This window comes from Dreissena polymorpha, chromosome 15 (genome assembly GCF_020536995.1).
Source record: "Dreissena polymorpha isolate Duluth1 chromosome 15, UMN_Dpol_1.0, whole genome shotgun sequence".
Classification (NCBI taxonomy): domain Eukaryota; kingdom Metazoa; phylum Mollusca; class Bivalvia; order Myida; family Dreissenidae; genus Dreissena; species Dreissena polymorpha.
The window spans coordinates 26,999,661-27,071,749 of record NC_068369.1 but is presented as its reverse complement, the minus strand read 5'-3'; the positions used below and the strand labels follow the sequence as shown (position 1 = coordinate 27,071,749).

At 34.6% G+C, this 72,089-nt stretch overlaps 2 protein-coding genes and 1 long non-coding RNA gene across 3 annotated transcripts; 2 read left to right on the top strand and 1 right to left on the bottom strand.

Annotated features, from left to right (window-relative positions):
• Positions 1 to 5,408: 5,408 nt before the first annotated feature.
• On the top strand, positions 5,409 to 15,647 carry LOC127860758 (coadhesin-like). Its single transcript, XM_052399039.1, has 12 exons — positions 5,409 to 5,514; positions 6,325 to 6,354; positions 8,080 to 8,159; positions 8,885 to 8,953; positions 9,700 to 9,817; positions 10,992 to 11,117; positions 11,911 to 12,081; positions 12,285 to 12,455; positions 13,253 to 13,441; positions 14,005 to 14,151; positions 14,598 to 14,715; positions 15,365 to 15,647. The coding sequence occupies exons 1-12, from the start codon at positions 5,484 to 5,486 to the stop codon at positions 15,528 to 15,530; spliced, it is 1,416 nt and encodes a 471-aa protein (XP_052254999.1). The 5' UTR covers positions 5,409 to 5,483; the 3' UTR covers positions 15,531 to 15,647.
• Positions 15,648 to 23,056: 7,409 nt separating this feature from the next.
• Positions 23,057 to 56,634, bottom strand: LOC127859633 (coadhesin-like). Its single transcript, XM_052397138.1, has 19 exons — positions 56,586 to 56,634; positions 54,962 to 55,094; positions 41,979 to 42,053; positions 37,629 to 37,716; positions 32,957 to 33,101; positions 32,308 to 32,319; positions 31,613 to 31,792; positions 30,910 to 31,089; positions 30,427 to 30,606; positions 29,423 to 29,661; positions 29,091 to 29,094; positions 28,551 to 28,730; positions 27,617 to 27,796; positions 27,242 to 27,421; positions 25,536 to 25,715; positions 25,088 to 25,267; positions 24,734 to 24,936; positions 24,021 to 24,174; positions 23,057 to 23,520 (listed from the first exon to the last, which is right to left on the bottom strand). The coding sequence occupies exons 1-19, from the start codon at positions 56,632 to 56,634 to the stop codon at positions 23,456 to 23,458; spliced, it is 2,607 nt and encodes an 868-aa protein (XP_052253098.1). The 3' UTR covers positions 23,057 to 23,455.
• A 12,164-nt stretch (positions 56,635 to 68,798) lies between these two features.
• On the top strand, positions 68,799 to 71,922 carry LOC127860745 (uncharacterized). The gene is made up of 3 exons (XR_008039913.1): positions 68,799 to 68,930; positions 69,412 to 69,597; positions 70,567 to 71,922. It is a non-coding gene; the product is annotated as an uncharacterized LOC127860745 (long non-coding RNA).
• The last annotated feature ends 167 nt before the right edge of the window (positions 71,923 to 72,089 follow it).

Genomic DNA, 72,089 nt, shown 5'->3' with positions numbered 1-72,089 from the left:
TATTTATTAAACATTATTATTATTATAATTTATACCAAATTATGCGACTATCGACCGCTAACTTTTAGATATTGTGCGTATTTATTGACCTGGCGTGGCGGAATTAACCTCTGACTTATGCAAGTTATGGTTATCACAAAATACGACCAACGGAGAGGTTATAATACATTATTTATCCTGTTAATGCTTGGTACTGTTTGGTTACAGTTGGGAATTTCCTACGCAGTAATGCACTGGACGGTCGTGATACTCCGCCCCGCATGATCAATACATACTCACAATATGCTGAATAATTTTAATTTTAAAAAGGTAACAATTGAATCTTCTTCAAATTTGTATATAATCTATTTCAATGCATTAAATACTTGAAACTTCTATGTGTTGTTTTTTTGCCATTCTGATATTTTTATTCATTTTGTCCTCAATTAAAAAAGAGATTTTAAACATTTATTATGAATAAATCTGATGGAAAAGCGGCTCAAGAGACTAGTGTTTTGATTGGCTGTTCAAAAAATGTGTACGTCGAAGTACAAACATGTATGTCGAAGTACAAATTGTACTTTGACGTACAAATATATACTTCGAAGTGTATTTTATATTTATGTCGACGTACAATTATTGTACTTTGACGTACATTTCTCTTTTTAACTTGTAGGTCTTCTTGACTTTCAACCCAAATGGTACGCCATAGTATGTCTTTAGGGTTATCTAAAGAATGCTCCCACTTAAGAGATCAATACAGAGACCTCCCAGTGACTAAGCCAGTTAGCAGACACCCCATCCACTATACCACAGACACCGAACCAGCTGTAAATTCCTGTGGCTAGAAAACAAAAAAATATAAGATGCTAGATCTTTAAGCTTGGAACATGTAACTTGTTTTAAGATTGATTTTTTTTGGATGCTTTACTTAATTATTGCAACAATTATAATATTTTAAACACAATCATGTCAATATATTTATTAGAAATACATAGTTATCAAAAAAACTTAAAAAGCTTTTGCCCGTAAATTAGGTAGCACCTATAATCATATTAGGAAAAACTAACTTAAGTACACAATTAGTGTATACTTCGGTAGTTAACCGGCGTTACATTTGATGATATACAAATTAGGAACACATATAAATTATTTAACAAGCTGCTTGTGATGGTATCTAGCAAACGTTGGGTCAAATCGAATATAGGTAAAGTCAATACTTAACAAAGGTAACCGATCATTAACCGTTCATAAAATGCAAATATACTTCATATATTCCAATGAAGTCGTCTCGTCTTGATAGTCTAAATATTTAAAATATCACAGTTTTATCACACATGTAAATAAAAGTATTCTTTTTCTTCCAAGACGCCTCTCACTTTATCTTCAATATCTTGTAAATGTCATTTTTTTACGTGTACCTTACAACTGAAACTCTTGTATCGGATTTTCCATTATTTTCAATACTGTTATTATATGTTTATAATTTAAAGTCCAATTATGTTCGCCTGACACCATGCAACGGTAACGTCACCGAGGGAAAAGAACTATATGTCGCGTTCAGAGGAAAATGGTTATAATTCATGTGCGTAAAGTGTCGTCCCAGATTAGCCTGTGCAGTCCCCACAGGCTAATCAGGGACGTAACTTTCCACTTTTATGACATTTTTCGTTTAAATGAATTTTCTTCTTACAAAAAAAACCTATTTAGGCGGAAAATGTCGTCTCTGATTAGTCTGTGCGGACTGCACAGGCTAATCTGGGACGACACTTTACGCACATTCATTATGCCCAGTTTTGTCAGAACGCGACTCATATTTTTACTTCGGGTCAAAATATTCTTAAACATGTACCTGTTATAAATGCTGTATGAAAATCAATGTATAACAACCACTTATATGTAAAATAAATATGTTTAAACTAACTTAAAGAACCAATTACACCTCATGTTAAATATTGACGTTTACTGCTTATAGGTCAGACAAAACTCGTGTCAGAGTCATAAAAATATGAGAACGTCGTGCTGTCGTTTTTCACACCATTGTTTTTTTGAAAATCTTTCTAATTTAATTTCAATTTTGTTTAAGCGGAACTTAAGTCTTTCACGGAAAATAAACTTTATTTGTTGTCGCGTTTTCATTTATTTCTTCCTATATATGTCAAGATTCGACATTGCATGACAAAGCAATCAATGCAAGATCTCTTTTTTATAGGGATGTTGTGGAGTTCTTATATTAGTAGGATACACTCGAATATTTATTTTAAAATGTAAACCCAGGAGTCATTGACAAGAAATGTGTAAACTGCATGTTTTTAATTATTGTCTTTTTCAACCATCGACATTTCCGATTTCTTGCTAATATCAAATCAAATTAAGATGATTGCCAAGCGGGTTCTTCCACGTGAACTTTCTCTGCTAGCGGATAGTCTGAACGAAGCACACTTGTTTAATGAAACACGCATGATAAAAACGTAGTGAGTGTTCAAGCAATAACAGCCTGTTGTTCGCTAAGAAAGAGTTTATAAAAATAATGAGATTACATATTTGCTACATATACCATTGATACGTTACAAAAAAGTGAATTTACTCTCGCTTAACTTGTTTTAAATACGTTTGAACCACGCCATTTGTTGAGTTATCGTTTGCAACATCTAGAGCTGCCACTGAAACAATTCTCATTAATTATGTATAGTTGCATGTGACAGTAATCCGAATGAACACGATAGTGTATTGAATTATTTTGTATTTTGACTTGTTTGTAACTAAGTTGCACCCTTCAAACAAATAAATTAAGTTAAATGTTTAGTCCCACAGTAATATAGCATCACCTTAATTAAAGTTTGAACTTTACGAAAGTGGTTTCTATATGCTCGTTTTTATTACGATTTTAACCTAACTTAAGCGACTGTTGTTTGCTGCAACGTACACCAACACAGTATCGTTGAAGCAAACTACAGTTGCGTAGCCCTTCCATACGGTATAGCATTTACTAACAAATTAATTCATATATATCAATATATATACTTGCAAACAACGAAGAAACTACCCAATTCTTTAATACCACAGCGAACTTTTTTTAACACAGAAATGCCGTCTTTTTTGGAAAGGAAATTATTACATATTTATGTTTGATCTTGAGTTTGTGATCTTTATGTTGACTACTATATCACCATTTTGTTTTTATATTTTAGGTCATATGTATGTATTTAAGATTGTGTTTGGCAATTCTAAAATATTTGCAAAACAATTAAACTATTGCAACACATTTTTATAATTGTCAATTAAAACATAATATTTGTATTAACACATCTGAACAGAGTTTTATTTAATAATTTATATCAAACCAATTTTCTACGTAGGAACCCTACGTAGAAAATTGGTTTGATATAAATTATTAAATAAAACTTTTTTTCCTATCGAAATTTAGACTGAACAGATTGAAAGCAAAGATATTAACAAATCAGGGTCGCTAGTATGTCTTCTTAAAAAGCCTTGTTATAAGGGAATATCTGATATTTGACCCCCCCCACCCCTGATAATAATACGGCCTTTATCTTACTTGTGATAAAATTGTTTTCATTCACTATAAAAAGCCAATTTAAATATGAAATTTCCTAACAAAACAAAGGTGACTCGAATGCCACGAAAGAATGATATTAAATGATGTCACCAGTGTACGTCATCAATGAATTGCACAATCCCGGAACAATGTGAGTAATACAATAGCATGTACATCGGCAGTTTTATTATCGAATTATATATGACACTATATAACACTATATCATATAATTGCAAATAAATTGTGAGCGTGGTGGACTATTCGTTTTCTGCGTATCGACATGAGGTTTTATAGAGATATTACTTACACAATGTCGAAGTACACGAGGTCATTTTATTGTATGTCGCTATATTATGTGCACAGTTACATGTCCTTGAACTTACTTCATATTTAGTGACTTAAATCATGGTAAATATACATTTTGTCAAAAACAGTTATGTGTTTAATAACAAAAAATCTGTGGAATGTTTATTTTAAATGAAGAAATGCAAGACGTTACTTTCGTGTATGACAAATCTATTTGTTGCAGATTTATGTGCCCGTGAACTTATAAAATCGGTTGAATAAATCATCGTGAAGCTTCTATCTTTTAGTTTGTTAACTATGAATTAGAGAACAACATCATTTTGAGAGTAATTGTATTATCATTCAAGTTGTGCAACTTCTCGAAATGAGCGATTGCAGAGGTAGTGGTCATCTTCAGTGACTGTTCTCGTTGTAAATAGAAACTGTTGTTGTTGTTTTGGTTGTGCTTTTCTTTTTTTAAATGCTCAATCTCAAATGTAAGATCATAGTGGGAATTTATTACTATCAACAAAAAGGGTTATCACTAATTTTCTCGCGTATGTCTGTTTTTTTTGTAATATAGTCTGACCTATAGCATTTTTATACCATCACTTAAAGTAACTAAGACGAAATGATCATAATCTTTCTCCTTGAGTGCTGGATAATAATTCAAATCTAGCCGCTATGCAATTAAATTCGTTCTTTCACTTCATTGCGTGGATTCATTGAGTTTATCATTTTCAGACAATGCAGTTATTTCTAATTAATCAAGATATATGATGTTTATATTGTGTCTTGTGTCGCACTTGCAATACTGCTTTGTTGTCATGTATTACTAGTTTGAGATAAGTTTTGTTAAACGCGAATATCTGCTTTTCTGGCTGCAGAGTTTAATATATCTAGATCTAACTATAGTTATAATGTTGTTACTTACCTCGCTGTTTATACACGTTCATCACATGCATACCGAGTAAAGTAATTGCGAAATACAAACTCCTTAAACTTTCACGCCTGTTGAACAATTTATAACAATTTTCGCCTGCTATGCTTTATTGTTCAAAGCATGTTCTTTTTCTGGAATTAGATTTTCCCTATATAAACACAGGTAAACATTTCATAGAAATAAAAATCAAAAATACTATATCGATATATTTAACGTTTATGATGCCTACCATGAAAACGCAGCATGACAAAACACCATTTAGTATATTATTTTCAGTTTCAAAAAGGTCCAGAGTTGCTACAATTACGTATGTATATTAAATTTTTACGTGGGATTCATACTCTTACCGACAAAATAGCATAGTTCAATGAAAATTTTACTAAATCAAAGATTCGTTATATAGATAATGCATGCATGTATGCGTGAAGCGCTACTTTATGTACATTAGGTTCAAAACGATTTAGCTTCTACTAATAAGTTTCCCGCGACCTCGTAACTTTTCATAATTATGAAAATGAACTAGTTGATTTAGCGTTTTTAACAACGAGAAATGCGTGTCAATCAACAGTTTGATAATTCCCTTTAAACGATAGTATTATTTTGGAAAATATTATTCCGCATTAATCGTCCATATGTCCCTTTATTGGGGTTCTTTGGAATGACCTTGTCAGCTCATATCATCTACTGATAAGACATGTGTACAACCAGCTCGACAAGATGAGGACACACTTACAAGTCATATATATAGGTAAAGTTTATATTATACATATCGGCCTTCGTAATTAGTTTGATTGTATATTTTTACGATTATGTTTTATAAAATAGAAAACTGTACATGCATAGTGGAAGTTTTCATGCACATTCTAAATTAATTTACTCGGCAATTATTTGAATGCGCTCAGAAGCAAAAGCAGGTGCATTAAACTGTTGTGTAGAAGTGTTAAATGACAATACAATCACACTAAAGCATGTACAATTTGTTTGAACAGAAACGATCATATACACTCATATTTGTTAATGCAGTATCAACATACGAAAGCAATATCCCGGAAAGAGAAAAAAAATGCATTTGAATATCAACCGTACTGTCGTTTGACAACTGATCATGCATGTACGACGTGAACCTAAATTTAGTTTTAGTGCAGATTCTTTCATACGACACAAAGACACAATTTTGTTTTACGGATCATTTCGGCTTACAGGACTGGGTGGGTCACGTAAGAATATCGAATATAAAATATATTTTTTTTAACAACTGGTAGCAAGATGAGTTGCGTTTAATTGGTCAGTAACCACATTTTAACTAACTCTTTTGACCTGTATATTCTTTTCAGCTCGATTCAAATAAAAAATGCCCATAATATCACTTTAAGGATAAACGTGCGAAACAAATAAGTTCCTGTTAGTCAACACTGGCACCTTTGTTTTTAAGTACCACAAAACAAAGACAACTGAAACAATTTGTGTAAGTAAATAAACTTAAGAAGGCGAATGTTTGCCATACGCCGTACGTGTATGTCTTGTTGAATGACCATGCATTTTGATATCTGTTTAATAGGATTGGCTGCGCTAACGTTATCTGCAACGTGTAAGTATCTCAATGAACGCTATACACTTAATTGATAAAACTTTTATTAATGACATTTCTTAAATTTAGCAGCATATATGAGCCTCGCTCTGTGAAAAGGGGGTTAAATGCATGTACGTAAAGTGTCGTCCCAAATTAACCTGTGCAGTCCGCACAGGCCAATCAGGGATCACACGTTCTACCTGAAGTGGATTTTCGGTAAAAGGAGACTTTCTTTAAACAAAAGATATCATAAAAGCGAAAAGTTTCGTCACTGATTAGCCTGTGCACATGCATTAAACCCCATTTCCATAGAGAACTGCTCATGTGTAATGATTTTTGCTTTACCTTAAAAACAATGAATAAACAACTATGTATTAATTTATATAAATTACCACATAATCTCTAAACCTATAAGAGATGATACAAAAATATCATATCATATTTTTTAGATATTCAGCACTATCAAAAAGAACCTATTTTACACTCTAAAATATCTTTTGATAATAGACTTTTAAATGAAATCGTTATTAATAAATGACAAATTTTGTTTTTACCGTATTGTTATGTACACTGAAAAGCCAGTGCAAGGGTAGACTCTCCGTATTGGGATTTCTACGAGTGAAAGAGAGTAATCTCCCGTTACAACTGAATGTAAATACTTTGAAGAAATATAGTAACGCTGTAGTACTGGTATTGTTTATGATGTTTATACAGATAATGCCCAGAAAAAAAACAGGATTATAAATCGTTACTACGTCTAGTTTTGCATACTTCACGATTTGCAATTTGTTGCAAGAATTCTAAAAGGCGATTGTTGAATGTCAATGCATACTTTAGAAAGAAATACGAATACTAAAACGCACCTATGAAATAGACACCAACACACAGGTAAAAATGGCACCAAGGTGTACTGTTAGTTTAAACTAAAATATGTTGATTAGATCGTAGTAGCTTTAATCAACTATAATTCCACTACTTGTTGTTAAATAGTAGAATCGAATCAAACACAATTAATGTGCACATGTATATACCTGCTGTGGTATGTCATCGCTTATTCACACGTAGGCCACGTGAAGGCTAAAAACAGTGACATAATTCTAATTATTTGTATTTACTTACCGTATCAACGTTAAAAAGACAATTTTCATTTTAAGAATGTTCAACTTTGCAAAGTATTTATTTTGCATAGGCATTCAGAAATACACAATAATTTGAATATATTGAATATAAAACTGTTCACTTGTTATTGAATAGTGTATACATACGGAGTATTACGCTAGTTAATTGTTCCATGTGTTTGTATCAGTCTAGTGGCTTGTGTGATGACGTATCTCACGAGAGGCAGAGCCTCGAGTTTGATACGAAATAGCGCAAGCCACGAGACTGATACAAACACTTGTAACAATTGAATTGCGTAATATTCCTTTTATTATATACAACATTTACTCATTTAAGTTAAAAAAATGAGTTTAAGCGTTCATAATAAACACAGAATGGTCTTGTAATTTTCTGCATTCAACGTAACGTCATTTAAAGTAGTCCGACTAGTATGGTAATACGGAGTTGGAAAACTGGCGAGTAGCATATTATGGGAATTATTTCTGTGCAGTTGTATTTGGGAACATAAAGCAGGTATATAATAAAACATAGTAAGTCGATGTAAAGTCTGGAAGGCGCATACTAGTGACAAATTGTATTGCTCTTGATTTCAAAAATCCATGTGTAATGTTTTTTGTTTTAAAGACGCCCTGCAGTGCTTTAGTTGCCATGGAGTCAACGACACCAGCGCGTGCATAGCCAAGGTAGAATGTGCTGCAAGTCAGGTAAGATTCATGATATACCATCTCTAGTTTCGTTCAGGAAATATGTTCCGCGTATTTTTTTATTACATGAAACGACATTAAGCATTTGTAGGAAGATTAGCTCTCCAAAAGACAAGTGATCAATTGTCTTAACATATAAGCCGTGCTATGTGAAAAGGAGGCTTAATGGATGTACTATAAGTCCGCACAGGCTATTTAGGGACGACACTTTCCGACAAATTCATTTTTGCTAAGAAGATACTTTTTTTTAAACAAAAAAATCATAAAAGCGGAAAGTGTCGTCCCTGATTAGCCTGTGCGAACTGCACATGCTAATATGGGACGACATTTTACGAACACACATTAAACGCATTTTTCAAAGAGCACGTCCCATATATGTTAGTCTTATTAGCATAAACCAGGCTTAATAACTTGTTTGAAGCACAGCCTTTAAACTTTGGTTTGCTTTTAATAATCGTTTTTCATCATTCACTAAGTGTTTTTTCTGCCTACAAATTCAAAATAGATAAATTTTTCTTAGACAGAAAATATTGACTGCACATTTACTGAACAAATATCGAGGAAGAGAAGAAAACGTTTGATAACAATAACAAACGTCGAGAATAACGAAAAAAGGCATACATTTTAAGCAAACATAAATATGTTTTCATTAACAAAACAAAGCATACTGGTTGCATGTTCTAGAATGGTGCATATTTCGATGTATACACTTATTTGTTCCAAAGGCGTGTTATCACCGGAAGCAGAACGTGCCGTCTGGGGAAAATGTCGACATGGGTTGCCTCGACTCAGCGGTAGGTTTTATATGCTTCGATGCGAAAGTTTGTAATAAAAGAGCGGTATTCACGTGGGTATAACACGATGCTTTCTTTTATCGCGAACATTAGAATTACCTGTGTTTGTTGAAAACGAACAGATCTCAAAATCAACCATTGTTATCTCAAAGCAATATTTAAGTAAAATAAAGATATTAAGGGATACAATTCCATTGAGGGCCTTCTGAATTCTAAATGCCCGACAAGCCAGCCCTGAAACATGTGGTTGACAACAAAAAAACTACGTCCGGAAGCTCAGGAAGGTCGATAATTAAAATATAATTACTTTTTCTTGGAAGTTAGTTTGTCTGTCGTTTCGGCTAACAGCTTACCCATGTGTGCATATATTACGTAATAACAATTCTTAATCTTTAAATTAATAAGTAGATGTGTCGTGCATGTCAGGTGTGTACACTGAGTATCGCTAGGTTAAAGGACACCCTGGGTTTTAGGCCAAAGGTACATTGTTCTGTATACTGTTTGTATAGTATTACGTATTTCCTTACATTTCTTATTTGTTATTAGCCTTAATGTAAGTTTTTACGGACCAGAAAGGTTGTGGATCAAAATGTATTTTTTTTTTGTTATTGACGTTGTAATCTCCAAGTCTGCCGGAGCCAAAATACAGACCACCTCTTTGGTTACGGTCCGATTGGTCGGCAACTAAATGCAGGTTATATTTCAGTGTTGTGTTATATTGCATCATGTTTAATTTCGTGTATCAGTTTTGCACAAACATCGGTGGTATAATCGGCCGATCCGTGCCTCAGTCCCGTGGGTCAGTCTGTACGGAATGTTGCTCGACGGACTACTGTAACGACCAACTCTGCTACCACAGTCAGCGTACGTAACTTTCTGGAGTCTACCTGCAATAAAGTTTAACGCCAATTCATTGAAACGTTGCCGCAAAACATGGACATCAACTGAAGTATTAAGGGTTCTTCCGAGTGTTTTCTTGTAGTAACCTTTTGTTCTGCTTCATGTCAGAGTCAGTACACTCTTTCTGTTGATAAATTCGCTGAACCAATTATATTTGTCAACGAGCCAGTTGACCAATGACCATGGAGCCAATGCCACTGAATGTTGATGAGAGGGAGTGTCGAAAAAGAACAAAACATGAAACATATGTGAATGTGTGCAGGTATAACTCGGACCCTGTTGTGTTACACATGGGGGATGATTTTTCGGAAAACCGTTTCCGTTTCACACCTATACTTCTGATATTAAAAGGTTGAACACTGTTATTAATCAATACCAGTGTGCACTTCACTTCAAATCCCGTTTGATTGTCTTATTATACGTTTGTTGATTCAATTCAACATACTACACATTCTGTTCGAAAAGTATCCATTTCCAGGTACAAAGCTGATATATGTCGAATTTGTTAATGTTAAAATTTTGCAAATGAAGTTGTAGTTAAGTAATTTGTTTGTCAAATTATATGCGCTGAACAGTTTTTTGTTGTTTTGTTTGCGAATTATTTCTAATGCTAAAATATGCAAAGATATTCTCAATATCACAATAGTTCCGCAAACACATTATTTAAAAAACAAACATACGTAACATGCATATTAAGCATTAACATCGACTGGCATGAATCTTAACACAATATCTTGACAGTGTTGATATAAACGTTATTTTAGTCCATAGTGTTTTAAACTGGGGTTTAATATAAGTACGTAAAATTACGTCCCAGATGAGCCTGTGTATTCCGCAAAGTGTCGTGCCTGATTAGCCTGTGTATTCCGCAAAGTGTCGTGCCTGATTAGCCTGTGTATTCCGCAAAGTGTCGTGCCTGATTAGCCTGTGTATTCCGCAAAGTGCCGTGCCTGATTAGCCTGTGTATTCCGCAAAGTGTCGTGCCTGATTAACCTGTGTATTCCGCAAAGTGTCGTGCCTGATTAGCCTGTGCGGACTGCATATGCTTATCCTGGACCACACTTAATGAACATGCATTAAACCCCATTTTCACAGAGCGCGGCTCAAATGTGTCATTTTGTGCGATTCTTAATTGCAGCCTCTGACTGTGTGGATGATGAGACAGTGGACTGTGCCAGGCTGAGCTCGCTATTCAACATATGTACAGGCGACTATGAACATGCCGCACTGGTCTGCCCAAGGTTCTGCAGCCTATGTAACTATAGTAAGTCTTCTCATCGCATTATTTGTTCATTTTGCGCTGACGTCGTTTTACAATGAATAGTATTTCAGTAATTTCACAGTATTCAGTAAGCTTACGCATACATTTCCTAGTTCAACTTTTTGAGAGTACTTGGAGAACATAAGTATGCCCGAAACTGATACAACTTGAATCAGCAGAAGGGGGATAATTCCGTATAAGATATATCATCACCGCTCATCACACACGGCGGGAGAGCGAACCTGTGATGCTCGATTAGTATTCCTGCTCTACTAGCAGCTAGCTGACTCGCTTTATTTTTATCAAGTCGATTCTGTTAAAGCGGTCGAACATTGAGATCTAATTTATGTTTATTATACGAGTAACACCTTAACCCATTTATGCCTAGCGTCTAGAAAAAAGGCATTGGTAAACAACGTAGACATAGATGAGACACCGCATGATGCCGCGTCTCATCTGGGTCTAAGCTGTTTGCTTAAAGTAATTTCTGTAAGAAATATTCTAAATATAGAAATACGTATACTAGACATCCCTAATTTTGGAAATAAATTGATCCAATTTAGAAGGATGGGAGAGTCCAATAGGCTTAAATGGATTAATACTATTTACAGATGAGAATAAGCTATCTTTCTATGTTCGATGCTTTGTTGTGTGGTATATACTATGTAGTCACTTGTTGTAGAGAGTTCCATATATTTTTGCCAAACTGCTATTTATTTTTTGTCACGTTGGAGGTATAATTCAAATTAAGGATTTTTCTTGCACACATTTTTGGTACGTGTTACAAAATACACAGAGAACGGCCATTGGGCGGAATGGTCCCCCTGGTCATCCTGTTCGATCACTTGCGGTAACGCAACGTTGACGCGGACAAGGACGTGCACAAACCCTCCACCCTCATCCCACGGGAAGCCATGTCCGGGGGCCTCGCTGGACTTCATGTCCTGTGTCCGCAGTCCTTGCCCAGGTAAGTTATATAGGCGGATGAAAGGATTCCAGGTTATTCCATTATTTAATTGAGACGCTCCGTTTTCATGCGTTTCTTTGTGTTTCTCTTCGCTGGTACCTATAATTTTAATATTATTTTTAAACTCAGTTGGATGTAATTCTTGAAACTTAAACAATCAGTATTTGTTCAAATATTAAACCATTACATCTTTCTTACCAAAGTGGATGGAGGTTGGGGAAGCTGGACCCAATGGTCCTCGTGCACAACCACGTGCGGTATCGGGCTGCAGAACCGAGATCGAGCTTGCGACAACCCGCCACCTAAGCTGTTCGGGGACCACTGCTTCGGAAGCTCCGTTGACTTTCGAACATGCTTGACGAGGGCATGCTCAGGTAAAGTTGTGGTCACTCAATTAGCAACCTATAAATAATGACTAAAAGGGAATGGAATTTGAAATCAACGACGAAACACACTGATAGAAAGCATAATTATACATAATTTGCTTGACACAGTTCACATACAAATCAATTTACTGAGTGGTTATTTAATTCGTTAATTGCACTATTATATACGTTTTCGTCCGTGTATTTTACTCAATACATGAAGCTTAAATTGTGGCATTTCGTCATAATATACATGGTACGTTATGACAGTAATGAATTGCTTGTCATATATTGTATTATCATTTCAGCTTCATCTAGACTTTCTTCACCAATATTACATCTAAAACTTATCATCAAAACATTACATTCGGTATAAGGAGCAAAAGAATATCATTGGCGTACGATCTTTAAAAAAAAACACGTTCCTTTGCTAAAGTCATTTAAATCTATGTGAGTAGACATTTTTATGATTGTGAGTTACAATTTAAGTGTCTGTTATGCATGCTTAATTGAAGAAATTGACTTTGTGTACCACGGGATAAAGTTACGCACAAACTAAGCTGGTGTCGTTCGTCGGGAAACAAACAACAACCAACAATTTTAAAGGGAAGATATTATTCATTGTGGGGCTTGTTAATTCATCGTTCGACCTCCGAAGGTTATTAATTGCGTTTACTTATTAAGTATGAAATCGTTTTACTTTATCGCGAGACATTGTTTGATATTATCGGAAAGTTCAACAAAAGCACCCTGCATTTCATGTCACATGAACTTGATTATATGATATATTTTATTGGTTCTTACAGACGGCGGTTGGAGCACATGGTCACTATGGAGTTCCTGTTCAGCCACATGCGGTGGTGGTCTGCACATCCGGTCTCGCGAGTGCTCGAACCCCGCACCATCACCGTACGGCCAGCCGTGCCACGGACCTAACGTGGACTCCGGACTGTGCAGCACACAGCAGTGTCCACAGGACGGCAATGTCAACATTGGTACTTACGGGTTGTCGTGTATGGTGTTAACAAATGCAAATATCATGAAAATACGAATTGTGTTCATTGTAATTCAAGTCAAATGCTTATACATATGTGATGATATTAATAGAGTTTTGCCTCAACGTAAATTATGTAACAAAATTAGTGTTAGTTTAAACCTATTTATTTTAGCTCGATTGCGTCGAAAGCCTTAGGCTTATATAAACGCTCTCGAGTCCGTTTCCTGGGCCTAGAACCAGTACTTTGGGGGAGATCTAAAGAACGCTCCCACGGTGGGGATCGAACCCGTGACCTCCCGGTCGCAAGGCGGACACCATATCCATTACACCACGGCGACCTTAAAATTAGTGTTAAGATAACGCTTTAACAATAACAGAAAAATCAAAATTATCTGACACCAATATTGAATCGCAAAGTCAATAATCTTACTTTTCTAAAAGTATACAATTTTACATGTCATTGTTTACAATAAAAATGTCATGTATTTTACCAATAGCATATATCAATTGTAGTAAAACACGGAGGAAAAAATGCATTCAAAATATTAGACGTTCTTACAGGCTATTGGTCCACGTGGACAGCATGGAGCACTTGCTCAAGCACGTGCCCTGGCGGGGAGCGAACACGTCAGCGTTATTGTAGCAATGGTGTAGGGTGCGTTGGCAACGATCAACAATCGATGAGCTGCAATAACGGAAACGCTTGTGGTATGCATTCGTATGCACTTTTGTACGTATCTGCAATCTCACAATAATTGGGGATCCCCACGTACGAGATCGGTACCGTTGATTGTAGTGACCTATTAATTGTTAATGTATCCGTCTAAAATAATAGCAAAGTGTTATATGCATATATATCATTAATTTAAAACCTTACAACCCACAAAACACACATATATTTGGATCAAAATATGTTTTGGCGTTTCCAAAGTTTACAATTTCATAAAATCAGTGTTTGATTAGGTTTGGTTGTATGATATAGCAATCTTACAAACTCCTGAAACCTGCGATTCGTTTGATCCAATGTCCTTTCTCTGATCTCTTCATTTCAAGTTAATATGTATCTGTAACTTTTATAAATAAACCCAACATATCATTTTATCCATGTCGAGGCTAGTATGCCTGGTTAATTTCAATATTCTATACTTTTCCAGTCCGCCTTACATCCGGGCGCCTGGAGATAAACATTTACGGAGAATGGGGCACGGTATGCGATGACAACTTTGATACCAACGCCGCACAGGTCGCATGCAGGATGCTGGGACAGTCCACGTAAGAACATTTTTGTTATTTGATATTCACAAGAATGTTTATTGGTGACAACGGTTCATTAATGTATATCTAAATATTATGTGATTGGTGGTCTGTCTGTAAACGACTGACAGCTGTTTTTTAAGGCTCAGTCAGAAGTTTAGAATTTATTAATTTTATTAAAGTTGCATATATAAGCCGCATTATGCAAACACACTAGGCTTAAAGCATATGCGTAAAGTGTCATTCCAGAAACGCCTTTGCAGGGCTTCTATGGGACAACACTATTCGCTTAGAGAAAAATACCTTCTTTAAACGACAAAATCCATAATGGCGGAAGGTTATGTTTCTGATTAGCCTGTAAAGACTTTTTCAAGAACACGTCTCATGTGCCTACATATGAAAAACAAACGGTGTAAAGTCATCAATCGATCTAAGATTGTACAGTCATTCCGGACGAGCATAGCGGTTAAATATGCAAGGCAGTGTGCTAAACGGCAAACAATACATAACTGTATTATATTTATGTTAATGCAGACTAGAATAATTGTTAATTTGTTAATTACTAAAACGGTATCAGCTAACTGGAAACTTATCTTAGTAAGTTGTGAATATGGTAGACAGTTTCAGTACAGTCTAACCGCGTTGAGTTAGTGCTATTCAATTTCAGGTCCAATGCTCTGGTTATCCAACCTCCAGCCGGTCTCTCAGTTATGCCCATTCTTCTGGACGACGTCATATGCAACGGGAGGGAAAGCTCGCTGCTCCAGTGTACCCATCTCCCCATAGGACATAACAACTGTGGACACGGGGAGGATGTGGGCGTGTCGTGTTAAGTGGGCGTTACCGCTAGATGGTTTATTTAGAGCGCGTGTCTTTCACACTGCAAAGTTCAACCACCTTTTCTATCGCTATGTTATTTCATGTGTATGTGTAATGGATTTCGATACCGTTCTAATGTATATTATAAACGTGTGTAAACAAAAAAAATCTTATTCTAACAAGTTTAATTAAGATATCCAGGGACCTATATAAACAGGGATCCGCGGCTGTCATGATCCGAAGAACAAACTTACGTACCATCTCGTGTGACAACGACACTGCACACGAGAGCATTTAACACAATGTTTTACACGAATTGTAACTATTAACGAAGATTTGTTGAACTTGCGACTTATAATATACTTTGTGTGTGTCATTTGTTGTAATTTCTTATAGAAACAAAAGAAAGTAGGATATGTGTTTCTCGATATAATAAAGCCACACTACAGAATAACATGATCTTTGTTTGAAGAAGAGTGCATACATAGGATAGTGCCATACAGATTTGAACGTATTTATTTTAGACACAAAATGAAAATTAAACATGTGAAAGATCATTTTTGACTAACCTTTTACAAAGGAACATAGCCAGTGGTCTTAGCACGCATTATTTATATTTATAATGAGCCTCTCAATGAATGTATCGCAACTAGCTCTACCTTCATTCTATTTTACATGTTTCAAATTGTTGACTGACGTGCTGAGTGTTTGTGTCATATTGTATTTGCATTGTTTTTGAGAACATTTCTTTTTTTCTATAATATTAAACAATGCCATCCCTTGTATGTAACTATATTGAATCTGATTAACGTATGTAACGGCTTTTGTCAAAAAACTTTGTCATTACTAGTTTCAAATTAAAGATGTCAGTATTATTACAAATTCAGCATTTGGATGCACTGTGTGTGAATTTGTTTGCCGAACGCAGCCAGATACTTTAAATTTGATTTAAAAATATCACGTGCCTTTTCCAAAAAAAAAATGTCATTAAATAATCTACTATACGTGGGTCTGTATACAAAGCTACATTTTGATGAATTATGAGGTGAATGCATGCCTTATTTGAAAACATAATTGTATAGACTCAAAGAAGAGATAAGCATTCGTTATATTTTAGCCACATTAAGTTCGTTTAACATATACGATGACTTTTTTTCAAAAGGTGTTGTCATTAAAAACTCTATGAAAAACATGCATTCGCAATAATGGGACAATTTTATTTTTGGTTTACTTTAGACACCGTCACTCCGACTTAAATATGCCACTGTTATTTGCAGCTATTTGCATGGGCTCTGTCATCACAAGCAATATGTTACAAGTGATGCATTGTGTGTTGCACGGTTTATATACATTATTTCAAAACATTTGAACACACATACGTTTATACAAAGTTAAAACATAAAAAACTAACCTAAATCATAATTTTATTTTTTACAAAAGACATTCTGGCCAAGTAATATGAAGATCGGGAAATAAATTTGGACTTTATAGAGTTTCCGAAATGTGTTTTGTTAAATTTGATCTTTTGATTCCACGTGACCCAGGCATGCATGGCCAACGACTAAAGTTAATAAAAAATCTTACTATATATGAGCAGGCTGTGAGTTAAAATGCTCTTTTAACATGAAATGAATGGATACAAATCAACGGTTTACAATTAAAAACAAAAAATACTATTGTAATGTCATTATATAAACTAGAAACACATACTTCAAACAATAATTGGTGCTATTTTTAACTGAACCATCAAGAATATTTGCCGAGATTAAATGGTCTTACAAAAACGATGCTGTTGTTTTATCAAAATAAACGTCATTAATTGTAGCTTTTATAAAATTTAAAGCGGGTATATACGATTTAGTCAAATATTTATGATTTATATAAACTGTGTAAAAAACTTATTATATATATATCTCAATATAAATTAAAATAAAAGTTAAGAAGAACATGTGTCGAAAAATGCGAAATAAGCCAGATATTTAATTCTGAAATTGAAAACGGCTGTACAGCCGAATTCGCCAGCATGTATACCATACATGTACGATGTGCATCTAAACTTAGTTTAACGGTTTATTTGAAATTCTGCAACGATATCTATTCATACGACACACGAACACTATCTCCGATCCTAATACAAAGACGAATGCTTCGGTTATTGTAGGAAAATATGTACGTCACTATCGGCTCGGGGCGCTTATTCGTCTTTGCTGCATTTTATGAAATTCGGCTTTAATGTATAATTTTTCTTGCCTATTTTGTGTTATTGTAACATATTTTAGCAATATATTACAATTAAACACACATAAAAAATCGTATATACCCGCTTTAAGCCAGTGTATTTTACAATAATATTTAAATCACAGTTAATCATTTAATATAAGCATTGTAAGCATTGTAATACAACTGTCCTCTTTCATTTCATAAAGAGATCAATAACTTTTCCTTTTGAAAAATGTTTTGAATGCGAAACTAAACATCTGCAATATATGGCACCTGCTAAGGTTTAATTGTTCTCAATGTGGCCTGTTCTTGAATCAGACAATGTTCGAATTTCCGTACATTACACGGTGATGAAGCAAGCTTTAACTACGTTTTAATTGGTTTCATCGATCCCGGATTAACCCATATCCAAGGATTATGTACCGTTAAGTATAAATCGGTGTATAATCTTCTTAGCGTTCTTTATATAATCGCTGAATGACCCCGTCTTGTATTGCCCTGGTCCAAATAAATCTACGTAAGAGGTGGATTATTTAACTGATCGGTTGCATTTTGATTAGTATCCAGTGTGGCGATTCCGTTCAAGGAAGCAGGTGGGTTTGGTGTGTGGTCGTAAGGTACGATTCTGGGACATACTCCTAGTCAACTTCATTTGTAGCATGATGTGAAAAGTCAGTACTTAATAAATCCATGCATCAATATATAGGTGTAAAGCAACGATGATGTATACGTGTCATTGCTTGTGAGTTCGCGTTTCACACATATTTAACAAAAACCAATACACGTAAACCTTATTAATGTATGTTAAAGTGGGTTATATTGTTAACAAAATGCTTTTATAAAACTCCTTGTTTTCCTAAGAAGTTCAAATTATATGCTCAAATTCGTTTTTCGCCTGCACATTTCCAGTATAATGAATGACGTATAATGACGTATTTAAAATCATAACAGACTATTTTCTATTTTAAATTTTACATAGTATTACATATCGGCATGGCAAGTATCTTAATCATTCATTATATCTTAAGTTAACATCGGAAACTATTATATAAACGTGGTTTGGAAATACGTTGAATATAACATAAAAATACATGTAAGTTTAGTTTTTATTAAAAAATTAGTAATATCTATTCATTTTATCTCATGATAACGTGGATTTCGCAATTAATGGGAATGGTAAGCAAGAATAATCAGTCACCAACTATTCAGAAATGATAGTGTACATTACTAATTACTATTTTAATATTCCACGACAATCAAACGCTGAACAGTCTGAAAACTCATCTTTCAGTCGTTTTGTCATATTGGTACTAGTGGCAATTGTTTTAAAATTCATACATTTTACGTTACGGTGTGCATTATTTGAATACGTTCGTTCGTCCGAGGTTAAGATGTATGTGTTGAATGCCCCAAATGTCAAATGTAAAAAATAATTCTTGATAATGAATAATGTCTATTGAGGGTCATAATTCCATATTAATCTGAAATTAAAAACACATATTCGCCGTTTTGCCTCATCGGATATATGATGAGAATTCAACATATAGCATCTTACGAGGACTTAACTACTTATATATCGTAATTGTATAGGTGGATTTGGATATTGAAATATAATTTGGTGATTTGTTATTAATGAAATATAAATGTGGGCTAAACCACAATTGCAAGACCTTCACTCAGTATGTTTTATACTTGTGTAAGCGGATTATGAACATATTTAACATGGATTAATTTACTGGTTACCTCGGCTTACTTTTTTTGAACAGCATACCACGTATACAGTATGTTTGGCATATTTCAATAATTTATATCATATTTGTTAAACAGTCATTGATCAAATGTTGATTAGTGCAAATCCAGCCACGCTCGATCATTCGGCACCGTACAGGACAGATGTGGTTCCTCAGGGCACTATGTCCTCCACCCACAGCGCAATGTCATTTCACAGTCAAATACTACACCAAACCGGTAATAACTGCAACTGGTAGGTCATATTTAAACTTAATGCATCCATTTACGTGTCTTTGAATATTATGTAGGCGAATGTGCTGATGCACAACAATGGTCCTCGCATATGCGCAATGACATCAAACACACGCACACACACTTAAATGTTTTAGCTCAATCTTAAATCAGTTAACGTTAGTTTTTATACATTTCATTGGTGGCAATCAGCACTAACACAGGTGTTTTATTGGTTTCTGCCAATGTAAATTTGTTTAGTATATAATGGCATTATGTAATAATAGCTGCGGATCGTTTGAAAAAAAAACACAGCTTTCTAATGTTTTATATGACGATATGTTAGTATTGTACAAAAACAAAAACAATAATTCAGCTCAGCGGATAACCGACACACCTGTTACCCACACCCCTCATTGATTTTATGTGCACACCTTTTAAACGCTTTCCATAATTTTAATTGAGTGGCGAAACTGCATTTGCATTTAATTTCGTAGCGGTATAAAGCTCTTTTATATACAACTTGTACATGTTTGTATCTATATGTGATGATAAAGAGAAAAGCATACCTTTATTATATGCTTATAATTTATACTTTTCTATCATCATAACCCGTACTCATCCCCCCCCCCCAACAGAAAAATATGACGTTGGAGGTATTATAAAAAGTCCGTACGTTGTCTTTACCACCGTCGCAACCCGTCCATAACCCTATAAGCTTTCACGGATTTGATTTTAAACTTTTTTAAAGTGGCATTACTACTCAAAATCAACGAAAATTTCGTACAATTGTTCGTAAAATAAACTTAACCAATTAAAAATCAGTGTTCCTTATGGCAATTGCCGAAATTTCAACGCCTGATGTGGTCTGGTAAAATATATGTTTGTAGATACAAAATGCTCCTTTTTATTATTGTTTTGCATATCTATTCATACGACACATGAACACTAAAATGGTGTTCGTGTGTCGTATGAATAGATATATTCGCGGGAATTAATTGTGGCCACAAATAAATAAAAACGAGCAGTTTGTATCTACCAAAATCTGTGTAATCATACCACATCTAGCGTTGAAATCTTGGCTATTGCTATAAAGAACACTGATTGTTAAGGTGTTAACTTTATTTTACGAAATACTTAACGAAATATTCGTTGATATTGAGCGTTACAGAGACTTTAAATGTTGATAGTAGTTGAGAGGATATAATTTTAACATGATTTAGCCAAGCCGTCCCATTACTAAGGGTATATTAAAGGGGCCTTTTCACAGATTTTGGCATTTTTTAACTTATTCATTAAATGCTTTATATTGATAAATGTAAACATTGGATCGTAAAAGCTCCAGTAAAAAATCAAGAAAAAAAATTAAAAAAGGAAAAGAACATTGCCCGGAGCAGGTTTCGAACCAGTGACCCCTGGAGTACTGCCAGAGTCATGAAGTAAAAACGCTCTAGCCTACTGAGCTATTCCGCCGAGTATACATTCTTGACGTATTTTATACCTTATATAAGCAATCTTTGTAGTTTCACAAAATTTAACGACAAAAACAGAACTCTCCAAATTATTCAATCGTTTCGCGTTGCAACGCTTTATAATTTTTAGGTTTTAAAATCATCAAAAGATGCATATAATGGCTATATTAGAGCATGGTTAATGTTCAGTATTACTGTTTCCTCACAAATATCATAACTAAAACGAAAACTTACGAATCTGAAACAACTTTTTTCAATTTTGTCAATTTACCAAAGCGTGAAAAGATCCCTTTAAGCCTATAATTTATTGTCCGTACATATAGGATCTGGCACGAGTTGTCATATCATACCATATTTTATTAAACGAGTTCAGGAATTTTGTTAGTAAGAGAGCCTTTGGCGAGCTTACTAACGAATTTCATGGACGAGTTTAATAAATATGGTATGATACGACAACGAGTGTTAGATCTTTTTAATCACATGTTTTTAAATGAGCAAATTGAAATATTTACGCAAACATAATTATATATCCCAATGTTGTTTACATTTCGTGACGTCATTTGACGTTGCAACGTCATTTTAGCAAAATAACAATATTTATTTTATGCTTTCCGGTGGTTTATAAAGAAATATCAGTGAAATAAAATTGGTATTCCATTGTTTTAAACAGTGAAAAATAACAATTATTTTTCACTGTTTTACTGTGAAATGACGTCATTTTTTCGACGAAATGACGTCATTAATCCAGCGAAATCATCCAGTGAAACTCATTTACAATGTAAATAAACGGTAAAAAAGCATAAAATAAAAAGAAAATTTGTTGGATTCGATGGAATATCGATTTTATTTCACCCGTGATCATAGAAAATATATATTTTCACTCGTGGCTTCGCCACTCGTGAAAATATTGTTTTCTATGATCACTCGTGAAATAAAATCGATATTCCACCGAATCCAACAAATATCCTCTATGTGATTGGTTAATAAACGAAAACTAAGCCAATGCAAACGCTTAAAAATGTTGTATTACACATGTGTAATAAAAAAAATATGTAATGGTTGTATTAAATGGGAAACAGGTTATAGTATGTGATAAAATGGTATACATGCATATACTTTTTGAAGGATTTTAATGAAACGCGACAACCATGAAAAGGCATTAGTAACAACACGGTTTAACCCATAGGTAAAGATGTAGAGCCTACAATGTCAGTCTGTTGGCTCATTTATATCATTTTTATACTCCTTGATGGATTTGCAGTAAATGTTATAGGCCATACAATTTTTTGAAAAATATTAATCAGAAAAAGTGGTTCCATGTAAAGGTCAAAACTAGAAGGACAAAAGTTTTAGCCTCTAATATTGTCTTTCCACCCGGTCATCAAGGTAGACACACTACAATTAAAGACTGTACTAAATCATGCTTACATTTTATTGAGCTATTGCCTTTTCTTAATGTTAGTGCTTAGTTTTTTACAGATAATGTTTTCAAAAAAGGTAATATTTTAAAATGTCGTAGATCTTAAATTGCATTAGGGAGGAACCATAACTCTTTTTTTGCACTTTCAGATTTTGTCCGAGCTTATGATGGGTATCGAAAGAAAACTGAAATATGCGTATTTGTATTTTTAAAGACTTTATTTTAGAACTTCAAACATAAAAAGAAGAAAGACAAAGCATTTAAAATAAACGATACTTCTACACAAAGAACAACATCAGCTATTGAAAAGCCTAGAACATGTATTTATATATTAACATCGTTATATGTGTCTCAACCATTAAAGCATAGTCGTTATGTTAACGAATATGTGGTGATGTTGAAAAATGACCATAACTGTCTTTATCCGAATAATTTCAAGAACATCCGAATGACGTTATCTGTAAAAATGTACAAAAAAGTATATCAATGTGAAAAAAATTTGTTTTTACAAGCAGTAACAATCTTTTTTGCGAGTCTATATTTTTTAAACATCACGTGATTTAAGTGCTTTACACACGAACATTAAATGTGCAGATAAATAATATATAACGACAATCAAAAACGGATAGAATACATCTAAAATACAAAAATAGTTTTATAAATGTCAGATCAATCCAATAATACTTAATACTAATTACCTAACAAAATTATACTTGAAACTAATTAACATTAAACTGGATAGTATCAACCGCTGTTAAAATACAGACTAAAGTATTTCTAGTAAAATACACTGTATCGATTCATTTCATTGTTACAATTTAATACTCTAATTAAGGACACCTGTGCTGGTAAGTTTGTTTTATTATCAAATATGCAGCAAGTTGATGATCGCCATCATGACGGCCAATGTCCCAATGGTGGCCTTCAGAGCTGAAACATACAGGAGCCTCGCTCTAAATAAACATGGCTTAATGCTTGTGCGTAAAGTTTCATCCTGTGTCAGCCTTAATTATTTTTTCGCTGAAAAGAAACTCCCTATAAACGAAACATTCCATAAACATTGATAGAGACGTCTATGATTTGCCTGTGTAACATACACAGGCTAATCGAGGATGACACTTTGCGAATATTGACTCAACTTCATTTGCTCAGAGATAGGTTCAGATTGTTTTCTTTGGCATGTGCATGAGTTTAACTCAATTGCGTCTGAACGCAATCAGAAGAACACATCATGGTCAATCTTATTGCCTATTCCTTATATATTATCACACCGTATACATCGTACATATTAATCAGTTTTTTTATCTACAATATTCAGTGTCAATTGTGCTGAAATTAGTACAACAGAATGAACATTCATACAGATAAATATAACGTTTATGACAAAAAAAATCCTTAAATGGTTTTGATCAGTCACTTTGACTTCAAACCTTTCGCGTTGCTCTTGCAGGTTGTTGGACACTGGGCCCATGTCTTGCTTTCGTCACTTCCGTCAGCACAGTCCTCCGCGCAGTCGCAAACGAACAGGTCCTCAATGCACGTGATCGAGCCCGTCTTGCAGGCGAAGAAGCCGTTAGGACACTTCTGCTCGACGAAATTAAATTGTATGTGTACTCGAAGACATCAAATGACGTCAACGTAAAAACATGTTTAATAAACATAAACAATACCTTTAATGGTGTAGGATTTTATTATTTATTTTATGCTTTCCGGTGGTTTATAGATAAATATCAGTGAAATAAAACTGGTATTCCACTGTTTTAAACAGTGAAGAATAACAGTGAAAAATATTGATATTTGTCACTGTTTTACTGTGAAATGACGTCATTTTTTCAACGAAATGACGTCATAAATCCAGCGAAAGTATCCAGTTTAATTAACTCATTTACAATGTAAATAAACGATGAAAAAAACATAAAATAAAAAGAAAATTTGTTGGATTTGATGGAATATCGATTTTAATTCACTCGAGATCATAGAAAATATATATTTTCACTCGTGGCTGCGCCACTCGTGAAAATATTGTTTTCTATGATCACTCGTGAAATAAAATCGATATTCCACCGAATCCAACAAATATCCTCTATTTATTAATAGAAATAATGTCGAAATACATAATTATGCTGTACGATGTGTAACATACCTGTACAGAGTAAGCGTTTGCATTCGGGTCAATTGGACACTTCTCGCTGCTACACGTCTTTGTCTCCATCGCACTGCCAAAGCAAGGGGCACCACCGCCTTTAGGAGCCGGGTTGTCGCAGTATCGAACCCTCTGGGATTTTCCGCCCCCACAGGTTTTAGAGCAAACGGACCAGGCCTGCCATTTTCCCCATGTTCCGTCCACTTTAAGAGCAAAATGATATCATGTCTTGTAAGATCTATTCCAATTTCCGGCACATATTTGTATACGGACGATTTAAGCCATAAAGGTACCTTATGCAAAATGTCATGATCCTGCAAGGTTAATGAACCGTGGTATATATGGCCAATTTACCTTTGCACGGTACACCAGTATCGCAAACTTCGGAATCGTCAGGTGAACCAATAACGGCACAGGAAGCGCCGTCGTACTGCGGCTCCGGGTTGGTACAGGTTCTTGTGCGGTTGATGAAGCCAGACCCACACTCAGCTGAACATTTAGACCAGCCAGACCAGTCAGCGTATCCTCCATCGACTTAAATATAAAATAATGTATGATTACAATGATTAAATTATATTAAATATTATGTCAAGTTCAAAACATATGAAGTATTATGCTTGATTGCATCCGTTAACAATATGGTTCAAACTTACTCAGACTCTTTGTTTACCATCGTATAACAATATTTGGAAATATTGCTATGATATAAATTAATAGTGATGTATGCGAATAATAATAATACGTTTATTGACCTAGCTCAAGTAATCGATATATTGATCTCATTAAGATCTAATTGACACACTTGGACACATGATTCCCGCGTCGCAAGCTTCTTCTTCGTTGTTCGCCCCAAACTTGTCGCAATTTGCCCCATTGTGCAGCGGTGTGGGGTTAGAGCACGTCCTTGACCTTGACATTGATCCTTTTTCGCACGTGACTGAGCACGCTGACCACATTGTCCAGGAAGTGTAGCCACCGTCGACTGAAATATTAAATAAAGCGTTAAATAGATAAGCTTTGCTCTCTTCATCGGTAGAAATGTATATGAGCAAACTCGGATAACACAATTATTAAATGGCGTCTGCGCGTTCTTGGTCAAGATTTTGCAAATAACTAATCGCAGTCGCGACACGATACGGTCACATATTTTACCAGGCATTTGAATGTCGTTTAAATGAAGGCTCCATGATAAACTTATTATGGATCATTGTTATTGGTAATTCTAACTTGGCAAATTGATTACACGCGTTTATAAAACCACGTAGAGAGCTAGACGGTGCAGATATCGGTACTTCTCTCTCACCAAGTGTCAGTAAGTATACATGTATGCATGTGGCGAATTACGTACCAAAAGAGTTCTAAGATATGTAGCCACCATTACTCCCATTATTTTCATTGCCGTGACCGGCGCAATCTTACTTAAATGTGAGACTCGTTGTATACATCATCTGTTAATATTTCTGGTAAAACAAATGGTAAGTTGGCAACCAAATTGGAGAACAATATCATATTTTATGACAAATTATACTTTAATATTGCAACGATAATCAACTGTTGTACAATTGTACTGTGCATTACCATGTACACATATTATCCATTTTTAGAACATCTAAAGGGAACGTAAGAAAGGTATGCGTAGTTTTCCTATTTGATGATATATTACTTATATATATGAAAAACACTTTTAATAATCAAATATTCAAATTAAAGCGAGTATATACAATTTTGTCAAATATAAATGATTTTATATAAGATGTGTAAAAAACTTATTATATATACCTTTCAATATAAAATAAATTAAAAGTTCAGAAGAAGATGTGTCGAATAATGCGAAATAAGCAAGATATTTAATTCTGAAATCGAAAACGGCTGTACAGTCGAATTGGCCAGCATGTATATCATTCATGTACGATGTGAATCTAAACTTAGTTTAACGGTTCATTTCAAATTTCTGCAAAGATATTTATTCATACGACACACGAACACTAAATCTGGTCCTAATAAAAAGACGAATGCTTCGGTTATTGTAGGAAAATATGTTTGTCACAATCGACTCTGGGCGCTGATTTGTCTTTGCTGCATTTTAGGAAATTCGTATTTAATGTATAATTGTTCGTGCCTAATTTGTGTTATTGTAACGTATTTAATAAATTTATTATAATTAACACATATAAAAATCGTTTATACTCGCTTTAAGCGTTTTATGAACAACGAATATTCAGGCTACATAATGAATTACTAAGACAATACATGCCGATGTTCTTTAAAATATAATATAGGTCTGCATAAATATTCGTATTTTTATACAAAATTGATGGGCCAAGTTGACCGCATGAATGTCATTACACTTAAGTGGCAACGAGTTTCGTACTTAAATAAGACGAATACGACGCTCTTTGTAATTATGGAAGAATTCAAAAACACATAAGGCGTTTTTAATTCGCAATAGTTTTGCAATATACCACAACAATTAATTAATAGTACCAATAGCAGTTGGGGAATACATACTGGGGCACATAATTCCGGCATTACAACTCGATGTTTCAGACGCCGCTCCAAGGGAGTTACAGTTTGCGCCATTGTGCTGAGGTGCTGGATTTGTACAGGATCTTGATCGGATTTTCGTGCCGTCCTCGCACGTGACAGAGCACATGCCCCAAGCGCTCCACGAGGTGTAGCCGCCGTTTACTGAAATTGATTAACTTAACTTTATATTCGTTACAAATAATGCACATGTAACTCAACGCAAACATGCGGTACCCCAAAAAGGCCCATTATTCAGCATAGATATCGAATGTCGCAGTGAAGTGATAAAGAGAAAACGTAAAAATGCCTACGACTTGTCAACAATTAACATCAGTATAAGCATTCGGGCATACTCACTAGGACACATAATTCCGGTATTACAACTCGATGTTTCAGTAGCCGCTCCAAGGGAGGTGCAGTCTGCGCCCTTGTGCTGGGGTGCGGGGTTCGAGCAGGATCTTGACCGGGTCCATATGCCGCTTGCGCACGTGACTGAACACGTGCCCCATGAGCTCCACGAGGTGTAGCCGCCGTTTACTACATGAATGACAGGAATAACTTAGAAAGTACTTTAATGTTAAATCGGATTGCGAATGTTATAACGTCAAATGATTAACAAATTTTTATAGTATATTGTGACGTATAATTATTTTTATGATATTGTGCAATTGTTTAGTTTAAGGCTAAAAACGTCTAGTTATAAGAATAATGCGACAATTTCATGAGTACGCCGAGAAAGTATTTTCAGCTCGAATATGCGAGAACAATAAAAATCGTAATCAATTAATGTGTTCACGATTGCCTTCCAAGATGATAATCTGTAGACAGGTACTTCTATCTAGTATTATACGCTTTTTGATGTGGATGCATTTTAGATATAAGTTTCTTTTAGAAACGTGAGTTAGTTCTGCAAGCCATAATGTGGCATCAGTATGACCATAACATTATTACCACACTAAGCACTTAAAGGCTGTATTTAAATAACCTAATTGTAATAAACGTTTTATTATTGTATCGATTTGTAGTGCTTTATCTCTTAATTAATGCTGATTAAACAATTAAAGGATTTAAATACTTTTGATAAAAAATGTATAAGTGGCTCAATGTAAACATTTTTCTATTGCATAAGGGTCCCATATCCTTCATGTGCATCGAGTGCTTTGGTTAGTTTGGGCTTATTCGTCCGTGTCAAGAATACAGGAACTATTCACAAGGGCAGAAGACTTTCTTAATTGGCAAGAGTATTTTAATACATATCAACATGAAACATATAGCATTTGGAGACACCTACTTGGACACATAATTCCGGTATTACAAGCCGTTGCTTCAGTAGCCGCTCCAAGGGAGGTGCAGTCTGCGCCTTTGTGCTGGGGTGCGGGATTCGTGCAGGATCTAGACCGGGTCCACGTGCCGCTCGCACACGTGACTGAGCACGTGCCCCAAGCGCTCCACGCGGTGTAGCCACCGTTTACTATGATAGGATTAACTTAGACGGAATATATTTTTGATTTATTTACATTTGCAGCTTCTGTTAATAACTTCTTACAAACCAGGTGAATTCATAAACGAAATGTATGTCAATTCACAATCACTAAGACACCAAAAATTTTTTTTTTAATTTTTGCAACAGTTTGTATTAGTATACCGTGAAAGTATGATTTTACACACATCCTTTATTTGGTTATTTAGAAACGGACAAATTGAATAAAATAGCTTATAATTATATTGTATTCGTCTTCTAAGATGATGTTATGCAGTCAGACACGACATATACAGTTTAATATGCCCTTTTATGTTGACGCACTTAAAATAGACTTTTGTAGACAATAACTTAGCTTTTCAAAACACGAACAGCTAGTATTTAAATGATTTGATTATGTTTTATACAAGTTCAATTTGTTATGAACAATTCGATATTGTATTTATCTAGTGTTTATCCCATTTGTTGTAAATATCAAACTCACAACATCTAATAAAATGCTGAGCAAACTTTCACAACATATTTAAATTGCGTAAATTGCACATCATGCCTAATTCAATTGTGTCTTTGCCGCTTAAAAGCTGCTTTCACACCGTGTTCATAGATTGACGCATTCAACGGAGAATGAACCGACGGGGTTTTCAATACATTTTTTCAATTACATTTGTCTAATCCTAATTCGCAAGATATTTGCAAGACATATCAGCATCAAACATGACATATAACAGTTGGGGATTCTTACTCGGACACATAATTCCTGAATCACAAGTCGATGTTTCAGTAGCCGCTCCAAGGGAGGTGCAGTCTGCGCCATTGTACTGGGGTGCTGGGTTCGTGCAGGATCTAGACCGGGTCCACGTGCCACTCGCGCATGTGACTGAGCACGTGCCCCAAGAGCTCCACGTGGTGTAGCCGCCGTTTACTATAACAGGATTAGCTTACGTGTATTTAATTTATTACCCTCTTTCATTCGTTTTAAATCATGTTTTACCAGGTGAATCCATACATTTTAAGTACTCAAATTCGCAGCAATCATCTCTACACTTACTGCATACAGTTATTAGAATCATGCGACCGTTTTTTATATGTGTACCCCTAGTAACTTTTTTAGCCAAAATAACGAAGTGGTAATTTGGGACAGGAGAAAACGAACTGTACAATAAAAAGGTTTTTACAATAACTTTATTCGCCATTGTCTTCCAGAATGACTGTGTGCATGCAGGCACGACGCATTCATATTGATAAGTTATTTGATGTTGACGCACATAAATAAGAAGTTTTTCAGAAAATGTGTTTGTTCTTTACACATCATTTTGATCACTTGAATATGACAATAGCATTCTAATCACAATAACTTAATTTAACGTTCTTCTTATATTTTATCAAAAGTGATATTTAAATGTAAATGAAATATACTACCGTTTGGTGATATCTTGTGAGTTTATCTAATATCTTCACATATAATCAACTAATTACATTTCACAAAAACCAGTTAAACAATTGAAGTCATCTAACAATTTTGAAACATGTAAATGCGCCTCAATAAAAACATGTTTTGCCGCAAAAAGGTCTCATACACATTAGGAACATCGAATGTCGTAATACCACTGAGCTACCGGCGTTCTTAATTAACAAGAGTATTGTAAAACATATCAACATGAAACATATAGCATTTGACGATACTAACTGGGACACATAATTCCGGTATTACACGTCGTTGTTTCAGTAGCCGCTCCAAGGGAGGTGCAGTCTGCGCCGTTGTGCTGGGGTGCGGGGTTCGTGCAGGATCTAGACCGGGTCCACGTGCCGCTCGCGCACGTGACAGAGCATGTGCCCCAAGAGCTCCAAGCGTTGTAACCACCGTTTACTATTTGATATAGAATTGCAAAAATTGAACATGTGTCTCAGCACAAACACGTGGAACCACTGCATAAACGCCCCTTACATACCATAGACATCGAGTGTAGCGCTTAAGAGACACAAAGCCGACTGTTTTTGTAAAACATGATTCATGCAGTACGACTAATTACTAGTAAAAACCTATTTTAAAGCGCAATTGATTTGCAAATAACGACTAATGACTAGTAAAAACCTATTTTAAAGCGCAATTGATTTGCAAATAAAAAACAACCAAATTCATCTGAGACATATAGCATTTGGAAACACCTACTTGGACACATAATTCCGGTATTACAACTCGTTGTTTCAGTAGCCGCTCCAAGGGAGGTGCAGTCTGCGCCCTTGTGCTGGGGTGCGGGGTTCGTGCAGGATCTTGACCGGGTCCACGTGCCGCTCGCACACGTGACTGAGCACGTGCCCCACGAACTCCACGCGGTGTAGCCGCCGTTTACTATAAAATGATTAAATTAGATTGTGTATGAATTCATTTGTGTACATCTGTGCCGCCGTTTACTTTGACAGTATTTATTGCATTTTTTATGATTGTATAATTCCCATGTTTAAATTGCTGTTAAAGATGGCTTACAAAACAATATAAAACCAATAGCGAAACGTTATTTATTTGTTAAGAAACGAACACAATATATTTATAAGAAGCGTTCGACAGTTGTGAACGAGTAAGCCGAGAGACGTTTGACAACACAAGTACACACGTACATAATGTGATTATGAATAATAACAAGAGAATGTGGAGTAAACAGCTTGTACAAATATCTTATTCGAAATCGTCTTTCAGGATGCGTTTGTGCAGTCAAGCAAGCCATATTTAATTGAATATCATGTTTTATGTTTCAATGACGACACTCTTTAACAAACATCCGCCGAAATGAGCCGCCTATGCCATAGGCTATGGTTAATGGTGCTTTACAGACAAGATAAAAAGATATAAATGATAATTTAATAAAACTGCTTACTGGGGCAGGTGATCCCAGTATTGCATGGCTGTGTTTCCGTACTGGACCCCAAAGAACTGCAGTCTGATCCGCCGTATACCGGAGATGGGTTGTTGCATGACCTAGTTCTTAAATTTTCACCGGAAGCGCACGTGACTGAACAAGCGCCCCAGCTACTCCACGTACTGTATCCACCGTTCACTGATTTGAAACAGATTGAAGAGATTCACGCTTGAAAAACAATGGATCTGTTCTTACTTACTTGCAGCTTATAATTTTGAAGAATGTAAGTAGCTTTGATTTTATTTACAAACAAATACTGTAATGAATCAACGAAAATGGCATAAATACAAATACATCGAATGGAACCTGTATTTTGAAAACATTAATTTGAAAAAAAATGTTTGATCTTCCGTTTTTACACCATAATATTTGTAATCCTTTGTATTAAAGAATGGTGTATGCGGTATAATGCAAATTAGTATAATTAAATAAAGGGAAGCAAACTAAGTGTTTTAAATATACGAACGCGTTTGGAAACACATACATCGGACTATTAGTTCCTCGCTGTTTTCTATGAAGTAACATCATAATCATATAAGTTTTCTTTGATAACATTCTTCTATATCATTGGAAAAGGATTTACATTCTTAATATGGATTACTCGCATGTTCATTTCGCAAATTGCAGCATGTATAATAATAGAATCAACTAACCTGGACATTGCTCTGAAAAATAAACAACAACAAATGTTAAAAAGCATATCAAACTCGATAACTTAGCAGCTTAATAACTAGCTTAGTATCTAACAATATACGTAAGGTAAACGCACAGCATTTGTGTTCACCTTTTTGACACAATTGTAGTAAACGCACTTATAAATAAAATCAGTTATTAAAATATTGCTGTTGTTTAAATTGCTATATTTTTAAATGTATTTTATGTTATCCATAGTTTAAGCAATGTTGAAACTTACTTATTTACTGTTTTATTGTTTGCTATATAAAGTTTCCTTGGTTGTTCCAATATGTATATGAAGTACGTAGAATTCCGTACATAAAAATATTTCAGTCAGTTAAAAGCATTGATTCTAAATGAATATATCGAATTGAAGCATTTATCATACCATGGTTACTTCATGAAGTAGCTTTTTTTCTAAACAAACAATATTTATGCTTACCTTTATTTGACTACCCGGTTGAAGATTAAACGCTAATAAAATAATTCGCGATAATTTGTCATATTGAATAATTGCCACAAAAAGTCATCGTTATCTTCATATTTAGTTTCGACCGATGAACATCATAACAAAGTTGTTAACAGTATAATTGTATTAGTACTTGAAAATTAACTAGAATGGCTTACGTCCACACTGACATCCAAGGACGTCAAATCGTATTGACACGTGCTGCTGCCATGAAACAGCTTGGATGCGCACGCATCGAGCGAACACTGGGGTAGGAAGCTGATTTGTCTTGTGCGAGTCTTGATCAGTGTTTCCAGGGAATATCTGAAACATGTTGAACACATTTTTAAATAGTGACATCAAGTCTCTTATACTCAAACTGACGTTACTGACACTTCACCAAGTGTTGTCACATTACAAGAAAAACACGAAGCAACACTGTTTAGAACAAAGCGAAAACAAACCCAACCTTTCAAAACATCCAACATGGACATCATTTTTATTTCATAAATCGAAAGCTTCAATGTATGAAATAAAAAACCTAACACCAAATCATGACATGATTGGCAACGGAAGGTTAACGTTGACATTTTCGTGGACCAGTTACTTAATGTTAAACGCGAATGGACTATTTTAAAATATAGACAGCAGTATGAGCAATATAATTTATGCGATTTATTAACAAGCATCAGTGTCACACTTACCACAGGCTGTTAACTCGAGTGATTTAAAGACCACGTATCAGTGTCACACTTACCACAGGTTGTTCACTCGAGTAATTAAATGACCACGTATCCGTGTAACACTCGCAACAGCTTGTCCACTCGAGATATTAAATGACCACGCATCAGAGTCACACCTTCCAGAGATTTTTCACTCCAGTGATTAAATGATAACGCATCAGATTCACACTTACAACAGGATGTCCACTCGAGTAATTAGATGACCACGCACCAGAGTCACACTTACCGTAGGTTGTCCACTCGAGTGATTAAATGACCACGCATTGAGTCACACTTACAACAGGTTGTCCACTCGAGTAATTAAATGACAACGCATCAGTGTTACACTTACCACAAAATGTCCGGTCGAGTAATTAAATGGCGACGTATCAAAGCCACACTTACCCCAGGTTGTCCACTCGAGTGATTAAATGACCACGTATCAGTGTCACACTTACCACACGTTATCCACTCGAGTATTTAAATGACCAGGTATCAGTGTCACACTTACCCCAGGTTGTTCACTCTAGTGATTAAATGACCACGTATCAGTGTCACACTTACCACACGTTATCCACTCGAGTATTTAAATGACCAGGTATCAGTGTCACACTTACCCCAGGTTGTTCACTCGAGTGATTAAATGACCACGTATCCATGTCACACTTACCCCAGGTTGTTCACTCGAATGATTAAATGACCATGTATCAGAGCCATTATAACCCCAGGTTGTTCACTCGAGTGATTAAATGACCACGTATCAGTGTCACACTTGACAGGGTGTCACGTGATTAGCCGGGAAAAGTCGACTTTTTGAATCTCGTAATTTTTTTTTAAAACTAAGTCTTATATATTTTAAAAAAAACGTGTACAGTGTAGTAAAAATGGTCCATAGTGTTTATCATTGATGAATATATGTTATGGGTCAAGATAAAAAGGAAACAGTAGATGAAGTAGTGGAAGTGAAAGTGGAAAAGTAAAAAAAGGAACACATTTTAAACCAAGAGGCCCGTCCGGAGATACACACGTTTCGGTGAGTCTTATTTTATCTGCGAGAAATGCTGTGGTATATGCAACTGTGTGTGTGCCCTCTCTAGCAATTGACAATAATGTATGTGTTCAGTGAGAAGTGTGAGTTGTGTTGCAAGTAACTCTAGTAGTAGTTGCTGGCATACTTGAAGAAAATATACACAAGAATGGACAGTATACAGAATAGGCTATATACTCTCAAAGAAGTAGAAAGGAAGTGAGTAGTTTTGAACAATTTGGTGTTTAGTGGCATACCGGAAACACGCACCGGTACGTTTAAAGATGCGGACATCACGCTACGGAGTCTATCAAAAGAAAATGAAGCTTGCCAATGAAGAAGCAGCCTCAATACAGTTTTAGCGTGTGCCATAAATAATAAAATATCTTTAGAAAAAAATAAAGTTTTTTTAACAATCTTAGTATCAATATTTCTGATTTTTGTAATACTGAAGCAGAAGATTTATGTTTTATTTATGACTTTAACCTAGAAAATTTCGTATTCCCTTGAACTTATCGTACCTATACCTGTTGAAGAAGTTAATAATTCAATTAAATATTTAAAACATTAAACATCTGGCAGTGATTGCATTTTGATTGAATATTTATTGAATGTGGTGATATTTTATCTGCCCATTAGTGTGACTTATTTAACGGTATCTTTGTATCGGTCTTCTTTCCCGATAAGTGGAAAGAATGGGTTATATTCCCTTTGCATAACAAGGGTACTGCAAATGATATCAATAACTCGAGAGGGATTACTCTAATAAGTTGTTTTTCAAAATTATTTTCCATGATTTTAAATAAGCGCATCGAAACGTTTTGCAATAAAAAATACTATTATTTCAGATGCGCAGTTCGGATTTCAGAAAGGCTATTCGACTGTTGATGCTATTTTTATACTGTCAATTCTTCAAAATTATTTAAATGAAAATAAACGTTTGTATGGAATATAAAAATACAAAATGGGCAGCTCCATGAGATACACATGCATGCAAAATATCAAGATGCTATCTTCAATATTGCAAAAGTTATGACCAATGTAAAAGTTTTCAGACGGACGGACGGACTGACTGACGGACGGACAGACAGACGAACGGTCTGACGGACAGTTCGAAAACTGTATGCCACTCTTCGGAAAAATAAAAAGTTTGTCAACAAAGTCCGTAGAACGTATCCGTATAGTATCGAAATTTATCTATTTTGCAATGTAAAAACGAAAAGATTTCATTGATTCTTCTGTTGCTTCCCAGTTGCTTAAAATTCCTTCACGTTGTTTTTCTCTCTTTTTTTTTGCTACATTTTACAGTTTTTACTGTTTGTTTAGCTTTTTTTTTGGTTTTATTTATATCATCTATCGACATTATCTGTATGGATTTAATTTACTTTCCCTTACTTGTGGAATAACAATAATCAATATTGCATACAATACTTATCTGTATAGCCGAACTTCATCTCATTGTATAGATGTATTTATGGTATGATTTATTTTTGCCAAAAGCATGTATTGCTGATTATGCGAATAAATAAACCATTAAAACCATTCACGCTAAAATTGTTAGATATTGGTTTTAGGTTCTCAACAATAAGAATATCATACTGCAAATTGCGTACAAACAAGCTTTGAACGATTGTAATACAGATTATACAAACTGGGCCTCAAATGTGAAAAACATATTCAATAAGTTTGGCTTTAGTTATGATCCTGAAAATCCAAGCGTTGTACAAGGTAATAGTTTGATTAGCGAGTTCAAAGGTAGACTTGTTGACAATTTAAAAAAAGTGAACACGATAAAATAAATAATATTTTTTTTAATGATGAAACAAGTTATTAAAGCTGTTTGGATTATGAGACATATTTAGACTTAGTTCCTAGACGTCTGCGATTTTTTTGCGTAAGATTAAGAGTCTCTGCGCATCCGTTGAGAATCAAAACAGGCAGATACGCCCAAAATAACATACCACGAAATTAACGCTATTGTTTATGTTGGAATGACTTGGATTTAGATGATGAATACCGTTTTATATGTTTATGTCGTTACACTGATTTAAGAAAAGAAAAATAAGCCGTATACTTTATATTAACCCATCTGTATATACATTCCAAAAGTTACTAGTTTGGTGTGAAAAATCAGTTATTTATAATGTACATAAATATATCTGAGAAGCTCTTCTTATAAGAAAAACGATCTTAAGTAAAACTGTTCACTAAATATCATAACCGCCTTTATAGTTAATTAGTATTTGTATTCGTAAATGTGTATTTAATATTATGTTGTTATACCTTGTTACGTGACAGAAAAGAATGTGTATACTTTAGTGTGAAGACGATGTACTTGCGTATCTGTCTGCCTGCCTGTCTGCCTGCCTGCCCGCCCGCCCACGTTTCAGAGACATACTTACACCAGGTTGTTCACTCAAGTGATTAAATGACCACGTATCAGTGTCGTACTTACCACAGGTTGTCCACTCGAGTAACTAAATGACCACGTATCAGTGTCACACTTACCACAGGTTGTCCACTCGAGTAACTAAATGACCACGTATCAGTGTCACACTTACCACAGGTTGTCCACTCGAGTAACTAAATGACCACGTATCAGTGTCACACTTACCACAGGTTGTCCACTCGAGTAACTAAATGACCACGTATCAGTGTCACACTTACCACAGGTTGTCCGCTCGAATCCTGAATGGTCACAAAATTCACACAATCATCAGAGTAATGAATTTTGTACGATGTAAAGTACTGAGGACAGCAACCGTCCCCGGAGTATACGTTTCTGCCCTGAGTCACTACGCCAGTAACAAAGCTTCTGTCCAGAAACTGTGCCTGCAATTTGTTAATATTTAGACATTATCTAAAAACTTGAATGTATTTGTAAGAACCAACGTGGTCAAAACAATAAAACTAATTAAACTTCGATAATGCATTTTTTATGTCTAACTGAAAAGGACGTTGTTTGAAGTTTTGTGGCAATCAATTTTTTAAAGTATTATAACTTACACTACTTTGTACACCGGTTAGAATTTCGCATAATAGGTCACCTATTTACGAACTAAACAAGTAAATGTTAACAATAAAAAGGTGCAGGGTACTCACCTGAATCCATTGATTCGCATCGTTTGTTTGTGCACTCCACGCACCCCTGAGGTACATCCCGTTTATAATTTCAGCCTTATAGTCAAGCCTGTAAATGTATTGGTTTGTTTGCTGTGTTTCTTGATATAAGACATAGCGTAAAACTAAGCCGTAGATTCATCTTTAAATGGGAATAAAACACATTAAATACGTGTTCGTTATGTCTGTGAACTCGTCGACGAAAATAATGTAGAGGAAAATGACATTAGAAATCATACGCATAATGCATAAAAACAAACGTATTTGGTCGAATGTTGATATATTAACTAACCTATGATAACATCATCCATCCTTCGATGTATTGTATGTTTTAAAACTCCAGAATTAATGTCAAATACCTATATTTACACCTTAACATATAAAATGTGTTTTCTGCATGTTGATATCAACATCATAACAATTAAATACATTGATTTATATTATTACTATTCTTATAAATAGACTACAAACATAATTGATAATATATATTTACCATATTCAACTACTGTGACTACATAACCTGTTTGATGTTGTTAACGTTTAATAATGTATCACAACTAAAGCGTTTGTTCTTTTTGTATTAATTTTGACTTTGAACAAACACTTTGTATTGAATATACTTGCAAGTATGCTGTAAAATGATAAAATCTTGCATCGACTATTATAACAAATTATAGATAACCTGGCTAAAAGATCTATAAATAAACAGTTTATTTATAGATAAAGACGGAAAACGGATTAGGCTACGGTATCACGAACTTCTCGAGTATTTATTAAAATAATAAAAGAAAGGCCTTTTTATGCATTAAACTCAATTTATAATTGAAATATTGAAATAAAACATAAACATTGTATACATGTAGTTTTCAAAAGTATTTAGTCTAAGAATGGAATTTCATAATGCAGAGGCTTATTTCAGGGAGTAAAGATGCAAATAATGAATTTACATCATCGGAACTTATATGCTCCGTGAATAGGCCCTGTATATGCATGTTAATTTATTGTTATATAACATAAAGTTACCTTCATAATATCAACATTTGTTAGTAAATGGCGTATTTTACCTAAACCACTTGTATCTGTGATCGAACGTTTTTATGGCTGATGTTCATATGAAGCATGCTATAGAAGCTAACCCCATACTAAATGGTACGATGGTAATACTGCCTGTACCAACACCGTAACGCTATGGAACGCCAATGCTGCCTTCTGATGGCACTGTTCTTTATGTTCTGTGCATTTACTAAGTTGTTTTGTGTAAACTACACTTCGTCCTGTAGAAACATAATTTTGTTCTGTACATGTTTCATTATGCTTTTTGCATTTGCAATATCGTTTTGCACTAACGACATATTGTTAGGTGCATACATCATTTCGTTCTGTGCATTCGTCATTATGTTGTGTGCATTTACCAACCCGTTTTGTACTGACTACATTTTGTTAGGTAAATACATCATTTCGTTGTGTGCATTTGTCATTATGATGTGTGCATTAACAAACTCGTTCTGTATTAAAGGGACTGTCAACCACGACGACAACGAAAAGAAAAGTTGTAAAATACAATATTTTTTCATATTAATTGGTTTATATTGATATAAATATCTAGACTGGTATTGATTTGATTTGATCAGCCCGATATCGGCAAAATTGTTTATCGGCCCGTCGTCGGCCCGATATCGGAAAAATGGCTTAACGGCCTGCCGTCGGTTTTATGTAACAACCTCAATAATACCACAAATACAGCACTTTGCCATGTATATAACAAACAACACATTTATCTTTTAAACATTTACTTTGAAAGGCATTTTGTCATAATAATATTAAAACAACTATTTTAATCTTCAAACAATACATGTACATGTAGATACAAAAAGGTTAAAAAATCAACAAATACGATACTTGTATATAGGAAATAAGGCGATATGGCCATGAATTACCATAACACATGTTACACAATATAAATGAAATAAATAACCGGCTAATGGTGCGGCATGTTATGTAATATTATACATTTGCATGTGACTGGCCATGAATACAACACAAATGTGAACGACATTTTCAGACAAAATGATTTTGACATGGGAAAACATGGAAAAAAACAAATCCTACATTATTTATATTAAACATAAGTTATAAAGCCCTTTTAGAGAAAAATTAGAATGCTAAATTTATAACATGAATTATGTCAGAAAAACAGGTAAATGTAATTCTTAACTATAGTAGCGCAAATTGTATGTAGAAGTCATATGTTCAGTTAAAAACCTAAATGAATACAAAAAAGAGTGAACGCTCAAAAATGTTAATTAAAGCTAACTTATTTAATCACACTTTGCTTTTAGATTCTGAATACGTTCCCTAGGAGACAACCAAAATAAACAAAATTAAAAAAAGACTTCAATTTTCCTTTTTTGCATCATTCATTACATTAGGGTAAGACTTAGAACCCAAAAAGGCATACAGGGTGCTGCTAAAAAGGAGCAGGCTGAATATTTTGAAAAGACATACATGATCTTAAATTTTATATCAAGGGTTGATCATTAGTAAAATGCATGAAATGTAGGGTTTTAAGTACATGCATCTGCTTCATTTGTAATTGAATATTTGCCAAAATGAATTAAAGTTTTGAAGATATTTAACAATTCTTCGTTGACCCGCCAGGAGGGGGACCATAAAGGATCAGGGTGCAGCACCCTCCTCTCTAGATCTTTCCCTTTAAAATGAAATCTATAGACATTTGGTTTTTACATATATTAAGAAAAACAAAACGAAAAATTAATCCAATAAATATAGTATATACATATTTTGCATTATTTATTAATTGTGATTTATGAACATTTGGTATTTATATACACTAGCAATAACCACAAATAGAATAAACACAACAAATATAGTAATCAATTTTCTTTTTTTCAGCACATATATTGCATTATTCATTCAATGTTAGTATTGACATTTCGCATTTATGTACATTTCCATTAATTGACATATTATTTAAATGCATATTAAACAGTTATATCATTTTTGTCTAGTTTTTACATTTGCATATGTGAAATTAAAAGTGTGCCCTCTTACCAATTAAACCTTTATTTACCAAATTTAGCCAACGACTGCAAGTTGAAACATTTGGTTTAAGAACTTTGTATTTTGCTGCATCATTTTCTTCATTAAAACCCATTATCATAAAATAGCAAAAGTAACAAGATTGTATAATATATTTCGATGCAAAAGTTAGGAAAGCCTTGAAGGGCATTGTTCACAGATTGTCAAAATGACACTATATGGCGTAGTTTATGAATAGTGATCATTTGAAATTGATTTATAAATTATAAAGTGTTACACACTCGAAACGAGTGTTACACACTTGAAACAATTTAATATATTGGAATAGCTTGTTTATGTTAATTCCGTTAACATTTGTAGAGTAGCTAGTTTCTGATAATTCCTTTAAATTGTGTAACAACACGTAGATCACTTATATAAATAAAGTATAAAAAGCAGACAGTCCTGATTGCCGAGTGGTAACAGCAAAAACGGTGTAATCCATGTAATGACGTACAATGGATCGAGCCTCGATAACGGCAAACGTTTTTCTATATATTTCTCGTTTTAAATTCTATTCATGTAATTATATTAACTTAACGCCTTAATATGTAACAATATATATATAATGAAACAAAGGCAGTCTAATTTTGAGGAAGACACAATAAAAGTCATAATATAAAGTTTATTAGGTAAGATTAAAATTGTAAACCGTATTAGTTGTAACTATTAACGCAATTAACAGTCACATAGAAAGTCAACTAAACATCATAATCTTCTTCGGCCATGGTTGCTGTCAGCGTCGATGGCTTGGTGCGCCCAACCTCATGACAGTCACTGGCATTTCGAAGCCATTCTTAAAAAAAAACACTCGCCATTTCACTGTTTTTTGTGTGTGTTCAGAAAGACTTGCTTGACGGCAGCTGAAAAAGTACATGTTTAGGTTTATAATATGATCATTTAAATACATTTGCTTAAATATTCAAAGATTTTTAATTTATTAAAACATGATATTCGCTTACTTTTTCATGGACTTCATGGATAAGTATTATTGTTAACTTTTCAAATGTACATTGTTATTTAATGTTGATGTACTGTTTTTATAACCTCAAATATTATGGCAGTTTAACTCATATAGTCACCAGAATACACATTTTTTTTAATTATCAGCATAAAGTATTGCACTACTTCTTACAGACTAGTACTTTAGGCTGTTATAAAAGTGTAATTTTTTTACATAATACAAATAGCATGTTAACAACCAAATGAAAAAACTCCAGGAATAGTACGTACCTGAAACTATCGTGTGTGGTCTGTCTGAAGACAACCCTTGCTCCCTGCAGATTCCCCTCTGGAAATGTGGGTTGGCTGTTGAGGGTTGGGTATTAGCAACAATACTATAGTGTTGAATCTTTCATGAAACAACGAAACAAAAATATTCTTAATATGTACAAATAAACTTAAATTGTATACACATACAATTTTAGTGAGTGTACAAGTAACAAAAACAACAAAGTATGAACGCGCGGTAAAAAGTACCACGCGAATATATTTACGAATACATAATCCAATGGATTTGTCACATAATGATAGGAAATTAGGTGAAATATTTGGGTTTTCTTTATGTAAGAAATATTGACAAGTTTATCAATGGCGAGTATACATGACAGTCAAAACATTAAATATTTAGATCTGGTGTATGTTTAACAACAAAAAGGGAACGATGCTTTTGACACAAGGCTTGGGCTGTATTTGCATTATTTATTTGTATCACAATGCCGATTAGCGTGTACATACTTGAATAGTGACTGCTCCAGTCCTAGGTTGTAATTCAACCAACCAGCAATAAGCGCGCATAGAATCGACCAATCAAAAATGTTATAGAAATTTTATTATTGTATGTTTATGTGTAGTTCGAGAAAACGAGATGTTTGGTGTGGAAACGAAGTCAGTTAGCATTTAGATCTAGAGGTGAACAGATGGAAAAAAGACACAATCATATGACAACGTATTTGTACAACTGAAAATATTAGTTATGTCAGACATTAAACTGGATTAGAAACTGATATATGTGTTGTTGAATATTTTATCCCACATTATGCAGAGAAATAAACATTAATAGAGAGGGACGGACTTGTCCCATGCGTGACACGGGAAAATGGTAGTTAATGTAATAACTATGTGTCGTCCATGAATTATGAACGATTACGTGACACAGGACATTAAATGGTGCCGTGACCAGGATTCGAACGAAGAAATACTTCCACTTACGATTACGAAGCCATGAAAAACAACGCGAAAAAACTCCGTTTCGACAACTTCTGTGACCAGTAACAACGACCGTGAGCCGGGAACAACGACATCAGACCGCACATATTCTGCAACTTCCGGTGAGTGACTGTTTTATTTCCTAACGCTTGTATCAAAATGGCAAATCAAATAATCGCTCAATTTTTTCAAAAAATTTAAATGAACAAATTAAAGATGTTTAAACGGCCATAAGCACTCAGACTATTTCACAGATTGTACAATCATTTGATGGAAATTCAAAAGAATTTAAAAATTGGATTAAAAATGTAGAAAAATATGAAACGCTTACCAATTTAGATGAGAATAAATTAAAATGTGTTGCTTACCAATCTAGTAAAGGGCTTGTTAGTGATTATATACAACGCTTTTTGACTGATGATCCGACAGGGACATGGACAGATTTAAAGGAACAGCTTAAATTAAGATTTGCGGATATTCTAGACCCACAATACGCTTTCTCATTATTAAAGGCGACTAAACAAAAGACCGATGAAAATGTTCAAATATACGCTGAGCGACTTTTATCTCTTGCGACTGATGCATACGAAAATATTGAAGGAAATTTAGACTATATAGAAAAACAGTTAGTAGAAACTTTTATCGACGGATTATCGCACGATTATTTGAGACTTAAATTAATGCGCGAAAATCATGTAACCCTATCAAATGCTGTTAAAAGCGCAATCCAAGAACAAAGTATCAGAGCTAGATTTGAGTTGCGATCGCAAATAAATGGACTTGATAACATTACGACCAATAATGTTCAGGCAGATATCGATTTTATTAGGTCATATATTGTTTGCACATATTGCAAGAAACACGGTCATTCTATTGAAATCTGTCGTCGTAGGCAACGCGAGATAAGTGCCTATACAGTAGGACGGAACGGTCATACGATAGGTCAAAACGGTAACGGGCGCAAGAACGAATATGACAAAAATTGGAAAGATAAAATTGATTGTTGGAATTGTGGTAAATGAGAACACTTGAGTAGAGAATGTACCCAAAGAAATACGTACATTAATAGAAAAAACTAGGAAATTCTTACCAAAAAGGGGTCTATGGTGAGAATGAAAAAGTCGAGACATATAATATCGCTTTGTGTGGTAGTCCAAATTCTTGTGTTATTTCAACAGGTGGTTTTCAATTTAGTAGCTTACCGAGCTTGATTGATAGTGGCGCTGAGGTCAGCCTCTTGAGTAAACGTACTTATGATATGTTAAAACAAAAACCAGCACTGATAATGAAAAAAGTAAATCTAAAGTCGGTAAATGGAAACTCATTACATGTCCAAGGAAGTGTAAAATTGAGATTCAAAATAGGGAACATATATAAAGAGCACATGTTTTTTTGTAGTAAGTAACGTTAATAGAAATGTTATTTTAGGAAGAGACTTTTTACAAGATAATGGTGTCCGTTTGTACTTTGATTTAGGATGTTTGAGGATTGTTGAGGATTGAGAACTGTTATGTACCTCTAGAAGAAGATGTACACCTTTCAACGATAGCGAGATTAACTAGACATACTGTGTTAAAACCACAAACTGCATATAGACTCTTTGCTCAAGCTAAAAGAAACTGCATACGTTCAAATACAAATTATGAATTCAATGGAATAAGCAATTCTTTCTTTGATAATGAACCTGGTTTAACAATTGTTAATTCAGTAGTCAAGACAACGCGTGGTAGACAATTTCCCATTTTAATTATAAACAATACGCACAAACCAATAAGGCTTAGAAGACACTGTGCAATAGGGCGAATAAATCGGTAAATGATAATGAAATATGCTCAGTACAAGAAGTTATCAAAAATAATCAGCCGAAATCAGGTTTATCTAAAGATGAATTCTTATCAGATTTACGTGTAGATGAAGATCAAAAAGAAAATATTCTCCCGGTTCTCTTAAAACACAGAACTCTCTTCGCAAGAAATAATTTAGAATTAACACAAACTTCAGCGATAGAATTTACCATAGATCCAGGGGATCATCCGCCCATTAAATTGAAACCGTATCGAACACCATTAAACAATAAGGTATTCATAGATAAAGCCATCGACGAAATGCTAGCCGCAAACATAATAAGTCCATCGAGAAGTCCATGGATTTTTCCTATAGTTTTGGTAGACAAAAAGAAAAATACACATGACTCAAACAAAGATAATAAAGACGAGAAAAGGTTTTGCGTTGATTTTAGACAATTAAACAAAATTACAAAACCAATTGCCTATCCACTACCACTAATAGATGATATATTGGCGTTATTAGGTAAAAGTAAATTTTTCACCAGTTTAGATTTGATATCGGGGTATTGGCAAATACCTATAAAAGAAGAGGACAGAAAAAAACGGCTTTTGCTTCGGGAATTCAGGGGTCTATTTCAATTTAACGTTATGCCCTTTGGTGCCTCCTCTGCCAGTGCTATATTTCAAGAATTGGCTTATAAAGTACTCAAAGGTTGTGAGGGCTTCGCTGTGGCGTATCTCGACGATATTCTAATATTCTTACCTAACTTGCAATCTCACTTAGCGCACGTAAATACAGTACTACAGAGTCTCAGTAAACATAACCTAAAGCTTAAACTATCAAAATGTCAATTCTTACAAAGAGAGACTAGATACCTAGGCTTCAACATAGATCAAAACGGTATAAGGCCGGATTCGTTAAAAGTGGAAGCGATCCGACAATACCCTAGGCCAAAGTGCGTGCGCGATGTACGATCTATCTTAGGTGCGGCGGGATTTTATAGGAGATTTTGTCCATCGTATTCAGAAGTAGTCGAGCCTCTCATTAACCTCACGAGAAAGAATGTCCCATTTACATGGTCAAAACAATATGAAGATAGTTTCATACAATTAAAAGACTCATTTACGCAAATCCCTTATCTTTCATACCCTGATCCAAAAAAAGGTTATATACTTATACTGATGCATCTGATAAATGCATAGGAGCCTGTTTGACTTAAAAATGCGAAAATGACGAAATCGGTGATTATGTGGGTGAGAAACCAATATACTTCTTATCGCACAAATTAAGCCCAACACAATGCAAATATAGAACAATTGAAAAAGAATGCTATAGCATATTTTACAGTCTGAGTAAATTACATCACTACTAACACAAAGCTGAATTTGTCATTCGAACGGATCATAAGCCATTAAAATATTTACTGGAAAGTCCGATGCAAAACAAGAAAATACAATTATGGGCCTTAAGTATAGCGGGTTACAACTGCAAAATTGAATATATATCGGGAAAAAAGAATATTATTGCCGACTTTCTAAGCCGACCTCCAAAAACCAAAATAGAGAATAATCAATGCGATCAAACAGAACTAGAATTAGATATTAACGATATACATTTTACGATTAATTTGCAAATAAATAAACAAGATCAAACACGCGAAATTAATGTAATCGAGTCCACAAACATTGACCACAAGATAATAATTGATAATATTATTACCCCGCAGCCACTACCAGCCGACGACACAGCGTCGAACGATAACATATCAGGGCTAATATGCAAATATATCAAGAAAAAGACCCTCATATATATGAGATTAAAGCGAGATTAAGATTAGGGAATCAGAACAAGAGTGAAGATGATAGATATATTACGGTTGATGGAATACTGTACTACATATCAAACGTAGATGAGGAACCTACTCTAAGGCTTTTTGCACCTAAACACTTGACTGGTTCAGTTGTCAAAGCAATATCATGATGAAAACGGGCATCCTGGGTCTCAAAGGCTTTTTTAGACACTAAAAGAGAAATATTACTGGCCTTAAATGTTCAAAGAATTGAATGATTATGTATCTAAGTGCATTATATGTCAAAGTAGAAACTTAAAAGCAATTAAAGCTTCCATATCGTCGGATACCTCAATACCGCCGTTTCCGTTTTCAGATGTTTCCATAGATATATGCGGGCCATATCAGAAAACGCTTTCCGGAAATAGATATATAATATAGTTTCGTAGATCAATACTCAGGATACATAGAAGCATTCCCATCACCAGATAAATCTTCTGATAGCGTAATACACCTGTTAATGAACGAGATTTATTGCCGTCATAGTTGTCCTATAAGAATTATAACTGATAACGGTAAAGAATTCACTAGTACGGCATTCACTGAAACATTAAAATCAATGAACAATGACCACGTACAGACGACAATATATCATCCCGCGGCTAATGGCGTGAACGAGCGTTCCCACGGGACTATGAACAATATACTATCAAAACGGGTTCAAGAAAATGTTCAACAATAGGACTTACATTTAAACATGTCTTTAGCGGCAATGAGATTTAGTACATCCGAGACTTCGAAACACACACCGTTCTTCTTACTGTTTAATAGAGACCCTATTCTTCCAATAGAAAACTTGTTAAAGCCTAGACGTAAATATCACGGTGAAGATTATCATAAAATAATATAAGAAGAACAACACAAATCATTTAAAAAGGTATGTGCCCAAATTCAAAAATCGAAACGTAGACAAGCTGATTATGCGAATAAAAATACGAAAGATATTAAATTCGAAATCAATGACCCCGTTTACTACAAAAACTTTCAACGTACAAATAAATTAGACAGTAAATGGAGGCCATATTATCGTATAATCGAACAAAAGTCGCCGTTAACATACGTAATAAAGAACCAATTAGACAACTCAACTATTAAAGTTCATGCAGACCAGATTAGACATGCTAATATCGATCAATGGCCAGTGATAGATCAGCCGTTAACGCGCCCGATTAGAAAAGCAAATTTAGCCTTTGCAGAAGACACATTATCTTCTGATAACGATTCAAATACGTCAATACATGGGTTATCTGTTATTACTCCACAGACCCGACAGATTAGAGATAATACGGATGACGCAGATAATATTCCGCTTGACGAATTGCAAAAACATTTGAGAAACAAACAATTCGCGGATATACAGCCAAGCTCCAGTGAATCAGATACGATGCATTACGATAACAGTAATTCACAAAACTCACCTGTACATAGGTTTGAAAATGATTCTTCAGATGATCAGATGCAAATTGACGCGGTAGCGTTAAGACACAAAAAAACGAAAATTGACCAAAAAGACTTCACGTTCAATTAACGCCACGAAGAATGCAATTTTCACATGCCTTCAGACAATGGTTGAACACATGTAAATGAATGAACTACTCAGCAAAACGAAAAGATGTCGAGACTTATAGACCCCCCAATTTTTGTATATAGAGAAATATGTTTTGAATGTATATGTATTAAATATGTAAATAGAGGATTATAGAGGACGCTATCGTCCGATTTTGATCATGTATCGTCATTAGCATTGATTTCCGGGTTTAGTTCTGGATAAACAATTAGGCTCGTAGGTCAACATTACTTCAAACCAATACATAACAGCCATAACAAGTCCATATTCAGCTATGATATATAATGAAATTTGAATAATTGATAATATAAGTGTAATTCCAATTTCCCAAGGTGCATAACGATACAAGCTCGGATTGAATGTATATCGGGGTTTGCATAATTGATTATAGAAGTGTTAGGTATCATATCACCACAACTGCGTTGGTATATACCTCGGTCAGGTACAAACATGAAGAGAAAGGTCTCACCTGTCCAAACGACACAAAAGACCTATATCGTATATCGATCTAATCCTATTGACCGACGCTTTAGTATGTTTGCACATAAGAAATTATACAAATATACGCGTATCAGACCAGCTTATGATAACACACTTGACAATGACATTAACTAACGCTAGCTTATGCCCTACAGCGCTCAAATAAACACCATTTTAGGCGTAGGTAACATTTTAATACAGTTTGTAAATATCCTTAAAAGCAAAGCACTGTACCTTTTATTAGTATAATGTAATAGATACAACTATATTGCTATGATTCATTAAATTTTTGATACTGATCATATATGTAGTTTGTTTTTTTTTCGTTTCTTTATAAGAATGACTACATAAAGACGAGGGATTTTGTTTGTATTTTTTTTTCTCTAAGTAAATAAAACAAAATGAAGCACAATTCATTTTTTAGACAAATGCGTATAGTTTAAATAAAACATAATAAATTTGCGTCATGAGAATAGCGTTTCTTTAGCACATTAATTTAATTTGGGTATATCTTATCATAGGTGTGATAAGTAATCTGAGTGCACATATAGCAAATTTCATTTACTATAAATACGTAGATACGGGGCCAGTTTATCATTTCATGTAATTAACCCTATAAGATTTGCCAATGCGATACAAGTTAAGGAGAAAAACAGTGCTCCTGACATCGTCGGCGTGGTTTGCCTGCAGCAACATGCGTTCATAACGCATTTGAGATCGTGATCAGATCTTAACGCTCCGACAAAGAAGAAGAATATGTCATCGACATACAGATATCTTCGACGACGATGTATCCGTCGAGGATAAGATGACGCAACAGACGACGTCAACATTGTCGACATTGATCCAAATTGTGAACCAGCATCAGTACCATACAACGAGTGGACTGTTAATGGACATTTCACGCGTCGTCGAAAATGATTTTTAAAGATACGTTGATATGAATGGACGTTAAATTTTATTTACACTTCGATGTATTATGAATATTGCTGGACCAAGTGTGAGGTTTAGCGCTCTATAACCAGGTTTAAACCCCCAATGATTTGCATTGACCGTTCCAAGGCGGTGACCCCAGCTTTATTCATATTTTGTGTTTATGTTGGTTTGTATTGTGCTGTATTGTGCTGTTTTGTACTGTTTGGGCAATCGGTCACTTGCCTTAAATAAAGGACCATCTAATTGTTTTTAATGAAAATTCAATACTGCTCCAGCAGCTGGAGTTTCACTTCTTTATATTGATGATGAAAAATCGCGCGTACTGTGTACATATATTAGGTGAAAATTTCATCGTCTATGAACTTATTTATATGTGTGTTACCTTAATTACGTGTACATAAACAATTATTATGATACTACAGTCATGAGCGCAGACATTCTTCAGAACTTTATATAATAAACGTTTGAAGTATTCTAAATCGTGCGACAACCGAGGACCAACAGCTTCTCCGACCGACAATCATCGTCATCAATCGGAAGCCGCCGTCTTCAATCGACTGCATGTTACCATCTACAACCAGATGTCACATACTCTCCAACCTGACGTCTCATCTCTTCACCCCGACGCCACATCGCCTCCAGAAAATGGACACTATTCGTATTGGATTTCCCAAATCAGTGACGCTTTCCACTTCATTGTGATTGACATTGACTATTTAAATATCCCAACATTTTATTATTTCAGCAGAAACACTCGTTAAAAATTTCATTAATAATTTGCAGATTTTTATCATATATATGTTTTAGTCACTAATGTTTTCATGTTTGCATGGTTCATTTGCTACATCGTATGTGTTAATATGTTTTCGTTTACTTCCATACTTAAATTCCTAAAATACATAAAAATCAAATTGAGAGGATAGGTTGTGTCACATAATGATAGGAAATTAGGTGAAATATTTGGGTTTTCTTTATGTAAGAAATATTGACAAGTTTATCAATGGCGAGTATACATGAAAGTCAAAAGATTAAATATTTAGATCTGGTGTATGTTTAACAACAAAAAGGGAACGATGCTGTTGACACAAGGCTTGGGCTGTATTTGCATTATTTATTTGTATCACAATGCTGATTAGCGTGTACATACTTGAATAGTGACTGTTCCAGTCCTAGGTTGTAATTCAACCAACCAGCAATAAGCGCGCATAGAATCGACCAATCAAAAATGTTATAGAAATTTTATTATTGTATGTTTATGTGTTGTTCGAGAGAACGAGATGTTTGGTGTGGAAACGAAGTCAGTTAGCATTTAGATCTAGAGGTGAACAGATTGAAAAAGACACAATCATGTAGCAATCACAACGTATTTGTACAACTGAAAATATTAGTTATGTCACCATTAAACTGGATTAGAAACTGATATATGTGTTACTGAATATTTTATCCCACATTATGCAGAGAAATTAACATAAATAGAGAGGGACGGACTTGTCCCATGCGTGACACGGGAAAATGGTAGTTAATGCAAATGTCGCCATCATGGCAATACGCGCATGACAAGATATCGAATGATATGCTAAACACCAGTAATTCAAGAGTAATGAACATTGTTATAACTATGTGTCGTCCATGAATTATGAACGATTACGTGACAGATTACTGTACCATCACGTTATTTACGCACAAATCTACGTGTGCATACAAAAATAAAGTTAATTATATATTACAATCAACAAATACTAACTTGAAGTCGAATGAAGATCTCCGAAACAAAACGCAAGACACAATGTTTGTGTTCGAACGCCTCATTTAACTTGGCCGCCAAAAAATTTCCTTAACCGAACGAAATTATCGTTTTTGAACGAAAACATTAACGGCCTCAACGGGCCGTTGTCGGTCCGTTATCGGCAAAATTAAGCACAAGTTGCATATTTTTTATTGACCATATTTATGTTTTGTGGTACGAATATTAATATAATGTAGTATTTTATTAAACGTGTTGCATGTAAAATGACTTTTTTGTTAATTACATATATCGGGCGGCGAAACGGATAAACATCGAATAGACATCGGGCCAATTTGCCGATATACCGTTTTGCTACCGATATCTATCCGATAGGGTGTGCTGGCTGGGTATTAGCTTACTTGAAAAAAGTTGTTAAGTTTTCATATTTTCAGTATGTTCGGTAATAAATATTACTGGGTATGTTTACCTGGTAACTACCAGTTAACTATAAATAATTCTAGTAGATTGATCATAAACGTCACGTGGTAAACCCAGAAATGCAAATTTTGCATGCGTAGTGAATTGTGTATATATTAGATATAAAATGATCGATATACTTGCGTTTTTTATAGTGTGTATATCGTTATGTCACCTATTTTCGCGATGTACTTTCGATTTGACATCGCGAAATTTTATTACCGAATATAATGAAAACATGAACTTTTTTCAAGTAATGTAATATACCAGTCGTAATATTTCAATCAATATAAACTAATAATTGTAAATAATACGGTAATTTAGAACTTTTCATTTTTCACCATTCGTAGTTGACAGTCCCTTTAACGACATTTCATTTAGTGCATAGATCATTTCGTTGTGTGCATGTGTCATTATGTTGTGTGCATTTGTCATAATATTGTGTGCATTTGCCATTATGTTATGTGCATTTGTCTTTATGTTGTGTGCATTTGTCATTATGTTCTGTGCATTTGTCATTATATTGTGTGCATTTGCCATCATGTTGTGTGCATTTGCCATTATGTTGTGTGCATTTGTCATTATGTTGTGTGCATTTGGCATTATGTTGTGTGCATTTGCCAATATGTTGTGTGCATTTGTCATTATGTTATGTGCATTTGTCGTTATGTTATGTGCATTTAGTAACCTATTCTGTACTAACGACAGTTCGTTCTGTGAATTTGTCATTTTGTTATGTGCATTTACTTATTCGTTCTGTACAAACGACATTATATTTTCTGCGAACATGTAATTATTTTCTTTTGTGCATTTTCATTATGTTATGTGCATTAACTAATTCATTCAGTACTAACGACATTATGTTTTGTGCATACATCATTTCGTTATGTGCCAACTTCGTTATCATGTTCGGATACATTACACTGGGCAATAAAAGAGATAACACCGGTGCGGAAAAAAATGCGGAAAATGTAACCACGTTGAGTATACTAAATAATCGTTTCATGTAGGGCTGTACTCTCGAAATAAACATCATAGTTGACAGGAAGGCATGTTTTACACTTAAAATTATTGTTCGGGTTTTATCTTTCGGAGATACTGAATCCCTGAAATGTGATAAACTTGATGACTATAGTAAAGCATTGCACTGACAAAAGTTATATTCCACTAAGAAACGGCCGAAAACAAGTTGCAAAAACAGTCGATTTTGATTCCTGTCAAGTTTTTTCTTGGTTTGAACATAACATAAGTTTATATGGCATAAATCGATTCCGCTTAGAGTGGCCTTTAAGAAAAGGTATGGTTATGGGGGTCTCTATGTGCAAAATGTTGCATTTATTTTCGCTCAAAGTTGTCACTTTTACATTGAATTATATAGGGAAACTATTTAGTTTATTAAGACCTGGAAGGCGCTCTCGAAGCCGTTGGCCTAAGCGCCATTTTACCGAGACGGATAAGCGAAAAGATTGATTTTAAGATAATGAACAAAATGTCTGATCGTTGATTTAGTAGAATCGGAGTGGAGACAATTGCAGATCGATTAAAGGGCCGTCCAACAGATTGGTAAATTGAAAAAAAAAATAAAGAAAGTTCTTTCAGATTCGCAAATTTTCGTTTTTGTTATGAAATGTTTGCGGAAATAGTAATACTGACCATTTACCATGCTCTTAAATATCCATTATATGCATCTTTTTACGATTTGAAAACCTGAAATTATAAAGCGACGTGCGACGCGAAACGATTGAATAAATTGGAAAGTTCTGTTGTTGTAGTTATATTTTGGGAAACTACGAGGATTGCTTTTTATAGGTAAAAAATAAATCCGCTCTAAGCATGAGCATGGATGGTCGAGTGGTCTAGGCGGGAGACTATTTACTCCAGGACTCCAGGGGTCAGTTGTTCGAGCCCTGTTGAAGGCTACTTTTCTTTCCTTTTTTAAAATTGAATGCTTGTTTTTTTACTGAAGAATTGTGAGTCAAATGTTTAAATTTATCAATATAAAGCAATTTTTGATATGCTTCAATACATGCCAAAATCTGTTAGACGACCCCTTTAAGGTTGCGACAAATAGCAACTGATGGTAGTGATACAGTTCATACAAGCGACAGTACAACGCCATAACCATCAGAACAGGTAAATGTAATCAAGATAAATTATACGAAGAAAATTTAAATTCGATCTTAAGATATTATAATGATTGAAAAAACAACAACTTCTAAACACCGACTTTAAATTTTCTTCGTAAAATTTATCTTGATTACAATTACCTGTTGCTGATGGTGCTGGCGTGCTTCTGTGGCTTGTATGAACTGTATTACTACCATCAGGCGCTATTTTTCGCAACTATAATCGATCCCTTATGGTCTCCACTCCGATTCTACTAAATTCACGATCAGACATTCCTTTCATTATCTTGAAATCAATCTTTACGCTTATAAATCTCGGTAAAATGGCGCTAAGGCCAACAGCTGCGAGAGCGCCTTCCAACGTGGTTACATTTTCCGCATTGTTTTTTCGCACCGGTGTTATCTCTTTTAATGCCCAGTGTAATTTATCCGAACATGATAACGACGTTGGCACATAATCAAATGATGTATGCACAAAACATAATGTCGTTTGTACAGAACGAATTAGTAAATGCACATAAAACAGTGACAAATTCACAGAACGAACTGTCGTTAGTACAGAACAAGTTACTAAATGCACATAACATAATAACAATTGTACAAAACGAAATAATATATTTACTAAATGAAATGTCGTTAATACAGAACGAGTTAGTAAATGCACACAACATAATGACAAATTCACACAACAAAATGATGTATGCACCTAACAAAATGTCGTTAGTACAAAACGGTTAGGTAAATGCACACAACATAATGACAAATGCACAGAACGAAATAATGTATGCACCTAACAAAATGTTGTTAGTACAAAACGATTTTGCAAATGCACATTACATACTGAAAAATGTACAGAACGAAATGATGTTTCTACAGGTCAAACTTTAGTTTACACAAAACAACTTAGTAAATGCACAGAACATAAAGACCAGTGCTATCAGAAGGCAGCCATATACAACCGTAGGTGTTATGTAAATTATTTAAAAAAATAATTATTATAAATTACGTTGCCGAGACGATAAAACACATTATATGTAGTAAATGCAGTTATATGTTAACCTTGCTCTTTCTGGGCCGTGAGTGTCGTAAGGTTTAGCGCCCGGACTCCACTCGGAGGAGCACGTGAGATAGCTGTCCGGAATGGGACTGTTCCCATTCACCAAATAGCCAGGAGCTGGGCAGTACTGGGCGTCTGTTAAAGGTAGTAATTTATTACTCATAATTCTTTAAGACTTCTCTGCTTTCATTGTAAACGTAAGTACCAATTGGCCTAAACGAATTTCTTAAAAACAATCCCAAAGGTTGATCCGCATATGATAGTATTTTAAGGAGAGGCATTATTCTAAATCGAATATAAAATGCCAATGTGTTTTGAAACAGAAATAATGTTTATCAACGGGCTTTTAGAAATGTTTTACTCAATATGTATATATAATCATTGAAGAAGATACTTTGCAAGGCACAAGAGCACATTGCTATCAGCCGCCGTTAGCATGTATTACACGAATCAATAAAGAAATAAGGTACCTATATAACATAATAATACTTATCCTCAACGCGTAATTATTTAATTGTTTATGTATGCAGTGGTAATAGTTATAGGTCATTGTAATGTTCCTATGTTGTGACGTCATTGCACGCCTGCCCAATCTACAAATAAGTCTTTTTGAAGACCAATGCCGTGTTGTAGCCGTTTACCAATAACGAAAATAAACTGAAAGCAACACGCCTTGAAATGAAATACATATCTATCAATACATATACATGCAATTTGAAAGTGTGCAAAATTGTCATTAAATATATAGCCTAGTTAGCAAGTAATTTATTATTATTTTAAATTTTAAAACCGAAAGTAGGATTTCTATACGTAAAAAGACGGATTTCTACCTTGTAACCACCAGATATATTCTAATTAGCATTGATAAAATTAAATCTATAGCCTAGTAAGCGAGTAAATTTTTTTATAACCAAAGTAGGATTTCTGTACGTATACATTCATTTCGACACTCGCGATTATTTTTAAGATTTAAAGCGCAAAAAAGACGAATTTCTACCTTGTTACCACCAGATTAATTCTTATTGGCAAAGATAAAATATGTTTCTTATTTATACTTAAATTTCCTTTCATTTCAAAGTGTGGCTTTAATTTAGGCTTCGTGGAATGTCACAGCTACAAATTACTTATGACATAAGCAATCATCTACCATGCGAGTAATGTTTTTTAAAGCTATTTCTATTTAAAGAGCACTCTAAAATAACGCTGCCTTATGTGAATTCATATCTACAGAATTTTGTTCACATTCATACCGTAAACATGCTAAGTTTGGAAATGCGTATTTATTTATTCCTTCAATGAGAGAATCGTGAGATAAACAGGTCATTGATTTATTTTTATCATCAAAATGAATTTGGCCGTCTAATTCCAATAGCCCTGCGATTAAGAATTTAAAGGTAATCCGCGGCTGCCGTTAAACGATACAAGCGAAGTTATTCGCAGTAAATGACGGCATGTGAAATTAATTTTGTTTAACATCCCCACCGATATTTCGCACAAAGGAAGTGGGGACGCAATTTTTACACAACTAATGGATATATTCGGACTGTTAACATTCATAAAAGATACGTTTCAGATTTATCGGATACAATTACTTTAATTGCGATTTGAACACAAACATATATTTACCTGCTCTCAAAAGTCCGATCAGAAACACCGCCAAAATGGTGACCGCCATTGTGAGTCGTACTACATGACACAATATATAGATAAAAATCTATGTATAATGCAACATCGACAACAAATTTAATGTAAATACATAGTGTAAAGTGGTTGTCTTCATTTCACAATCATGCAATTGAAACACATATTTTCATATTTAGTAATAAACATTTTTACTTCAATTAACCACTTCAGTACACAAACAGTTAATTGTTCCTTGCAAAATAATACAAAATAATAATTATTATATCATGAACAGAACTGAACAGATATAATACCTCTCAATGGTGTTTCACTCAAACCGGCGATATTGGCAAATCTGGCATGCGCGTATGACTTAGTTTGATATTTAAACAGGATTACATGATTGAACTATGCCCTTTTGCTGTGAACGTTTGCAATCCGGTCAACCGTATTTCTGCTTATTGGGTGATTAAAGACTTAAAAACATGCGATTCCTTTAAAGAGACGTCAAAGTTGTTTGGGAATTCACACTTTTTAACAGATTTCATATATTAATACAATACCAAAATAAACATATATTTTATTAAAACAAGAACTATAACACTCCTGATTCAGAACAATATGCAACATGCATCATATAGTTTTGTTAAATAGATAATATTAAACAATCAAAGTTCTGACAGTACTGGTGTTACGATGCTTTTGAGAGGATGGATATAAAAGCATAAAGTTAAGTTTATGTACATCACCACAATCACCACAATTGTGTATGTTGGTACGAAACAAAATTGGTACAAAAAATTTGCGAAAAAAATTTGGGTACGAAAACAAATTTGGGTACGAAAAAAAAATTGGGAACAAAAAATTTGGGACCGAAAAAAAATTGGGTACGAAAACAATTTGGGGATGAAAAAAAAATTTGGTACGAAAAAATATTGGGTACGAACAAAAATTGGGTACGAAAAATTTTAGGTACGGAAAAAAATTGGGGGAACGGGAAAGTAGTACCTGTGGGGAACTTGACCCACAATCGCACATTTTCGTCCCTTTCCGTCACAAATCAGATAAGTTTCTCGAAGGCAATAGTATGGATACACATTTCGGAAGCGGTAATGCGGTCCTACCTACGCGCCTCAAAATGTACGCGAAATATGTACACAAATCTGTCAGGAATGTTTAAATTAACGAAGAAAATCGTGTATTGATGTAAATTTTTTAAGAAATGTGCAGATAATATATTGAACAAGAGCTGTGTTCGTGAAACACAATTCCCCGTGCTGCGCAGCTTTGAAGCCAAATATTTTACCTTTGACTTTGAAGGATGACTTTGACTTTTCACCACTCAAAATGTGAAGCTCCATGAGATACGCATGCATGCCGAATATGGAGTTACTATCTTCAATATTGCTAAATTTGACCTTTGACCTTGACCTTGAATGATGACCTTGACCTTTCAACAATCAAAATGTGCAGCTCCATGAGATACGCATTCACACCAAATATCGAGTTGCTATCTTTAATATTGCAAAATTTTACCTTTTACCTTGACCTTAAAGGATGTCCTTGCCCTTTCACCACTAAAAATGTGCAGATCCATGTGATACGCATGCATGCTAAATATCGAGTTTATATCTTCAATATTGCAAAATTTGACCTTTGAACTTGAAGGATGACCTTGACCTTTTACCACTAAAAATGTGCAGCTCCATGAGATACGCATGCATGCCAAATATAGAGTTGCTTTCTGCAATATTGCAAAATTTGATCTTGACCTTAATGGATCTTGACCTTTCACCACTCAAAATGTGCAGCTCCATGAGATATGCATGAATGCCAAATATCAAGTTGCTATCTTCAATATTGCAAAATTTGACCTTTGACCTTGACCTTGAAGAATACCCTTGACCTTTCACCACTCAAAACGTGCAGCTTCGTGAGATACACATGCATGACAAATATCAAATTACTATCTTCAATATTGCAAAATTTAACCTTTGACCTTTGACCTTGAAGGATGACCTGACCCCCACATTTCACCACTCAAAATGTGCAGCTCCATGAGATAAACATGCATGCCAAATAGCAAGCTTCTATCTTCAATATTGCAAAAGGTATGGGCAATGTTAAAGTTTTCGGACAGACGGACGGACTTACGGACGGACGGACTGATGAAAATACAGACGGACAGCTCAAAAACTATATGCCACCCTTCAGAGGCATAAAAAAATTATGGCGAAAGTTAAAGTTTTCGGACGGACGGACAGATGCCATATATTTGACCTTTTACCTTAAAGGATGACCTTGACCCTTCACATTTCAAATTGTGCAGCTCCATGAGATACACATGCATGCCACATATCCAGTTGTTATCTTCAATATTGAAAAAGTGATAACCAATGTTAAAGTTTTCGGACAGACGGACAGACGCCATATATTTCACAGTTGACTTTGAACGATGACCTTGACCTTCACCTTTCACCACTCAAAATGTTCAGCTCCATGAGATACACATGCATGCCAAATATCAAGTTGCTATCTTCAATATTGAAAAAATTATGGCCAATGTTAAAGTTTTCGGACAGACGGACAGACGCTTTATTTTTGATATTGGACCTTGAAGGATGACCTTCTTGTTCACCTTTCACAACTGAAAATGGGCAGCTCCATGAGATACACATGCATGCAAAATATCAAGTTGCTATCTTCAATATTGAAAAAGTTATGGCCAATGTTAAAGTTTTCGGACGGACGGACAGACGCCATATATTTGACATATGATCTTGAACGATGACCTTGACCTTCTCCTTTCACCACTCAAAATGTTCAGCTCCATGAGGTACACATGCATGCCAAATATCAAGTTGCTCTCTTCAATTTTGAAAAAAATTATGGAAATTGTTAAAGTTTTCGGACAGACGCTTTATATTTGACATTGGACCTTGAAGGATGACCTTCACCTTCACCTTTCACAACTGAAAATGTGCAGCTCCATGAGATGCACGTGTATGCCAAATATCAAGTTGCTTTGTTAAATATTAAAAAAGTTATGGCCATTAAAGTTTTCGGACGGACGGACGGACTGACACACTGACTGACTGACTGACAGACGGACAATTCAACTGCTATATGCCACCCTACCGGGGGCATAAAAAGCAATGGCGATATTTTTCTCAGCCACATAATTGTTAATAGTTTGATATCACAAAATGAAAGTGAAAGTAGAAGTGTCAAAAATGACAACCTGGTAACGTGTTGTTTTTGCTGGCGATTTCATTCAATGTGTTCACATTTTTACCATAGGCTTTGTCAATGACCTTTATAGTATTGGTAGCTTTGATATTATTTATAGCTATCATGTAACTGCATGATTGTGTATATGTTTAGAATACACAAAGCATAAATAATTATATAAATATACTGGTTGAGCTTATTATAATCTGAGAACTATAGCCAGGTTAATTAAGGACTTAAAATACAATTTTTGTCCTGATTTCATGAAAAAATGACCAGGCATGTCCTAGATTTCAAAATCAAGGCCCTGTTCTGACACATTGGTAACATTACCGTTAAACTAATACCAGGCTTCTGAAATAAGTTGTTATTGAACTATGAAAGGAAATCTAAATCAGGCACTGATTTTTTTTGTTTTAAAACAGTCATAGATCAGTTGTGGCCTCTGAGTAATGACCAATTTTTGCTTACTTGTGTCACCCTTAAAACTTTCCACACTTCTGTAATAGCGAATCTGGATTTAGGTGATCTTCAATGGTACATTAAAACTTTAGCTCTGTTACAAGAGTGCTGGTAAAGTCAAGTCACATATTTAAATCTAGGCCATGTCAAAATCAAAGTCAAATGAAAGATGCGTTCATTAATTATTGTCCAGTTGTTTACTACTGCTGTGAGTTTTTATATAATATAACTGATGAACATCATGTGAGAGAAAATTCACATTATCATTGCATATCAGGTTTAGCAGCCTTTTAGATAACAAAGTTGGCTAGTTTTCAATGTCGCTTCTGGGGATCAAACCCGTAGGGCTTTTAGGACGATTCTGAAATATTTCGATCCCTCGAGAGCAACCAAACCAAAAATTAAGTCAATTATTGCCGACTCGTTTTTTTTAGTCGGTTCATGAGAGATCATGGAGCTTGATTGGTCATTGTCGGCTCTGATACTACTTACATGTACCCCGGGTACTCTTAAGTATACTTACATGTACCCCGGGTACTCTTAAGTATACTTACATGTACCCCAGATACGGTAAATATACGTAATTGTACTCGGTCCATATTAGACTGTACCCGAGTTGTATTCGCGCCCAAATTCCGATGTCGTAAAACGCGCAACCGATTATCTTAAACAAACTTCTCTTAAAAGAACACTGCATCAACATGCTTTTTGAGTATGTGTTTCGATAATAAACAGGCCATTCTACCTTGTCATAAATGTGTATATATAATTAATACACAAAAAAAAGTCGACAACGACTGATTTAGGGTTAAATCTCCCGGGTACATTTTAGTATATTTACCGTACCCAGGATACATGTAAGTATACTTAAAAGTACCCGGGGTACATGTACGTAGTACCCGAGCCGACAATGAACAATCGAGCGATAATGGAAGGTGCAACATCTCTCACGCCCCCCTAGCATCGCCTTTAGCAGTATTCAATTCTCGACAGGAAAGTGCTGGAGTCATTGATCCCGAGGGACAAGGGAAAAAAAGATTAATGTTCGAAATAAATAATTTGATTAATGACAATTCTATTATTTGAACCATGTTACAGGAAAAGCGCAGTCCAATCAGTATCCAATTAAATTATTTGTTATTGTAAGAAAACCGCTTTTAAGCAAACAGCTTTTAAGCGACTGCAGGATGATCTAGATTCAAACTGGCCACAATCGCCTTAATGTCTCTTTTACTGTGACACAGTTCATTTAACTTTAACATGATAAAAAGTACTAACATAGAAGAAAGAGTTCAAACCAGTAAAGGGTTTGAAATCAATATTGAATTTCAGGACAGCTTGGTGATCTGCAAATCCCCGATGAAATGTTAATATTGGGTATCATAGTCATTCAATAAGTTGCAAAATGCTCGAATACAATAAATAAAGCAAAATGTGATTTAAATTGATAACTAAAAATACCAGTATGCCAGTTTTGCCGTGTCAAGCTAGTACGATCCAGATAGTCCTTCATTCACATCGAGTATATATCCTTCGAATTCCATCTATTGTTGTCATAACGGAGATTTAGTGAATAAATAATTCATATATCCTAAATGACAGCTTCTAAATAGCGAAACAAGCCAATTTATGCTGGAAGAATGTTTTGACACGAAACTCTCATGGGGGCGGCCATTGTTGAATGTTGAAACACGAACGACAACTCTGCTAAGCGAATGTAGAATTACCGAAATCCCCGCTACAAGTCAATATTTTTCAACAGAAGTTGGATATTGTTGTTAAGTTTTTGACTGTACCGCTGCTTTATAATATAAAAAAGCCCCAGATGAATTTTTGACACTTGAAGGTCTTTACAGCGGGGATTTCGGTACCTGATCGTGCTTGTGCAAATATGCACTATAAATTCATACAGGGATTCCCAATAATAATGTATATATTTTAGTTTCTCACGATCAAACTTGGATAAAAACAATGTTTCATCAGTGATTTCAGTGTATTTTGCAATATTCTATATTAATATCCGCAGTATTTCGAGAAATAATCAATAATAAGGGGGATTTCTGGGAATTTCGGAGGATTTCGGGGGATTTCGGGGGATTTCGGTAATTACGGGGATTTCGGTATTTCTACGACCCGAGGATTATCTCAATCGGACTGGCTCGGTCTTTTACATAGGTCGCCATTGTGAAGATTTTTTTGATGGTATCATACTTTAGACGATGCTGAAACAGCATCGTCAAAAACGTATTGATGAAACGATATTTATAGCGTGTTAAACGATTTTCAGCAACACTTTTGACATGTCATTATTACTAATAAAGCGTTAAAAACATTCAATAATGTCTTGTGCATGAGCAATTATAAAAGCTGACAGTTTTCATTTGCCATTTAATCACCGTTATTGTTTGTCTTTGATATTTGCATACCGTCATGCTGAAAAAAAACACAAATAATTGATATCATTCCGCCGTTAAGTCGTATCGACATACGATTCAATCTTACCTGCGTCTCGTATATTGTGGATTAAATTGAAAGTATTTTAAGAATCACGTTTTCATGTCTGCTCAGTGACTGCTGCATTTACTTAAAGGCCCGGTCAAACTGAGGTAACGGACGAGAAACGGACATAAAATCAGTTTATCCGTTCGTGTCCGTTCTTATCCGTTTATTGTCCGTTTAATATCCGGTGAATCCGTTCCTTGTTCGGCGATGTCCGGTGACATCCGTTCCGCCCGTTGGGAAGTTTTGAGCATGTTCAAAATTTTCCACCGGATAAAACGGACAGAGACCTCCGTTTGATGTGCGGTCTTCATACGTTAGTTTACGGTTTGTTCGGAACTCGTGCGTTACACCTCCTGTACGTATCCGGTTTATGTCCGTTAATGTTCGGTTGTCCTGGTCCACCACCGGACGACTTCCGGACAAATACCAGACTTGCAACGGATAAACCGGACAACTAACGCATGTTAAACAGATAATATCACCGAGGTAACGGACGAGAAACGAACATAAAATCATTTTATCCGTTCGTGTCCGTTCTTATCCGTTTAATGTCCGTTACATATCTGGTGAATCCGCTCATTGTTCGGCGATGTTGGGTGAACGTTTTGTCCGCTACTAATGCGCTACACTGCCGTTTTATACGGTAGAAGTCCGTTCCTCGCACGGTAATATCCGTTAGCCGACCGTTAATTATCCGGTACATATCCGTTAAACGTACCTTTTTTTTCCCGTTACATCACCGGTACTTGTGCGGTCATTGTGTGTTTCCTACGCTTCACACACCGGTTGCGAGAGTCTTGAGCGGCAGTGCCGGTACATTTTATCACCGGATAACCAAAATCTGCATATTTGTCCGTTGTCTCTCCGTTACATATTCGTTAGTCGGTCTGACCGGGCCTTAAGGTTACATTATTACATAGAACAATATATAAACGCTTATACATAATGTTTTGCTGTTTCGTTGAAAGTTTTGACAATTGGCCAAAATTCTAAGATTGAGTTTAAACAGTTACTGTAGATTGTTATCATTTTGAAATGTTTTCTGACGCCAAATCGGCTGTTGCCGTAAAATACCCGGGGAAGTCTTCGTGATATTCCGGTATATGTACATAAACATAATCCGACGTAATGACTGGTATGCTTTTGGTAGCAAATAAACGAGACCAGATGTAAATCTCGTGTTTTCTTTCCTATAAGTATTTTCCCCTTGTATTCGCTAGGTGATAGATTGGACAATTCGGTTTATTTTACAAATGAACCGCAATAGTGTCATTGTATTGTTGTGAAATTCTCAGCTAATAATTTCAACTGTGTGTGCATACATATCTTTTTGAAGCGAATCCAATTGTTTTGAAAGTGTAAGTTTGCCTGAATGCGCACAAGTTACGTAGGAAAGGCTATCTAAACAAATATTTAACCAAATAACCGATCCATTAAGAAAATAAAATATGTTTTTCCAAATTGCCGGATATGATAAAGAGAAGTGTACGGGGAATATTTATGCATGTTTACCATTTGTAATACAATACATATATTTGTATTAGTCATTTAATTTAGAACCTATGCAACCAGTATAAAAAGCAAACGATACGCTTTTTAAATAGAAATTTGGGTTTATAGATGTTATATTGTATCGCTCTACCACTTCACATTCATATTATGTGCATGTTCTTGTGTATGTCGAACACCAGTAATTGTATTAAGAAACATAATTTTAAATATGCTAAGCGCCTGGCTATGTAGATGCTTGTTTTCGCATAAATACATGTGTGTGATTAAAAACCCTAAGTGCCAACTTAATTCAATAAAAAAAAAGCATGTAATTATGGTCTTACATATTCAAGAAACACTATAAACCGGATGTGTGCAGCGACTTGCGCATATTAAATGAGTCGTGTTCTGAGAAAACTTGGCATAATGCATGTGCCTAAAGTTTCGTCCCTAATTAGCCTGTGCAGTCCGCATAGGCTTATCAGGGGCGACACTTTCCGCCTAAATTGGATTTTGGCTAAAAAAAGACGTCATTTAAACGAGAAATGTCATAAAAGCGGAAAGTGTTGTCCCTGATTAGCCTGTGCGGACTGCACATGCTTTCTTAGAACACGACACAAATGATCTTCAATATAAGTATTTTCAATTTGTTAACGTTATGCGATATATATTTAATTATTAAACGGGTATGATTAAACACCCAAATGAATTAATCCGATTTAAAAGTTTTCGCACTCAAACGTAACACATCTTGCGACGCCCATTCTCATACAATTTAGATTAAGAGGCTTTCTAAGACTGTCTGGTATAACATTGGCGTCGTTTGAGGCTATCCAAGATTACAAAGTCGATGGGAGAACAATCAAAGCTTTTCTGTATCTACTCCGACGGAATTACATTCTTTACACGTTTTTCCGGAGGAATCACTCTGTCAGTATGACTGGACGTCAAGCGCTGATGACAAAATATGTCATGTTCATAACCTCAGAACACCATTGAAACGTAATTATTGAATAATTATTTCAACAAAACGGTTATATAACAGAAAGCATTTACGTGTACACCTATATCCTTTTCCCGCAGTTATTCTTTATCGTTAAAGCTTACCCAAGCCAAATAAATAAAACTACATATATTGTTTACAGTGACATCCGAAAATCAACCTGTTAACAGAGCATTGGTATGTGTGTTTATTGGTTGTATGTTGTTGGCATTACCATTTAGAATTTTTTTTATATGCCGTGCTCTGTGAACGGCGGAATGAACATTCTAATCTGGGGCGACACTTTCCGCTTTTATGATATCTTTCGTTTAATGAGTGTTTTTTCTAAGCAAAAATCTAAGTGTCGTCCCTGATTAGCCTGTGTTGAATGCCCGGGCTTATCTTGGACGACACTTTACGCACATGCATCAAATATCCTTTTCACAGAGCGCGGCTCATAGGTATTAAGTTCGAATTCTATTCTTATAAACAGGAAAGTTTAATCGCGTAACCGTCACGTTGTCGTTGTCCGCTTCCCCTCAGTATAGGTCAAGCATAGTGTTACAAAGGATTAACCTTTTGTAAAGACGATTAATAAATAGTATACATAACACCCTGTATAGCATTTGGCGAATAATGCCTATCTTCGGCTTAGATCAGGATTAATTGCATTTATATAACAATAGTTCAAGGGTATTTAATAGCTGTTAAAGAATAAGGTCACCTATTCAGTAAATGTGTTTGTGAGAACGTGTGAGGTCTGATTTATTGGAAGACTATGGGTATTTCTACGCATCTCTGTCTTATTTGCTTTTCAACGAAGAATTTTAATGTGGACGCGTTATTCGTGACCTGTTGTGGCATCCGATGTATGCGATGCAATCACGCCTCCGTTCTGTACGACCCCAACTCTCGCAAAAAACTCACACATGCCAAAATGGGACGGAACAGAATTACCTACTATGTCTAGAACAAACAAGCAAATCGATCTTATTTCTATATACTATCCATACTGTATGCCATTTCTAAGGAGAATCTCATTTAGGACATCTCCTATATTACCGAGTTGAACATTTATACCAGAACCCAGATTTAAATAAACGAGTTCAGGGTGTTTGTTTGAAAGCGATCCTTTGCGGGTCTTATTAACTGTCCATGTTTTATTAATTGGGATTATTATATGATTATTATTTTATGTTGTCTTAGTTTATTGTTTCACACGACTTGATTGTATGGCGTTGTATCGAACTCTTCGAATGTGTTTTAAGTACTTCCTTACGATAAAACCGATACAATCAGAACTATTTTGAAACCAACAATTTTATTTGAGGTCGACACGTTACACAACGGAAATACAAAACGCATATTTTGAGAAGATCGTTAAAACGCATGACCTTGTGTAAGCTTAACTGTTAATTATTTATTACGCTATTGAAACATCGCATATTAAACTTTCAATGAGCTTACTTTAAAATACTGCTTACAGATTAGTAATATAAAAAAACTGATTTTGCATAACAACTGATTGTATTCGGTTTTAACTAACAAGTTTGATCAGGTTATTTGCAAACTGTAGTGGAATCTAATTTACATTGAAACAATAGTTGCTCTAATACATAATTATATGTGGAAACTATCCCGTGTATATCACGCAATAATACGAAATTTTTCTGTTTATGTTATTTACTGGAATAAACGTATTTTGCTTATTAGATGTATCGTTTAAAAATTCCAATTGCCTCATTTCATCAAAATTAGGTTCCGATGTTCAACATTATTTAAAACTTAATTATAATTGTGTTTCTTAATGTATTGTCGAAATTAGACGGAAAAAACGTGTGTATTATTCAATAAGAAATATGCATTCAACTGTTCGTAAATAGATAATGAATATATGTTAAATATAAAAATATACTTTGTTAAAGAAATTTTGATAGAATACATATGACATGAGGTCACGTTTATGTTTAATAAAATAAGTATGCATGTTGTTGATACCGATCTTCATATTTTAAGTTGGATCAATGTTTGTATTATTGTTATTACTGCAATTAATTTTTGCATACCTTATTATAAATAGTAACACAATTACATTGACAAATACTGATATCAATTTGAAAAATCCGAACTCCATTAAAGGGACTTGTTCACACTTTGATAAATTGACAAAATTGAAAAAAAATTGTTTCAAATTTGCAAATTTTCATTGTAGTTATGATATTTGCTTTAAAAAAAATACCAAATTGTTTCCATGCTCTAAAATTTCCATTAAATGCAACTTTTGACGATTTGAAAACCTGAAAATTATAAAGCGTCTCAGACGCGAAATGAGTTATTTTTAGTCAGAAATTGTGAATGGGATCCCAACTAGTATACCAGAATGCAGCATGCGCATGCGCGCTGCGCTTATCCGCTTTTGGTTTACAAACAATGCATCTCATTTCTGTGATCGAAATTATAACAAGAAATATCTTTAAAAAAGATATACGGCGTTGATTGTGGTCGATGTTTATGAACGATCAAAAGTTATCCCTATGAGATAAAAAGTAGCGGATGCCTTTTTTTCTGCGCAGTTCTTAGCTACATCATAAGCAAATCAATTACGGGGTGTTGCGCCAGATTTCGTGGCTTATTTTGCTTTATGTGATATTATTACTCAGATATCTATATTTACAGAATAGAAAAACACAAGAAACATGAAAATAAACGAGTACATATAGGTCAGCCGGCAATACTCGAATCTTATTTAATTGCATAATTATAGTATAGTGAATTATTGTGCTCAAGCTTAATAAACTGGTCTAAATGGATAAATTTTTCTAATTAATTTTATCAAAATTGGTCCTTATCATGCAAATGTTGAAACCATATTAAAAATCGATGATTGACATACCACAATAATATCGCCGAATATCTTTATTTAGTATCTTTCTGATCAAAACAGACTTCAAGTGCACAAAGTTTACGAGACGGCGTTTATATAAAGATTTCTGCAACTGACCGCAAACTGACCTTGATACCTTGCGGATTGGAATGCAATGCATTACAGTCACTACGTTATTGTCAGTAAGACCGGTGTTACACAATGATCGCAACCCCTTCTGCGAACTCCGGTGATGAACTGTATATAAACTCTGACTTTCACAAATGGCCGCGAATTGACCCAAAACCTCGCGAGTTGAAATGCAATGCAAGTAAGTACTAAAAATGACAACATAGCCTTTAGTATAAACGCTTTTGTGATGGTAATTCTCTGAAAATAAAAGGTGAACGCACAAACTGTATTTATGTCGAAAGTTGATTGTAAAACTGTTCTATATATTGAGCCTTTTCATTAGAGATAAAATTGTTTCATGCAGTAAAACAGTGTTACAAAGACGCGGATATGTTTCCAATGTTCTGGTGTTATACTCAAATCAGCCAATGGAATAAATGAAGTGTATTCATTCGTACCTAGCCGCGGGAAATTTTATTTGAGTATTATTGGACACTTACAAAGGTCAAGTCAAGGTGAAAAGCTGGCGTAATACAGCTTACGCCGAAAAAAAGAGAAACAAAAGCCGGAGCCAGCGACATCGCTCGAATTTATTCAATCTTGGCGACAAGACTGAGTGTTTGCAGAACCATAGGAGTATCGTTGAAAGAGACGAAGACAGGGTAATGGCTTAAACACACGAATTGTAAGTCATATTTTAGAAGCTACGTTTAGTTTTTGGCAAGTGTTGCCTGTTTTCAAAGGAATTTTAGCAAAAGTTTGGATAGGTATTTAGTTTTATTGTATGGATATTTTACTCTGCAACGAAACCAGATACGCACTGAAAACATAATTTGTTCATTGCGCGTTTTAAAATAAGCCTTTATGCCCCTATGTTCGTATCAATTTAATGAATTCGTTATAACTTATAAGGAACACTCCGACACGTGTCAAATGAAGCATGAAATTAATGATAAATGATGAATTATGAATGATTAATTTATTCGGTATATATTATATTATAAAATATACTGGTATGCACATGTATATGTTATATTATGTAATCAATTATCATGATATGATAATATGATTATACAGTTTATTCCCTGATTTCAACATCAATTTTGTTGTTTCTTAAATTTGATATGTGATCAATTTTATATTCTAAAACAAACCTTCTTTTTAAGGTATTTAGGAAGACGTGCCGGCCAAACTATTGCAAGTTTGACTGTTCAGCATAATGTTAGAACAACAAACTCTTCACCTATGCACGGTCATCAGCCCCCGCCAGGTCCTGGCCTGTCATTTGTGTCACAAGGAAGTACCACACCTGGTCATGTGTCAGGAATTGGAGAGATAACATCTTACTTAGAGTATGCAAACAACCCTGTCTTAGCATATTTTAATTGATAAAATAATATATTTATATTCAATAAGATTCTATGTGCTTCCTAAAGTTCCTTGGTAATATAATTGCTTTATCATTTTTTTACCAGAAACTTTTTATGTTATGAAAACCAGAGGATATCCGATAGCTGGTTTGTTTTCTGAACCGTTCAGATAACTTGCATGGTGATTGGTCATGAAATTATTTCAATGCAATTCTCCTCCAATCTCTAGTTGTACAGTAATTGTCAGTTAGTGACTCAAGTATGATAACTTCATCATATAATAAGCTCATACTGGTGAATCAAGAAGCCAAGAAAATTATTGGTAGGTTCATAAGTAAATACTGGTGAATCAAGTAGCCCAGAAAAGTATTGGTAGGTTCATAAGTTAATAAAGGTGAATCAAGTAGCCCAGAAAAGTATTGGTAGGTTCATAAGTTAATACTGGTGCATCAAGTAGCCCAGACAAGTATTGGTAGGTTCAAAAGTTAATACTGGTGAATCAAGTAGCCCAGAAAAGTATTGGTAGGTTCATAAGTTAATTCTGGTGAATCAAGTAGCCCAAAATAGTATTGGTAGGTTCATAAGTTAATTCTGGTGAATCAAGTAGCCCAAAAAAGTATTGGTAGGTTCATAAGTTAATACTGGCTAATCAAGTAGCCCAGAAAAGTATTGGTAGGTTCATAAGTTAATACTGGTGAATTAAGTAGCCCAGAAAAGTATTGGTAGATTCATAAGTTAATACTGGTGAATCAAGTAGCCCAGAAAAGTATTGGTAGGTTCATAAGTTAATACTGGTGAATCAAGTAGCCCAGAAAAGTATTGGTATGTTACCTATTTTGCATGATATGAATAAAATAATGTTTAAAATAGCAAACAAATTTCAAACATAGTTTTTATGATAAGTTTTAGTGTACATTTCAAAATCACAAATATGCTTATATGTTATTTCAGAGTAGATTGAAGGCAGCCAACAATTGGACGGTGGTGCCAATCAATGAAAGAAGGAATACACGTACATGCACTGAGTACAAAGAGATCATCAAGGAAAAAACCCTTCGATCAAAGTTCCTTTTTGATTCAGCTTATCTAAAGCTGATTGCCTCTACAATTGCCCCTTATATATCCACCTGCGGCTAATGAGGAGCTGCAATATCCAATAGGTCAAGGGCAAGCAACCCGGAAACAATATGAAGATTTACTCATACAAATTGGTACATGGTGTATGTAACTATGTTGTTTTAACTAACTTCAACATACCATTATTATGAATTAAAAAATTGACAAAGCTGAAATCAATGATAACTGACTATGGGTAGGAACATGTTGTGTGAATTTGGCAGCATGGTTTTATAGGATGTATACCATTGAGTATGAAAGTGCATGTGTGACCCTGGCTGTTTTTCAGTCAGTAGATGACTTTAGTATTTGAAATGATGCTTGAATTTATTTGTGTTATATGAAGGCGTGACCAAATGTGTGACATTATGGTCGACTGTCCTGTCATCATCATGGTGATAAAATGTGATTTTAATAAGTGAACTGCTTATAAACATAGGGCAGAAATATCATTGATAAAATACTGATGAACAAAGCATACAAGTGCCCTGAAATGCCATGAGAATATGTATTTGAGTTTTAAGTGTGTAAGGTATTGTGAAATTTGTTAATTGTTTTGTTATAAAAATATAGGATCCAAAGTATTCAATCATAGATCACTCTGAAAAAGAAGAATAAGTAAAAACCTTGTCTGGCAAATAACTACATAAACAATGGGCCAAGTTCCAGATTTTTTTGTCACAAGTCAAGACCATTAACAGGAATTGTTGCCTCTTATAGGTGTTATGTATTATGATTTGTGTTAAGTTTTTTATGGGAGACCCATGATCAAACATGGTGAATTAGTTGTTTTGTTATTACAATAGAGGATCCAAAGTATTTGATCATAGGTCACTCTTAAACAGAAGAATTTGTGAAAACCTTGTCTGGCAAATAGCTAAATAAACACTGGGCTCAGCATTTTCCTGATTTTTTGTCACAAGTAAAGACTATGAAAAGGAACTAATGACTCTTTTAGGTATAAGCTACCATAGTCAATGTTGAGTGCGTGCTGCACACCAGTTTTGTTTATGTTCCATTAACAATGACATCAAAGCACAATGCTATATATAGATTATGTATTGTTTTCCATTGTTTATCAGTCTATAAACAACCATTTATTGTAAGAGCCTTACATAAACTGTCATAAAGATGATAAAGTGCTGTTTATCCATAAATAAAAAATTGGTGGAATTCAGAAATAGTTTGATCTGTCAAATGTTGAAAGTTGGAAACATTTATTCAAAATGTTATCAATTATAGTTTTGTTTCATGAATATAGAGTATTATGTTTTGTGTTCATTATGTTATGGATTTTGTTGTTTTGGTTTAAAATGTTTTAATAAATAACATGAAGAAATAAGAAGCTAGTTGTTCAA

Coding starts and splice junctions, on each gene's coding strand:
- LOC127860758 (XM_052399039.1), top strand. CDS start 5,484: ATGAGGACACACTTACAAGTCATATATATAG. Junction 6,355..8,079: donor GCTAACGTTATCTGCAACGT/GTAAGTATCTCA, acceptor TTTGTTTTAAAG/ACGCCCTGCAGTGCTTTAGT. Junction 13,442..14,004: donor GGACGGCAATGTCAACATTG/GTACTTACGGGT, acceptor ACGTTCTTACAG/GCTATTGGTCCACGTGGACA.
- LOC127859633 (XM_052397138.1), bottom strand. CDS start 56,634: ATGGCGGTCACCATTTTGGCGGTGTTTCTGATCGGACTTTTGAGAGCA. Junction 42,054..54,961: donor CACGGCCCAGAAAGAGCAAG/GTTAACATATAA, acceptor AACCCTCAACAG/CCAACCCACATTTCCAGAGG. Junction 24,175..24,733: donor CAAACGCTTACTCTGTACAG/GTATGTTACACA, acceptor TTCGTCGAGCAG/AAGTGTCCTAACGGCTTCTT.